Source organism: Arvicanthis niloticus, chromosome 9 (assembly GCF_011762505.2).
Source record: "Arvicanthis niloticus isolate mArvNil1 chromosome 9, mArvNil1.pat.X, whole genome shotgun sequence".
Taxonomy (NCBI): Eukaryota; Metazoa; Chordata; class Mammalia; order Rodentia; family Muridae; genus Arvicanthis; species Arvicanthis niloticus.
In genome coordinates, this window is record NC_047666.1 from 68649059 (window position 1) to 68707607 (window position 58549).

Consider the following 58549-nt stretch of genomic DNA (forward strand, 5'->3'; position numbering starts at 1 on the left):
AGCTGAGTAATACTCTATTGTATAAATGTACCACATTTTCTGTATCCATTCCTCTGTTGAAGGACATCTGGGTTCTTTTCAGCTTCGGGCTATTATAAATAAAGTTGCTATGAGTATAGTGGAACATATGTCCTTGTTATATGGTGAAGCATCGTCTGGGTGTATGCCCAGGAGTGGCATAGCTGGGCCCTCAGATATTTCTGTGTCCAATTTTCTGACGATGTGCCAAACTAATTTCTAGAGTGGTTGTATCAGCTTGCAATCCCACCAACAGTGGAGGAGTCTTCTTTTTTCTCCACATCCCTACCAGCATCTGCTATCACCTGAGTTTTGATCTTAGCCATTCTGACTGGTGTCAGGTGGAATCTCAGGGTTGCTTTGATTTGCATTTCCCTGATGACAAAGGATGTTAAACATTTCTTTGGGGGCTTCTCTACAATTTGAGTTTCCTCAATTGAGAATTCTTTGTTTAGCTCTGTAACCCATTTTTAGTAGGGTTATTTGGTTGTCTGGAATCTACTTTCTTCAGTTCTTTGTATATATTGAATATTAGCCCTCTATCAGATGTAGGATTGGTAAAGATCTTTTCCTAATCTGTTGGTTGCTGTTTTGTCCTATTGACAGTGTCCTTTGCCTTACAGAAAGAAGCTTTGCAATTTTATGAGGTCCCATTTGTCAATTCTTGATCTTAGCTCATTAGCCATTGATGTTCTGTTTAGGAACTTTTCCCCTGTGCCCAAGAATTTGAGGTTCTTTCCCACCTTTTCTCCGATTAGTTTCAGTATATCTGGTTTTATGTGAAGGTCCTTTATCCACTTGGACTTGATCTTTGTATAAGGAGATAATAATGGATTGATTTGCATTCTTCCACATGCTGACCTTCCATTGAACCAGCTCCATTTGTTGAAATGCTGTCCTTTTTCACTGGATGGTTTTAGCACCTTTGTCAAAAATCAAGTGACCATAGTTGTGTGGATTCATTTCTGGGTCTTCAATTCTATTGCATTCATCTTCCTGCCTGTCTCTGTACCAATACCACACAGTTTTTATCACTATTGCTCTGTAGTACAGCTTGAAATCAGGGATGGTGATTACCCCAGAAGTTCTTTTATTGTTGAGAATAATTCTAACTATCCTGGGTTTTTTTGTTATTCCAAATGAATTTGAGAATTTCTCTTTCTAACTCTGTGAAGAATTGTGTTGGGATTTTCATGGGGACTGCATTGAATCTGTATATTGTTTTCAGCAAGCTGGTCATTTTTCTATATTAACCTTGCCAATCCATGAGCATGGGAGATCTTTCCATCTTCTGAGATTTTCTTCGATTTCTTTCTTCAGAGACTTGAAGTTCTTGTCATACAGATCTTTCACTTGCTTGGTTAGATTCACACAAGTTATTATATATTATTTGTGACTATTGTGAAGGGTGTCATTTCCCTAATTTCTTTCTCAGCCTGTTTATCCTTTGAGTAGAGGAAGACTACTGATTTATTTGAGTTGATTTTATATTCAGCCACTTTGCTGAAGTTGTTTATCAGGTTTAGGAGTTCTCTGGTGGAAGTTTTGGGGTCACTTAAGTATACTATCATATCATCTGCAAATAGTGTTATTTTGACTTCTTCCTTTACTACTTGTATCCCTTTGATTTCTTTTTGTTGTCTAATTGCTCTAGATGGGACTTCGAGTACTATACTGAATAGGTAGGGAGAGAGTGGGCAGCCTTGTCTAGTCCCTGATCTTAGTGGGATTGCTTCAAGTTTCTCTCCATTTAGTTTAATGTTGGCTACTGGCTTGCTGTATATTGCTTTTACTATGTTTAGGTATGGGCCTTGAATTCCTGATCTTTCCAAGACTTTTACCATGAAGGGATGTTGAATTTTGTCAAATGCTTTCTCAGCATCTAGTGAGATAATCATGTGGTTTTTTCGTTGAGTTTGTTTATATAGTGGATTACATTGATGGACTTTTGAATATTGAACCATCCCTGCATTCCGGGGATAAAGTCTACTTGATCTTGTTGGATGATTGTTTTGATGTGTTCTTGGATTCGGTTTGCAAGAATTTTATTTAGTATGTTTGCATTGATATTCATAAGTGAGATTGGTCTGAAGACCTCTTTCTTTGTTGTGTCTTTGTGTGGCTTAGGTATGAGCATAATTGTGGCTTCATAGAACGATTTGGGTAGTGTTACTTCTGTTTCTATTTCATGGAATAGTTTGCAGAGAATTGGTATTAGGTCTTTTTAGAAGGTCTGACAGAACTCTGCACTAAAACCATCTGATCCTGGACTTTTTTTGTGGGGAGCTTTTTAATAACTGCTATTTCTTTAGGAGTTATAAGACTGTTTCAATGGTTTATCTGCTCCTAATTTAGCCTTGGTACCTGGTATCTGTCTAGAAAATTGTCCATTTCATCCAGATTTTCCAGTTTTCTTGAGTATACACTTTTGTAGTAGGATCTGATGATTTTTTGATTTCTTCAGTTTCTGTTGTTATGTCTCCCTTTTCAATTCTGATTTAATTAATCTGGATACTGTCTCTGCATCCTCTGGTTAGTCTGGCTAAGGTTTTATCTATCTTTTAGATTTTTCTCAGAGAACTAGCTCCTGGTTTTGTTAATACTTTGTATACTTCTTTTTGTTTCTGTTTGGTTGATTTCAGCCCTCAGTTTGATTATTTCTTGGCTTCTACTTCTCTTGGGTGTATTTGCTTCATTTTGTTCTAGAGCTTTCAAGTGCGCTGTCAAGTTGTTAGTGTATGTTCTCTCCAGTTTCTTTTTGTAGGCACTTAAAGCTCTGAGTTTTTCTCTTAGCACTGCTTTGTGTCCCACAAGTCTTGGTAGGATGTGTCTTCATTTACCTTAAATCTAAAGAGTCTTCCATTTCTTTCTTTATTTCTTCCCTGACCAAGTTATCATTGAGTAGAGCATTCTTCAGCTTTTATGTGTATGTGGACTTTCCATTGATTTTATTGTTATTAAAGAACTGCCTTAGTTCTTGGTTATCTCATAGGATGCATGGGATTATTTCAATTTTCTTGTATTTGTTGAGGCATGTTTTGTGAGCATTTATATGTTTGATTTTAGAGAAGGTACCATGAAGTTAATTGATATTGTTGTTCTTTGTATGGGGTTCCAAATCTCTTCAGCTCCTTGAATCCTTCCCCTAAGTCCTCCATTGGGGTCTCAGTGCTCTGTCTGAAGGTTGGCTGGAAGCATCCAAATTTGAATTGGTCTTGCTCTAACAGAGCCTCTCAGGGGACAGCCATACCAGGTTCCTATCAGCAAGTGCTTCTTGGCATCAGCAATGGTGTCTGGGTTTGGTGTCTACATATGAAAGAAATATCTAAATCGAATTAGGTTTATTTTAAAAAATTTTATTTCTAGTCAACTGCATGCCTACCTGCAAAGATGTTGTCAGGCCCAGATCATCTTATCTTTTCTTTTCTTCTTCTTCTTTTTTTTTTTTTTTTCATCATTTTTAAAATTTTTTTTATTTTTTTTAGATATTTTATTTACACTTCAGATGCCATCCCCTTTCCCCATTCCCCCCTTAGAAAACCCCTATCCTATGCCCCCTTTTCCTTTTTGCATTTATACATTTTTTTAAAATAATGTTAATCATAAGCGTTATAAGTTTGGAATTGTTCAATCAGAGGTGTAACCCACTGACCGACCTAGATATAACAACTTTCTTTGACTGGTGGAGATACATGAATATCTGCCTCCCTGTCTCCCCCCTCTTTCTCTCTTTCATCACCTAGCTTCTCCTATCCTTCTTCTCCTCCTCTTCTTACTCCTTTTCTTCCTCTCAGTACTCCTCCTACCTTAGCTCCTCCTACACATCACCCTTCCTGTTAAAATGAAACTTTTCTCTCAAAATACAATTAGAGCATAATTATGCCAATTTGTACCAGTGAGGTACAAGATAGTCCTAATACCCAGTCCATCATTTTGTTGACTAACCAGCACCTCTGTCATCTATCCTAACTAAAACATTTAGTTCTGAACCTGGCTTTAGGATGAATGTCAGCTGACGACCATCCACTCAAATCTTTTCTCTTACGGTAAATAGCTATAAGTTTTCAACCCCGTCAGAAATCCAGAATGACTGAGTTAACTATAATTGTGGGAAGCACAAAGCATAGCTTCTAAAACTTAGCCAATTTATAGAGACCTCTGAACACCTGAAAAGCCCCTATACTACCGAACGTTGGAGCATCAAATCTTCAGCCTTCTGGCCCAGAATCATCTGACAGACCTTGGTGATGCAGGATTATTAAGGACTGATTACTCTGTCTAGGCAGATATAATCAGTCGACTATTCTGCATGTATGTCCTTTTCTGGACAGTAATTTGCCAGATCATCTTTTCATGTTCAAATCTGTAAGAAAATAAGATACAAATTCTACCAAAAATTAAACTTTCAAAAATAAAGAAATGAATTCTAAAAATTCCAAATGAACATTTAAGGCCAATGTTATTTCTATATCATAAACAGAAAAGGGGCAGGTCAGAAGGCACATAACTTTAAATCCAGCAGTCAAGAGGGAGAGGTGGGCAGAGCTCTCCAAGTAAGGGGCCATTCTGTCTTACATAATGCATAATAAGCCAGACAAGATGATAGTATGTTTTAAAAAAATATAAATAAACAGACAGACAAATGGACAGGTAGGTAGGTAGATAGATTATTGATAGATAGATAGATATAGATAGATATAGATAATAGATATAGACATAGACATAGATATAGATAGAAAGAAAAGGTTTTTTAAGGCAAACCAAATGGATCGTATCCATAATCATAACACTTAAGAGGCTTGAACAGAAGGTTTGACAAAAGCTTAAGCCCAGCCCAGGCTACATAGTGAATTTCAGGACAGTAAAAGAAACAATATGAGACCCTATCTAAAAATATAAAACAAATTAAATGTGTAGACAGGAAGGAGAGAAAGTTACAAGCCAATGTGTTACAAATGTCAACACAAGCATCCTTTAGAAATATTACACAAAGAGATAGACATGGAGAGGATGCCATGACTAGGCATGCATGAACTTACAGCATCTTTGGTAGCTTGCTTATTGTCTTTGGTTTTTTTTTTTTTTTTTTTTTTTTTTTTTTTTTACCCCTCAAAATTTTCTTTTTTTTTTATTGGATATTTTATTTACATTCCAGATGCCATCCTCTGCTTATTGTCTTATACAGCACTGTGGCCATAAACAGTCACTGAGGAGCTTATGAGTTCCAGTACTCCAAAGAGAGCCTCTGTCTCTCTATGGCTTCAGGAATTGATGAAGGCACTGTCTTCAGTGAGGCGACAACTCCTGATTTACTGTTGATCCATTGGATAGCCCAAACCCATGCCCTGGTGACTGCTCCAGGTTAAATCCAGTGATTTAAAAACAAAAAACAAAAATAAAAAAAACAAAACAAAACAAAAAAACACACATACAAAGAAAACAAAAAGTTACAGTGTGATTAGGACTTTACAGGTTGATGGAGTAGGCAGGCATCAGAGGACAGAGGGATAGGTGTGACCAGAATGAATTAAATACAAATGTGAATTTGTTTTTCATAAAATAAATAATAATTACATTTTTATACACATACGTATTTCAAGCAGGAAAGTTATATAAAATGGAAAAAGTTAAAATAAACTAGTATGATTTCTCCACATGAGAAGCTCTTTTAACAGTCAAAAAATAAAGATTGCATTTGTTTATGGAATAAAAACACAATATTGAAAAGCCAATTTAATGTTATGGCAATTGATCTAAACAACAATATTCAGTTCCCACTTGAATAAATGACCTGTCCATTCATGAGACCAGACATAAACCTACTCTATGTAGTGGACTCAAGTCCATTAGAAAGTAATTGTCTGCCTCCATGTTAGTCAGATTGCTATTATACCTGTAGGCACAGCTTGATTGAAAGACTAAAATCATAGTCATGACTTTTCACAGCTCCATGAGAATATGGATACTATCATGCTATACATTCAGTAAAATCCCATGAGGCATTTTTAAAGAGATTTTGAGAGAGTGAATAGAAGTGGAATAGTCAACAAAGACACAAACAACTATTGTGGAGGATTCATGAATTTCACTTTACAGGTACTAGAAGTATAAAATGAAACCTATGTCACTCCACACTTAAACATATGCCACTCTGTTGCGGCCTGCTCTGTCCACAGATTGGGGTCTAGCAAGAGAGAGGGGGCGGGAAGAAGGGAGAGAAACGCAAAGAATGGAAAACAAACCAGAGGATCTGTAGTCAAGTCTCCTTTACTGTCTTCAACACACACAATTCCTACTCTACTACACCACCACTACACCACACACTATACCACCCTACTCCACTACTACACCACACCTTTACAAGGAAATCCTGGGTATTTATAAGCACAAATAGGAGAACACAGGTGAAAACATTTTACCACGTACACCATACAGCTGAGGTTACTAAACAGCAAAACAAGCTATGTGGGATAAACAATATATTTATCAGAGTGTGCTTCAGCTGTTATAGGCTTTTGAAAACCAAGTCTTTCATCAGGGTATATGGTTCCAGATGGCTGCAAAGTTGATCTAGCCACTTTCTGCTTAAAGTCAGCTCCTAACAGGTCCCCCTTTTTAATTTTTTTTTTTTTTCAAAAGGGAAGGCTGGGAAAACTTACGGAAACCGTGCCTGTCCTAGGTTGGAGCAAAGGACCCCAGCCTCCCTTTCCCATCCTTGGATACTCAACAGCCATTGATTGAGCTCCTGTCTTAGGATGGTGAGGCCTCCCTTCTTTTAGGGGCAAGGGTCTCGGTATGCTCTCTTACCCGTCACTGACTATCCAGCTTAGCGCATAAGTTAGGGGTTAATCCTCATCAGTCTTGATGACAGAGGTTTCAGAGTCCCCTACTTCCAGCCTGTAATAGTGGACCTGTATGGGTTTCATTTGAATAGTATCTCGTACAAAAGCCATCAGTTTGTTGAACCGTATTAACCCAAGAGACAAGAGACTTAGCAATGCCTGAACAGTCAGTAAAAAAGCAACACTCTTTTTTAAGGGTAACACACAGAAATACAGAACTGATCATAGCTTTGATCTTAACAAAACAAGTAAGGATATCTCTGTTCCTGCTCAATCAATCTTAAACCCAAAAAACAACTATAATAACTGTGGTAGTGGGTTTACACAATGTACCCCACTAAATCATAAGTCAGGGAATCAAGAGTCCAATAGAGCCACCCTGGAGATATGGGTGATGATGTCTCCTTCAGCACTGATAACTTCTCAGGTCAGGTTTGCTCGTTGATCTATTACAGTTTGAAGGCAATTGTGAAGCATCTTCAGGTTTCCTTCATATTTCCTGCAAAGAAAAAATACGCTTCTCATAGGGTTTCTCCTCCCTGGATTTGTTATTGTTGTCTATTTGTTTAATCTCTGGCAGCCAACGTGCAGCATCTGCAGTTTGGGAATATATGCAAACAGAACCTCTTCCCCAGATAAGCACTGGATCTGGCCCGTTCCAGGTTCCAGTTAATGGGTCTTTCCAGAGGACTGTTGCAAAATTCTTTTTGGTATCAGAATGCCAGAATCTATCTGCAGCAGATTTTCCTTCAGAATCCAAAGTTAAAAATTTAAAATAAAAAGTGCATGATGAAGGATATTTCGGGGGATCCCTTGGTAGGATACCATTCCCCATTTTTTAATTTTTTCAAATTGATTTTTCACTATCAACGGAGCAGCTTGTAATTTTTCAGTGAGGCTGTACCCAATATGCATCAGAGGAACCAAAACCTTGATCCCCTATTTTAGGATTCTTATATTTGTGATTAGTAGGCTATAATGGAAGTAACAATAGTTGAGCTATCCTCTTTCCTGTAGGAATGGTGACTATATTCTGAATTGCCTGTGCCATTACCTTAATCTCACCTTCATAATCATTATCTATAACTCCAGGAAAAATTTGTAGTCCCTGCATAATAGCACTGCTTCTTCCCACTATCAGGCCAAACACATTTGGATAGAGCAGTCCAAACACTCCAGTGGGTAAGGCCTGAGGTCCCATTTCTGGGGTTAATACTGTGAGGGTGGCAGAACTGAGGTCCAGTCCTGCGCTTCCTGGTGTTGCTCGACTAAGTTCAGAAAGGGATTGGTGCTTGCTGGTAGGACACTGACTGCTCCATAAGCCTGTTTTGGCTTGCGTCGATTCGGGGCCTGGAGCTGGCCCCTGTTCCCGTTTCCCTGATTATGGGAAAGGGTGTTACCTTGTGCATCTTGTTCAGATCTACAATCACTAGCCCAATGCCTTCCACGTTTGCAACGTGGACAGAGCCCAGGCTGTTTTCTGGGCTGTCTGTGGATTAACTTATTTTCTACCCTGCAATCTCTTGCAAAGTGTCCAGGCTTACCACATTTAAAATATACCTTTCTGTCTCTATTTACCAAAAAATCTCTTACAGATTTTCCTTGCATAGCAGCTGCCATAGCTAAGCCCTGTTGGTAAGAGGGACCTATGTCAGAACAGAGTCTGATATACCCTGTAAGGTCCGTCTTTTTCCTGTAGGGTCTAATGGCCGCTTGGCAGGCAGAATTGGCATTTTCATATGCAAGTTGTTTCACATAGTCTACACCTGCCTCTGCATTACCAAAAATCCTCCCTGCTGTTGTCATTAATCGATGAACAAAGTCAGAAAATTGTTCATCAGGCCCTTGCCTGACTGCTGTTAAAGATGCACCAGGGTCTCCCTTTACCGGGAGTTTACACCAAGCCTTCATGGCTGCATTTTGAATTTGAGCATATAAACCTGGGTCATATTGCATCTGGTTATCACTAGAAGCAAATTGCCCTTCTCCTACTAAGGCATCAAAGGACCAACCATTGCCTGCCTGAATGTTTTTCCTAGCTGTCTCTTTACAATTCTCATGATACTCTGATTTCCAAATAAGATAGTCTCCACCACTAAGAACTGCCCTCACTAACATATTCCAATCACTAGGAGTCAGCCACTCCTCTGCAACAGATTCTAAAATTGCAAGAGTAAAGGGAGCAGTGGCACCATATTGAGATACTGCATTTTTTAATTCTTTAATAATTTGAAAATTAAACCCTGTGTGATGTCTCCAAGCATCTCCTTGAGCGTCTCTGGTCTCTGATACAGGGAAAGCCTTAGCGTCTCCCTCCTCTGGCTGATCTGTAGCTGAACTAAAGCTAGAGGATAGGGACTGCCTTTGGACACCAGGTTGAGGAACGTGAAAATCCGGGGGATTTTCGCAGTTAGTCTCTTGAGACCTCTTCCCTGTCCTTAATTTCTGTAACTGGTTACTTAAGCCCTGATACTCTTTTTCTAATTCTATCAGTTGTTTAAGGGTAGTAATTTTGTCCTGTAACTCCTTTTTAGGATTTATAACTACTGTCTCCTCTGGGGGAGCTCTTGGAGGTAGAGGCACATAGAAAGAGGGCATTTCAACGTCATAAAATTTAACTTCCTCTTCCTCTCGGTCAGCACAATCTGGCTCTGACAAATTGTCATCAACCTTTGGCTGTTTTTTGGATTCTAACTTACACTTCTTTTTATTTTGAACAAAAAAGACAGCATTCAAGAACAAAAGCAGAAAATTAACACATGTGAGCAGCAAACAAAACCAAAACAGAGAGTTGAATTCAAGCTGACTACTTTCTTGTCCCATTTTTCTCGAAGCAAACCAAAACAGAGAGTTGGATTCAGGTTGACTAATTTCTTGTCCCATTTTCCTTACCTTTCTCAAGGCGGCAGATTCGTGATCACTTTCTTCCGGTAACGTCCCTCATTCCCGCTGCCTCTCCCCACGCTTGGGCACCAAACTGCAGCTGCCCGTACTGCGGGTCAGGGTCTAGCGAGAGAGAGTGGGGATAAAGGGGAAGAGACGAGAAGAATGGAGACAAGACAGGGTATCTGATCAAGTCTCTTTTTTATCAAGTCTCCCCTATTGAAGGGAATTCTGAGGTATATTTATATACACAAGCAGGAGAACACAGGTGAAAACATTTTACCAGGTACACCATACAGCTGAGGTTACTAAACAGCAAAACAAGCTATGTGGGATAAACAATATATTTATCAGAGTGTGCTTCAGCTGTTATAGGCTTTTGAAAACCAAGTCTTTCATCAGGGTATATGGTTCCAGATGGCTGCAAAGTTGATCTAGCCGCTTTCTGCTTAAAGTCAGCTCCCAACACCACTCCACAGAGACAAAGAGAAATACCCCATTATCTCCACCAGAGCAATTGTAAAGTTAAAATCTTCAGTCCTAAATATTAATCTGAGGAAGCTGAAAGTAGGACTAAGCAGTTAAAGACAAGGAAAGGGTAATTTCCACAAATTTGATGGTAAACAAAACTTGTCTCTGTTCATTCATCTGTTGATGGACATGAAGTCTGTTTCTAATTGCTATCTATGACAAAGAGAACATCAAAGAACAATGTTGAGAAAATGTCTCTGTGACACAATTAAGCAACTTTTAGGGTTTATGGCCAAGAATCATATAGCCGAATCTTCAGGTCAATCAATATTTAGCTTCTTAAGGAAATGCCACGCTAATTTTCATAGTAGTAGCATGACTTTGCACTCCCACCAGCAATGAATGAGTATTTTTGTTTCCATATATCCTGGTCAGCATGAGTCATCATTTGTTTATTGATCTTGACCTCTGTCACTGGAATAAGATGAAATCACAAAATATATTTGATTTGTGATTCTTGGAGTAGTAAGGATATTGAACATTTCTTTAATTGCTTCTCAGTCATTTGATTCTTCTTTTGAGAAATCTCTGTTTGATTCTATACACTTATTTCGTTATTGGGTTGGATTTTTTGTGATGTCGAGTTTTTGAGCTCTTTATTTATTTTAGATATTAGTCCTCTATCAGTTGCAAACAGAAAAAATTCTTTTCACAGTTGGTGAATCATATAAAAACACAATACACTAGAAGCTATAAGGTTTTATATACTAGGACCACCAGCCCAGAGGCAGTAACACCCATGATGGACTGAGCTCTCTAGGCTTGTCTACAGCCAGAAATTTTGTAGGCATTTTCTCAGTGGAGGAGATCCTCTACTTTCAGATTACTCTATCTTGTATCAAGCAAATATTGTGCCCCTCTTGAGCTCAGTGGTCCTATACGAGATGTACATATTTGTTAAAACTCATATTTTTATGACATATGATGTGTACGTTTTGTTACATACACACTCCCTGGAAAGACATTAATTTTTAAATATCAGAAAAAAATAAAAGTCAATAACACTTTTAGTACTAAAAGACATCACTGGTGAATGCACTACATAATCCTGGACATGAGGAAATGTCAACTGTGACAGAAACCACAAAACTGAAAATATTAATACAGATTATAGATTATATCATATTATTTTAAAATGTCACATTTTTAAGTTTTAACATTTAATATAATACTATAAAAGAAATTGCTTGTCCTTATAAAAATATTTATACACAGTTTAATATCATCATCATCACTAGATTCAAGACAGAAAGTCTCACACTACAGCCTACAAACATACTCTGCTATGTAGCCTAGATGGCCTTCAAACTCATGAACCTATGAAATTATGAATCTGAACCACAGTATCCAGCAATAAATATGAACATATCTATGGGGATTTCATTTATCACTAAATGCATTAGATAAGTCAGAGAGAGGGTGGAGGGAGAGGGAGGAGAGGGAATGAGAACACATGAACTATGAAAGGTTGTATGAGTTCATTGAATTAGCCTGACAACTATTCATCAAGTCTAAAATTATATTTTACAGAAAATAAAGTTTCATAAAGTAAATTCTTCTACTGCAAAAAATAAAAAGTAACCAACTAAATAACAAACAGCAACCCATAACTGCATCCTAATTCTTAATTGTGATGTCACAACAATGGGTTGTAGAAATGGATTGTCCTAGAGATGATAGTGTATGTGATTATCTGGGTTCTTTATTTGTTTCTGTGTGTCATTCAGAAAACAGAGTGATTCTTCAAGGCTTAGAGTAAAGGTTGTCCAATCTCCAGACACAAGCTTCTCTGTTAAATGGGAAGGAAGATAGATTCTTCTCTATTAAGTTAGATTCCAGAACATTTCTACAGTTTCTACTTCATTGATCTGCATAGCAAACTGGGTTCTGTGAATGAAAGATTCAGGTGTTAAGTAGGCATGCATCATCACAGGAAACAAAGATGATAACATTCCATTTTATGGTTCTTTGAAACAGCTGACAGGAAGACAAAATTTTCACAGTCTCTTTTCACATATACAGCCACGGGTTCTAGCACAGTCATCACCTTGTATATAAATGGAACTTATAAATGGACAGCTTCCTATGTGATGTACTGAATTCAATACTGATAAGTCACTGTAAAGCAAACAAAAATAATGGACAGTTATTTACATTTGAATCTTATACTGATGCAGACCATTATTTTTAAATTAAAGTTTATTGACTAGAATATGAAATTAGTAAGTATATCACTAAAGGTTTTTCATTTTATCTAAACACATAAAAATAGTCTTGCATCTTTGACATGGCTCAGCGGGTACAGTCTGTTCCCAACAAACTTAATAACCTGAGTTCAGATCACAGATACTACACAGTAGAGCAAGAGAAGTGACTTCTCCAGCTTCCCTCTAACTACACATGTGCTGTAATATGTGCACACAATGTACACACATTCACACAAAATAAATAAATGTAATAAAAATAAAAATTTGATCACAACTCAACTTCTTATCTATTGAACATTGTTGATTTTCCGTGTGTGTGTGTGTGTGTGTGTGTGTGTGTATAATCTTTTTTACAGTCTAGACTTTATCTCCCTCCCAGTCCATCCTCTCACTGTTCCACATCCGATATCTCCCTCACCCTCAATCTCCACAAGACCTCCCCATTCCTTGGGGCCCCAAATCTCTCAAGGGTTAGGTGCATCTTCTCTCACTGAAGCCAGACCCGTCAGTCCTCTGCTGTATATGTGTTGGGGACCTCATATCAGCTTGTGTATGCTGCCTGGTTGATGGTTCAGTGTCTGAGAAATCGTGGGGGCCCAGGTTAGATGAGACTGCTGGTCTTCCTATAAGATCATTCTCCTCCTCAGCTTCTTCCAGCCTTTCTCTAATTCAACCACAGGGGTCAGCAGCTTCTGTTCATTGGTTGGGTGTAAATGTCTGCATCTGACTCTTTCAGCTGTTTGTTGAAACTTTCAGAGGGCAGTCATGATAGGCTCCTGTTTGTAAGCATACAATAATAGTGTCAGGCCTTGGGGCCTCCACCTGAAATGAATCTCAATTTCAGCCTGTCACTGGACCTCCTTTTCCTCAGGCTCTTCTCCATTTTTGTTCCTGCAGTTCTTTCAGACTGGAACAATTCTGGGTCAGAGATTTTGACGGTGGGATAACAACCTCATCATTCCACTTGATGCCCTGTCTTTTTACTGGATGTGGACTCTACAAGTTCCCTCTCCCCACTGTAGGGCATTTCATCTAAGGTCCCTCCTGTTGAATCCTGAAAGTCTCACACCTCCAGTTTCTGGTACATTCTAGAGGGCCCACCCCCACCCCACCCCACCTCCGGAAGTTGGTTGTTTTGACTTTTTCTGCTGGCCCTCAGGGCTTCAGTCCTGTTCCCTCCCACCCCAGTACCTGATCAGGTTCTCCTCTTCCCCTCCATGTAACCTTCTCCACCCAGATCCCTCCCTCCCCCCCTCTCCTGTGATTGCTTTCTTCTCCCTCCCAGGTGAGATTGAGGTGTCCTCATTTGGACCCTTTAGATTGTTAATCTTCTTGAGTTCTGTGTATTGTATCCTGGGTGCCAGAGGCCAGCCCCAGCATGGGTGAATGGAGGAGAAATCATTCTTCTCCTCCTCGGTTTTTCTTGAGATAGCTGAGGGGGATGGGAAGAGCGTTGGGGGAAGAGGGGAAGAGGAGGAGAGGGGGAGAGGGAGAGGGGGGAGAGGGGGGAGAGGGGGAGAGGGGGAGAGGGGGAGAGGGGGAGAGGGGGAGAGGGGGAGAGGGGGAGAGGGGGAGGGGGGAGAGGGGGAGAGGAGGGGGAGAGGGGGAGGGGGGAGAGGGGGAGAGGAGGGGGAGAGGGGGAGAGGGGGAGAGGGGGAGAGGAGGGGGAGAGGGGGAGAGGGGGAGAGGAGGGGGAGAGGGGGAGAGGAGGGGGAGAGGGGGAGAGGGGGAGAGGGGGAGAGGAGGGGGAGAGGGGGAGAGGAGGGGGAGAGGGGGAGAGGAGGGGGAGAGGGGGAGAGGGGGAGAGGAGGGGGAGAGGGGGAGAGGAGGGGGAGAGGGGGAGAGGGGGAGAGGGGGAGAGGGGCAGGGGGTAAGAATCCTAGTTACAGTAGTAACTAGGGTTACTACTGTAGCTGGCCTGCCCTCTGGTATCCTCTGGCCAGAAACTGCTGTTTCTGGTACTAGCACCTCAACCCAAAGACAGCAGAGGATTAGGCAGGCAAATAGCCTTTGTACTCTCTCAGCAGTAGCTGCTGGGCTCTTAACTTCCATCTGCTAGTCTGAGGTCTCAGGAAGAAAAAACACTTGGAGAAGTTATTATATAGTTTATTACTAAGTGTAAAAAGTATCCTATGAAAGCTATCTAAGAGGAAAAGTGAAAGGGTCCTAAGTGGGGAAAAGGGAAAAATTCTAACAAAGGAAAAATTCTAAGGGAAGACTTCTAGGCAGGGGAAGAGGAAAGGAAAGGACAAGGACGAATGGCTCCTAAGGAACCACTACATCTATGACTACTACAGCTACTACAGCTACTACTTCTATGCCTACTGCTACTACCCTCTTTGTCTTTGTCTTCAGTGCTTACACATCTTTCAGAGTACATGGTCATATGTTACAAAGTTCATCACAAGTTCACACCAAAAATCAAATCATAAATTGAGATGGAAGTTTACAGCAGAGAATGTTTACATGCATATCCATTAGCAGTAATTATCTGGCTAAACATCCATCACCTGTCTAGCTCCACAGGTTCACTGAAGATTTAAAACTATTACTAAGAAATTAATGAAGTTTTGTATGGATAAACCCAGGCAATATTTTATCTTCCGTCCTGGCACCTATAATAAATTTTGACTTCCCTTTTAGTGACCTTTGGTTAATTGTTTAATGACCTCTTGGAATGTGCTCTCAGCAGGAAAACGTCTGGTTATTATCTAAGAACAATTAACTGACTGACGACACTTGGGAAACTGGCAGAATTCTCATTACAGTTTTGGCTACCAGAGAGGGACCTAATAGCAGTCCTGTTATAAAAGAGCTTAATAATCATTGATATAATTCTTATAGAATCATCATTAAGACTTAAGAAGTCATCTATTTGGGGGCTGGAGAGATGGCTCGGTGGTTAAGAGCACTGACTGCTCTTCCAGAGGTCCTGAGTTCAATTCCCAGCAACCACATGGTGGCTCACGACCACCTGTAATGGGATCTGATGCCCTCTTCTGGTGTGTCTGAAGAGAGCAACGGTGCACTTATATCATTAAATAAATAAATAAATAAATAAATCATTTTTAAAAAAAGAAGTCATCTATTTGTCTATATAACATTGCTTCAAGACAGTGAATCTTCATGGATTCACAGAGATCTGCTCCAAAGGGGTGTGCTATTGCTTAGTGATTGTTACATATGTTTAACAATAATAATAATAGAAAAAACATATTAATAGCAGAACATTTTTCTAAAATAAGTCCCTCACAGCCTTGCTGAATGAGGGTTCGTTTGTCCCAGATTATATAATAATCCAAGGCAAGCATTTCAGGATGATCACCTGCTAATTATTAGCTTGTCCCATTATGGCTTCTGACACTTGGGAATTCTGTACTTTTTTGGCTAATATCCGCTTATTAGTGAGTATGTACCATGCCTATCCTTTTGGGTCTATGTTACCTCACTCAGAATGGTATTTTCTAGTTCCATCTATTTGCCTGCAAAACTCATGATGGCCATTCTTAATATCTGAGTAATATTCCATTGTATAGATTAACCACATTTTCTGTACCCATTCTTCCATTGTGGGACATCTGGGTTGTTTCTAGCTTCTGGCTATCACAAATAAGGCTGCTATAAACATAAAGGAGCATGGACCCCTGTGGCATGGTGGAGCATATTTTGGGTATATTCCCAAGAGTGTTATATCTGGGTCTTCAGGTAGATCTATTTCCAATTTTCTGAGGAGCCTCCAGAATGATTTGTAGAGTGGTTTTCCAGTTTGCAATCCCACCAGCTATGGAAGAGTGTTCTTCCTTCTCCATATCCTCAAAAACATGTAATATCACCTGAGTTTTTTATCTTAGTCATTCTGATTGGTGTTAGGGGGAAATCTCAGGGTCATTTTGATTCGCATTTCCCTGATGACTAAGAACTTTGAACATTTCTTTAAGTGCTTCTCAGCCATTGGAGATTCTCTGTTGTGAATTTTCTATTTAGTTTTATACCCTATTGTTTGATTGGGTTATTTGGTTTCTTGGCAGGTAGCTTCTTGAGTTCTTTATAGATTTTGGGTATTAGCCCTCAATCCGATGTGGGGTTAGTGAAGACTTTTTCCAATCTATAGGTTGCCAATTTGTCCTATTGGCTATGTCTTTTGCCTTACAGAAGCATGGAATTTCCCCCTGTGCCAATGAGTTCAAGACTCTTTTCCACTTTTTCTCCTATTAGATTCAGTGTACCTGGTTTTATGTTGAGGTGCTTCATCCACTTGGACTTGAGCTTTGTACAAGGTACAAAGATGGATATATTTTCATTTTTCTACATACAGATCGCCAGTTAGACCAGCACCATTTTTTGAAGATGCTTTCTTTTTTTTCCATTGTATATGTTTGGCTTCTTTATCAAAAATCAGTTGTCTATAAAGTGTATGGCTTTATTTCTGGGTCTCCAATTTTATTCCATTGATCAATGTGTCTGTCTCTGTACCAATACTATGTAGTTTTTTTTTATCACTATTGCTATGTAGTATAGCTTGAGGTCAGAGATGGTGTTGCAGGGAGCCCAGTAGACTCTGGAGTCATTGCACCCCCAAACCCCTCCTCTCATATTCCACTCCCCTCCGGGCCAGGGCACATTGTTTATTTTTAATCCTCAAGTAATACAGTTTCAGTATTACTAAGATATGATTTTAAACTATGTTTTTCTATGATATTTTTACAACAATGACAAATGAAAAAAAAGAAACAAATGTGTGGCACACTGGAAACATTGTCTATGACTGTGTTTTTTTTTCCTTTTTGTCATTTTTCTTATTATCAAATCATAATTTTTACTTTTTAACACAGGGGTGATAAACACAAAAATGCAGGATGTAGGGAAGGGGATGACACAGGAGCATAGGTGTTCAGGGGGAGTACAGATATCTTTCAGAACAAGGTATCAGCTGGGTAAAGGTTCAGGGGACAGGTCATTGTGACTCTGTCTATAGTTCACTTGTCTTTATCTAAGTTGGCACTATCCACCAAGGCTGCCTATTTACAAGGTCTTACTCAGGCTTGTAAATTTCCACAAAAGCTGCCTGTTTACAATAGCTTATAGCTACCTGTTTCAGTGTTTTTCCACAGAGACCCAAGACTTTTTGTTAGCAGGCATGTATGTTGGGCCTAGTGCTATTTTAGGCTTATGGCTGATTTTAGGCCTTCAGTGTATAAGCAGGGCTGCCCCTAACATCTCCTCCTTTCTCCAAATATAGAAGGGCTGTGGTGATTCTAATCTTGCCAAAGCAGGGATAGAGGCCTGACCTCCAGTAATTAAAGGGGACCTTGTAATGGCTCCGGTCCTCCTGTCATTGTTCAGTGAGGCATGAGGGCCATACCCATCCCAATGTCTGTTTCCTGGAGAGGGGATACTTTTGACATCAACCCCTATGCAGTCAGGCTTGTCCCTCAGGGAACTCAAAAACATATTTTTAACTTTTCTTTATATTCCCTTGTAGTGAGCTAGAGTGGGTTATTTGATTTCTTGGCAGGTAGAGAGTAAAGTTTTGATTATAAGTATTCAACAGTATAAAAAGTAATAAACAGATATGTAGATTTCTAATATACTAATACAAAGTGTGTACATACAGTATATCCTATGGTCAGAGAGTAGAGGGGGAGAAGGCTGTGGTTGAGGTCTACTAGTAAATAGATAAATACAGAAGTAGAGATGATCCATCAAAGTATATCCTACCACTAATACTGTAGAAAAAGATACAAAAAATTTCATGTCAAAGCAGTGGAGGCGAATGGTAGTGCTGGATTGTGTGCTACACAGGGCTGCAGAGAGACGACCCACTCACTGGACAGTCTGTACACAGTAGCTTGGACGAGGTAGGTGTTTCCCAAAAGGAAGAAAAACAATATAGGATGCTACAAACTGTGGCTTCTCCTTGTTGTGACACTTTATAAGAATTTAAAAATCGCTGGGCAGTGGTGGTACATGCCTTTAATCCCAGCACTTGGGAGGCAGAGGCAGGTGGGTTTCTGAGTTCAAGGCCAGCCTGGTCTACAGAGTGAGTTCTAGGACAGCCAGGGCTGCACAGAGAAACCCTGTCTCCAAAAACCAAAAAAAAAAAAAAAAAAAAAATTTAAAATCAAGTTTCTTGTGATTGTTTTCTTCCTAGGAAGGAAAGTGGACAAGGCAGATGGGAAGAGAGGAACACGATCTGGTACTAGGTGGGGGAAAAGGACTGAAGCCCTGGGGGCTAGCAGAAAGAATGAAAACAGCCAACCTCAGGAGGTAGGAGGTTGGTGAGACCCTCCGGAATGGACCACAGGAATGGGAGGTAAGAAACTCTTAGGACTCAAAAGGAGTACCACAGATTAAATGCCCTACAGTGGGGGAGGGGGAACTTGTAGAGCCCACCTCAAGTGAGGGATGGGGTTGCCATCCAACAGTCAAAACTCTGAACCATAATAATTCCTGTTTGAAAGAACTGCATGGAAATGGAGAGGAGCCTGAGGAAAAGAAGGCCCAAATACAGGCCCAAAGTGGGATCCAGCTCAAGGGGAGGGCCCAAGGCCTCACATTATTTCTGAGGCTATGGAGTGCTCACAAAAAGAGACCTATCATGACTGCCCTCCAAAAGACCGAAGAAGCAGCTGAAAGAGTCCTGAACATGAATCCTGAAATCAACACAACTACAAAACATAAATGAGCTATGCCTGGTCCTTTCTGCTGGGGCAGACCCCTATCTGGTCTTTGCCTATGAAGACACCATATCATCACCCATCCTAGAGGATCCACTGCACTCAGAGCAGCAGAGGATCTGCTGCACTCAGAACAGTTGAGGAAGCTGGACTCCTGGAAGGTCTAACACGACCAGGATCATATATCTGCACCTAATCCCACAACACACAGAGGAAGCTGGACTCTCAGCAGTTCTAAAATGCCCAAGAACATAGGATTTCAGGACCCCAGAGTCAGCCTGACAAAAGGAGGTCAAAGAGCTACAAATGTAAAAGGAAGAAGTCAAAATATCACTTTTTGCAGATGATATGATAGTATACTTAAGTGACCCCAAAACTTCCAACAGAGAACTCCTAAACCTGATAAACAACTTCAGCAAAATAGCTGGATATAAAATTAATTCAAACAAATCAGTAGCCTTCTTCCACTCAAAGGATAAACAGGCTGAGAAGGAAATTAAGGAAAGGATACATTTCACAATAGTCACAAATAATATAAAGTACCTTGGTGTGAATGTAACCAAGCAAGTCAAAGATCTGTATGACAAGAACGTCAAGTCTCTGAAGAAAAAAAAATCAGAGAAGATCTCAGAAGATGGGAAGATGTCCCATGCTCATGAATTGGCAGGATTAATATAGTAAAAAATGGCCATCTTGCTGAAAAAGTCGACAGCTTTAATGCAATTCCCATCAAAATTCCAACTCAGTTCTTCATAGAGATAGAAAAAGCAATTTGCAAATACATATGGAATAACAAAAACCCAGAAAAGCAAAAACTATTTTCAACAATAAAAGAATTTCTGGGGGTGTCTCCATCCCTGACATCAAGCTGGACTACAGAACAACAGTGGAAAAAAAACTGCATGCCATTGGTACAGAGACAGGCAGGAAGATAAATGAAATAGAAGTGAAGACCCAGAAATGAACCCAAACACCTATAGTCACTTGTTTTTTGACAAAGGAGCTAAAACCATTCAGTGGAAAGAGGACAGGATTTTCAACAAATGGTGCTGGTTCAACTGGAAGCCAGCATGTAGAAGAATGCAAACTGATCCATTCTTATCTCCTTGTACAAAGCTCAAGTCCAAGTGGATCAAGGACCTCCACATAAAACCAGATAGATTGAAACTAATAGAAGAGCAAGTGAGGAAAAGCCTGGAATGCTTGGGAATAGGAGAAAAGTTCCTAAACTGAGAATACCAATGTCTTATGCTCTAAGATCAAGAATTGACAAATGGGGCCTCATAAAATTGCAAAGCTTCTTTAAGTCAAAGGACACTATCAATAGGAGAAAATGGCAACCAGCAGATTGGGAAAAGATCTTTACCAATCCTACATCTGAGAGAAGGTTAATATGCAATATATACAAAGATGTTGAGAGCAACCTTGCTTATACACTAAAGGCCTAAGTCAGCCATAGGCCTAAGTCAGCCATACATGCCTACTGACAAAAAGTCTTGGTCTCTGTGGGAAAGCACTAACCCTACAACAGATAGCTATATATCTTGTAGACAGGTAGTCTTGCTGGGAAAGTACTAGCCTAAGACTAGAACAAATGAATAATAGATCTTATGGATGGGTAGTTTTGGTGGAAAAGTACTAACTGAGATAAGAATAAATGAATAATAGATCTTGTGGTCAGGTGCATAGTGACCTGTTCCATCCTGCTTCTTCTGTGAACTTCTCACCCAGCCAATATCCTGTTCTGAAAGACATCTATACTCCCCCTGAGAACACCTGCACTCCCAAGAAACAAAAAAGACCCTACATCATCCCCCCCCATATCCTGCTTCTCTGTGTATAAAAACCCTGTGTGGAAAAATTAAAATTTGACAGTTTGATCAGACTTCCAGACCTCCTGTCTATTTCTCTCATACCTTCACCCCCTGGTTCTCTCTTTCAGGTCTTCTGATTCCAGTTCAACCCCCTGTGGGACCAAGACACAATGAAACTAACAGAAGTTATGAACCAATTGAACTTAAAACTGACATCTATAGAACATTCCATCCTAAAACAAAAGAATATATCTTTTTCTCAGCACCTCATGGTAACTTCTCCAAAATAGACCATATAATTGGTCACAAAACAGTCCCCAACATATACAAAAAGATTGAAATAATCCCTTGTACCCTATCAGACCACTATGGACTAAGACTTGTCTTTGACTTGGACAAAAGCAACAGAAAACCCACATACACGTGGAAACTGAACAATGCTATACTCAATGATAACTTGGTCAAGGAAGAAATAAAGAAAGAAATTAAAGAATTTTTAGATTTAAATGAAGATGAGGACACATCATATCAAAATTTGTGGGACTCCATGAAAGCAGTACTAAGAGGAAAAATCATAGCTCTAAGTGCCCAAAAAAAGAAAATGGAAAGAACGTACATTAATAAATTGACAGCACATCTGAAAGCGTTAGAACAAAAAGAAGCTAATATACCCAAGAGGAGTAGACGGCAAGAAATAATCAAACTCAGGGCTGAAATCAACCAAGCTGAAACAGAAAGAACTATACAAAATATCAACAAAACCAGTAGATGGTTCTTTGAGAAAATCAACAAGATAGACAAACCCTTAACCAGACTAACCAAAGGGCACAGAGACAGTACTCAAATTAATAAAATCAGAACTGAAAAGGGAGACATAACAACAGAAACAGAGGAAATTTAAAAAAATCGTCAGATCCTACTACAAAGGCCTATACTCAACAAAATTGGAAAATCTGGATGAAATGGACAATTTTCTAGATAGATACCAGGTACCAAACTTAAATGAGGAGCAGATAAACCATCTAAACAGTTGCATAACCCCTAAAGAAATAGAAGCAGTCATTAAAAACCTCCCCACCAAAAAAAGTCCGGGGCCAGATGGTTTTAGTGCAGAATTCTATCAGACCTTCCAGGAAGACCTAATACCAATTCTCTTCAAACTATTCCATAGAATAGAAACAGAAGGAACAATACCCAATTTGTTCTATGAAGCTACAATTAAGCTCATACCTAAGCCTCACAAAGACCCAACAAAGAAGAATTACAGATCAATCTCTCTTATAAATATCTATGCAAAAATACTCAATAAAATTCTCGCAAACCGAATCCAACAACACATCAAAGCAATCATCCATCATGATCAAGTAGGCTTTATCCCAGGAATGCAGGGATGGTTCAATATTCGGAAATCCATCAATGTAATCCACTACATAAATAAACTCAAAGAAAAAACCACATGATCATCTCACTAGATGCTGAGAAAGCATTTGACAAAATACAACATCCCTTCATGTTAAAAGTCTTGGAAAGATTAGGAATTCATGGTCCATACGTAAACATAGTAAAAGCAATATACAGCAAGCCAGTAGCCAACATCAAACTAAATGGAGAGAAACTTGAAGCAATCCCACTAAGATCAGGGACCAGACAAGGCTGCCCACTCTCACCCTACCTATTCAATATAGTACTGGAAGTCCTAGCTAGAGTGATTAGACAACAAAAGGAAGTCAAAAGGATACAAATAAGAAAGGAAGAAGTCAAAATTTCACTATTTGCAGATGATATGATAGTATACTTAAGTGACCCTAAAACTTCCACCAGAGAACTCCTAAACCTGATAAACAACTTCAGTAAAGTGGCTGGATATAAAATCAATTCAAACAAATCAGTAGCCTTCCTATACTCAAAAGATAAACAGGCTGAGAAAGAAATTATGGAAATGACACCCTTCACAATAGTTACAAATAATATAAAATATCTTGGAGTGAATCTAACTAAGCAAGTCAAAGATCTGTATGACAAGAACTTCAAGTCTCTGAAGAAAGAAATCGAAGAAGATTTCAGAAGATAGAAAAATCTCCCATGCTCCTGAATTGGCAGGATTAATATAGTAAAAATGGCCATCTTGCCAAAAGCAATCTATAGATTCAATGCAATCCCCATCAAAATTCCAAATCAATTCTTCATAGAGATAGAAAGCAATTTGCAAATTTATTTGGAACAACAAAAAACCCAGGATAGCAAGGACTATTCTCAACAACAAAAGAACTTCTGGGGGAATCAACATCCCTGACCTCAACCTATACTACAGGGCAATAGAAATAAAAACTGCATGGTATTGGTACAGAGATAGGCATGAAGATCAATGGAATAGAACTGAAGACCCAGAAATGAGCCCACATACCTATGGTCACTTGATCTTTGACAAAGGAGCTAAAACCATTCAGTGGAAAACGGACAGCATTTTCAGCAAATGGTGTTGGTTCAACTGGATGTCAACATGTAAAAGAATGCAAATCGATCCATTCATATCTCCTTGTACAAAGCTCAAATCCAAGTGGATAAAAGACCTTCACTTAAAACCAGATACACTGAAACTAATAGAAGAGAAGGTGAGAAAGACCCTTGAATATCTAGGCACAGGGGAAAAGTTCCTGAACAGAACACCAATGGCTTATGCTCTAAGATCAAGAATTGACAAATGGGACCTCATCAAATTGCAAAGCTTCTGTAAGGCAAAGGACATAGTCAATAAGACAAATCGGCAACCAACAGATTGGGAAAAGATCCTAACCAATCCTACATCCAATAGAGGGCTAATATCCAAGATATACAAAGAACTCAAGAAATTATACTCCAGACAACCATATAACCCTATTTAAAAATGGGGTACAGAGCTAAACAAAGAATTCTCAACAGAGGAAACTCGAATGGCTGAGAAACACCTTAAGAAATGCTCCACATCCTTAGTCATCAGGGAAATGCAAATCAAAACAACCTACCACCTCACACCAATCAGAATGGCTAAGATCGAAAACTCAGGTGATACTAGAAGCTGGCAAGGATGCGGAGAAAGAGGAACATTCCTCCATTGTTGGTGGGATTGCAAGCTGGTACAACCACTCTGGAAATCAGTCTGGCGATTTCTCAGAAAACTGGACATAGCATTACCTGAGGATCCAGCTATAGCACTCCTGGGCATATACCCAGAAGATGCTCCAACATATAATAAAGACATATGCTCCACTATGTTCATAGCAGCCTTATTTATAATAGCCAGAAGCTGGAAAGAACCAAGATGTCCCTCAACAGAGGAATGGATACAAAATATGTGGTACATCTACACAATGGAGTATTACTCAGCTATTAAAAATAATGAATTCGAGAAATTTTTAGGTAAATGGATGGATCTAGAAATTATCATCTTGAGTGAGTTAACCCAATCCCAAAAGAACACACAGGGTATTTACTCACTGTTAAGCCTATGTTAGCCCAAAAGCTAGGATTAGCGAAGACTCAACTGGCAGACCACATGAAGCTCATGAAGAAGGAAGACCAAGAGGGGATGCCTCAGTTCTACTTAGAACAAGTAACAAAAATGCTCGAGGGAGCAAATACAGAAACAAAACATGGAACAGAAACTGAAGGAGGGGTCATCAGGAGACCATTCTACCTGGGTATTCACCCCATGTACAGCCACCTAAGCTAAACACTGTTGTGGATGGCTGGAAGTGCATAATCTGAGGAACATGATATAGCTGTCTTTTTAGAGGTCTGCCAAAGACTAACACACTCAGAGGATGATGCTCACAGTTAACCACTGATATGATCAGGGGTTTCCCAATGGAGAACTTAGAGAGAGGACTGAAGGAGCAGAAAGGGTTTGTGACCCCAGGAGGAAAGCAACAATACCAAACAACCAGAGCCCCCCAGGGTCTAAACCACCAGCCTGGGAACACATAGGGAGGGACCCAAGACTCCAGCGGTATATAGGGGAGGATGGCCTTGTCGGGCATAGGTAGGAGAGGAATTTCTTGGTCCCATAAAAAAATAAACACAGAGGGGGGGGGGGAATGTGAGGGTGGGGAGTGGATAGTGGGGGGGTGGGTGAGGTCACTGCCTCATAGAAGCCTGAGGAGGGGGACGGGATAGGAGGTTCCTGGGTGGTGAGAGGCAGTGGGGTAAGGGGATAAAATCTGAAATGTAAATATTACAACCAATTTTAAAAAGGGGAAAAAAAAGAAAAGTTGTTAGAACCAACATCTTTAAAAAACATGTCAGCCCCCTAGGGGGAAAAAATTTGTTTTTCTTGATACTAAATTTTGAGAATTGTATATTGCAGGATACACAGCCTTGGTGTATCTACTCATCAAGCATACTGAGCAGACCTGCCCAAACCTCTGATGTCCTGGAATTCCATCTGGATTCAGTGAAGACACAGCATCAGAGGCTTATCAACTTACTCTTCCCCCCAACCCCTCTTCTAATATCTCAACGCCCTTAATCAGCTTGAAGAAGTTAAAGAGTCAGCGCCCCTATTCCCTCCGCTTGGGGACTAATGTGGTTAATAATGGTCTGTCTTTCTAGGGAAAAGTAGTGGTTTTGTTGGAACAGGGGGGATTAGCTAGGACTTATTGCATAGCCATAACCTATTGGTAGAAATCTGTATAATTATTATCAAGATGAAGTTATAATTTCTTAAATGATTCAAAATGTACTTTGATTTCAAATTTAAGGTTTTCATTGGCACGAGCTTCTTATTAATATAAAAGTGAGATGAATATTGATACTCTCATGGGCATTGTGCCTGTATAACACATTTAGGAATACAAGACCTAAACCCAGTCCTTCTTTAACGTTTTTAACTGATTTGGGATGGTTAACCTATGAGTTAAGGGACTATAGCAAATTCGTGGCTTTGAGTTTATTGTTAGGAGGTTTCCCATATTTTATTTAGAAATAGCTGAGAGGAGTGAACAGACAACAGTCCAGGTTACCTTACATGGACAGCTGGTTTTCAAAACATCAGAAGTCCATAGAATTGACGCTACAAATATTTATATATTAATGTCCATTCTGATTAGAGACCTGTCTGCTCCTGACAGCTTCCTGTCGTGGATTCTAAGAAGAAATTGAGCATCCTTGGAGTTACTCCAGTTGTGTGGTAACAGCCACTAGGCAAGAATTGCCTCTCTCCATCTACAGACAAATTACTGTCCAGAAAAAGACACACATGCAGAATAGTCGACTGATTATATCTGCCTAGACAGAGTAATCAGCCCTTAATAATCCTGCATCACTAAGGTCTGTCAGATGACTCTGGGACAGAAGGCTGAAGGTTTGATGCTCCAACGTTCGGTAGTATAGGGGCTTTTCAGGTGTTCAGCAGTCTCTATTAATTGACTAACTTTTAGTAGCTATGTTTAGTGCTTCCCAAAATTTCAGTTAACTCAGTCATTCTGGATTTCTGACGGGGTTGAAGACCTATAGTCTCATAGCCAATCCTGGCTATTTACTTTGAAAGAAAAGATCTGAGTAGATGGTTTTCAGCTGACATTCATTCTAAAGCCAAAAAAAAAAAAAAAAAAGCCAGGATTAGAAGAGATGACAGAGGTTCAATTTAGTCAACAAAATGTTTGACTGGGTATTAGGACTATCTTGTACCTCACTGGTACAATTAGGAATAAGTATGCTCTAATTGTATTTTGAGAGAAAAGTTTTACTTTAACAGGAAGAGTGATATGTAGGAGGAGCTAAGTGGGAAGGAGTATAGAGAGGAAGAGATGGAGTAAGGAGAAAAGATGAAGGAAAGGAGAAGCTAGGTGATGAGAGAGAGAAAGAGAGAGGGGGCATGGAGGCAGATGTTCACAGGTCTCCACCAGTCAAAGATGGTTTTTATATCTAGGCTGGGTATTGGGTTATGCTTCTGATTGAGCATTAACAAACTTATAAATCCTTTGATTAACATTTTTAAAAAATGTATAAAAACAAAAAGGAAAGGGGGAGGGCATGGGACAGGGGTTTTCTAGGGAGGGGAAATGGGGAGAGGAAATGGCATCTTAAATGTAAATAAAATATTAAATAAAATAAAAAAATTTAAAAAAAGACATAGGCTAACGAACTGGATATGTAAATAGGACCCAGAATTTTGCTGCATACAGGAAACCCACTTCAGTGACAAAGACAGACTCTACCTTAGAGTAAAAGGCTGGAAGACAATTTTTCAAGCAAACGGTCCTAAGAAACAAGCTAGAGTAGCCATTCTAAAATCTCCAGCCGGAGAACACAAAGGGAGGGACTCATGGCTCCACCTGTATAGGTAGTTGAAGGTGGCCTTGCCAGGCATCAATGGAAGTAGATGGCCTTGGTACCTAAAAATTTGGATTCCCTAGTGTTGAGGAATTTCAAGATCAGGAAAGAAGGAATGGGAGGATGGTGGGAGCACACCCTCATAGTAATTGGAGGAGGGGGGCTGGGGTAAGGAGTTAGGCATCAGTGGAAGTGGAGGGCCTTGGTGCCTGAAAGTTTGGATTCCCTAGTGTTGGGGAATTTAAGAGCAGGGAGGTGAAAATGGAGGGATGGTGGTAGTACACCCTCATAAAAACTCCCAGAATTATATGGATTAGACATGACAGAGGCAGGCCGCCAGAAGACTAGATTCCAGAATTCAAACAAAAAATTTTCTTGATACTAAAATTTGCTTTGAGAATTGTATATTGCAGAATAATCAGCCTTGGTGTATCTAGTCATTAAGCAAGCTGAGCAGACCTGCTCCAACCTCTGATGAGCTGGAATTCCAGCTGGATGCAGTGAAGACACAGTGTCAGAAGCTTATCAATTTACTCTCCCCCACCCCATTCTATATCTCAACTCCCATAATCAGCTTGAAGAAGTTAATGAAGAGTTGGTGCCCCTATTCCCTGGGCTTGGGGACTAATGTGGTTAATATTGGGCTGTCTTTCTAGGGGAAAGTAGTGGTTTTGTTGGAACAAAAAGGATTAGCTAGGATTTATTGCATAGCTATAACCTATTGGTACAAATATGTATAATTGTTGTTAAGATAAAGTTATAAATTTTTAAATGGTACAAAATTTACTTTGACTTCAAATTTAAGGTTTTCATTGGTATGAGCTTCTTATTGATATAAAAGTGAGATTAATATTGTTACTCTCATAGGCATTGTGCCTGTATAACACATTTAAGAATACAAGGCTTAGACCCAGTCCTTCTTTAATTTTTTTAACTGATTTGAGATGGTTAGCCTGTGAGTTAAGGGCCTATAGCAAATTCATGACTTTGAGTTTATTGACAGGGTGTTTTCTATATTTTTTTAGGAATAGCTGAAAGGAGTTAACAGACAACAGTCCAGATTACCTTACATGGATACTTGGTTTTCAAAATGTCAAAAGTTCACAGAATTGATGCTACAAACATTTCTGTATTAATGTTTATTTTGATTAGAGACCTGTCTGCTCCTGACAGCTTCCTGTCTTGGATTCTAAGAAGAAATTGAGCATCTCTGGAGTTACTCCAGTTGTGGTGAGACAACCACTAGGCAAGAATTGCCTCTTTCCATCTACAGACAAAATATTGTCCAGAAAAAGACATATTTGCAGAATAGATGACTGATTATATCTGCCAAGACAGAGTAATCAGCCCTTAATAATTCTGCATCACTAGGTCTGCCAGTTGATCCTGGGCCAGAAGGCTGAAGATTGGATGCTCCAACATTTTGTAGTGTAGGGACTGTCCAGGTGTTCAGCGGTCTCTATAAGTTGGCTAAGTTTTAGAAGCTATGCTTTGTTTTTCCCATAATTTCAGTTAGCTCAGTCATTCTGAATTTCTGATGGGGTGGAAAACTTAGAGTCTCATAGCCAATCCTGGCTATTTACTTTGAGAAAAAAGATTTGAGAGGATGGTTATCAGCTGACATTCATTCTAAAGCCAAGAAAAAAGCCAGGTTCAGAACTAAGTGTTTTAGTTAGGAAAGATGACAGAGGTTCTGCTTAGTCAACAAAATGATGAACTGGGTATTAGGTCTATCTTGCACCTTACTGACACAAATTGGTATAGTTATGCTCTAATTGTATTTTGAGAGAAAAGTTTTATTTTTACAGGAAGGGTGATATGTACGAGGACCTAAGGTGGAAGGAATACAGAGAGAAAAAGGAGGAGGAGAGGAGAAGCTAGGTCATGATGGAGAGAAAGAGAGGGGGGGGGGCAGATGTTCACATGTCTCAGCCAATCAAAGATAGTTGATATATCTAGGTTGGGTATTGGGTTACACTTCTGATTGATATTGAGCATTACCAAACTTATAAAGCCTTTGATTAACATTTTAAAAATGTATAAAAGCAAAAAGGAGAAGGGGGCATGGGATAGGGGTTTTCTAGGGAGGGGAAGTGGAGAAAGGAGATGGCATCTGAAATGTAAATAAAATATCCAATAAAAAATAAATTTATAAAAAGAAAAAAGGATCTTTAAAAATTCTTTGCTTTCATTAGTGTTGTTTTCCCAAGAGGGGACTATTGATATGTAAATGCTATACCTCCTAAGGAGGAAATAAAAAGTTAAACCTTTAAAATGAGAGATAACAGGGGCTAAAGCAGTTGTCTGTTCTCTGGCATGTTAACAAAAGAAAAAGAAAAGCTTATTACAGAGCCCTCCTTAGAGCAAGAGAGAATCAGGTGATGCCCTGTTCTCTCCGGTTCCTAATGGAGAAATTCTCAGTTCTGCTTTCTGTGTCTATTGTCTGTTCTGTTAGCACCATTCTGTTCACGTGTGTCAATTTTCTGTCTTTGATTCGTTGTTTGAATGATTGTTGTTCTATGTTTCATGTTCAAAAGAAAAGAATGGTTAAAACTTTTTGCTATCCATCCCTTGATTTAGTTTAAAACTTTCTTAAAAGGCAGTTTCAATTTACACAACAGAGGCTGATAGATAAATTACCCTACTCTGTGTCTGGGAGGAAGGCATACAAAGAACTCAAGAAATTAGACTCCAGACAACCAAATAACCCTATTTAAAAATGGATTACAGAGCTAAACAAAGAATTCTCAACTGAGGAAACTCAAATGGTCAAAAAGCAATTAAAGAAATGTTCAACATCCTTAGTCATCAGGGAAAAGAACATCAAAACAACCCTGAGATTCCACCTCACAGCAGTCAAAATGACTAAGAATAAAAATTCAGGTGATAACAGATGCTGGTGAGGATGTGCAGAAAGAGGAACAGTCCTCCATTGTTGCTGGGATTGCAAGCTGGTACAACCACTATGAAAATCAGTCTGGTGGTTCCTCAGCAAATTGGACATAGTATTACCTGAAAACCCAGCTATACCACTCCTGGGCATATACCCAGAAGATGCTCCAATGTATAGTAAGGACACATGCTCCCCTATGTTCATAGCGGATTTGTTTACAATAGCCAGAAGCTGGAAAGAGCCCAGATGTCCTTCAAAAAAGGAATGGATACAGAAAATGTGGTACATTTATACACTGGAGTACTACTCGGCTATTAAAAACAATGAATTCATGAAATTTTAGGCAAAGGGATGAAACTAGGTAACCCAATCACAAAAGAACACACATGATATAGACACACTGATAAGTATTGCCCAAAAGATCACAAACCCAAGATACAACTCACAGAACACATGAAGCTCATGAAAAAGGAAGACCAATGTTTGGGTCCTTTGGCCCTTCTTAGAAGGGGTAACAAAATACTCAATGGAGCAAATATGGAGACAAAGTGTGGGACAGAAACTGAAGGAGGAGCCGTCTGGAGAACATTCTACCTGGGTATCCATCCCATGTGCAGTCACCAAAGGCAGATGCTGTTGTAGATGCCAGGAAGTTCATGCTGACAGGAGCCTGATATACCTTTCTCCTGAAAGGCTCTGCCAGATCCTGACATATACAAAGGTGAATGCTCACAGCTATTGAACTGATCAGGGGGTTCCCAATGGAGGAGTTTGAGAGAAGACTGAAGGGTATGAATGGGTTTTCAGCCTCATGAGGAGAGAAACAATACCAATCAACCAGAGATCCCAGGGTCTAAACAGCCAGCCTGGGAACACACATGAAGGGACCCATGACTCTAGCTGTATATGTAGGGGAGGGTGGCCTTTTATGGCATTGGTGGGAGAGGAGGTCTTTGGGGATGTGAAGGCTGAATGCTGCAGTGTGAGGGAATTTGAGGATAAGGAGATGGCAGTAGTTAGGTGGGTGAGGACACACCCTCATAAAATCAGGAAGAGAGGGAATGGGATGGGGGTTTCTGGTGGAGGAGAAATAAGGAAGGGGACAACATCTAAAATGTAAATAAGCAGAACACCCATGGAGAAAAGAAAAGAAAAAAAAGAGAAAATATGTGCATGTCACTGTTGACAGCTTCTTAGGCTTTGTAGTTGCAGCTGCTTTAACAGGAGAAGCAACTAAAAATGTAATTAGTTATTGCCTACATTGTTTTCCTATGCTGGCTGCTCCAAATCAGATTAAAACAGATAATGGAATTCTCTATTGCAGTCAAGCATTTGAGACTTTTAGTCCACAATTTAATATTACCCATATTACTGGGATTTCTTATAATCCTCAAGGACAAGTATTGTGGTATTATGGAACAGGCCCATGGAACTATAAAACAATATCTTCACAAAATAAAAAATGGTGAGGTATATTCCAATACATCATACATTTTTTTAAATCATGTTTTTTTTAATTTTAAAATTTAAAAAATTTGGATGCCAAGGAACTCTGTGTTGAGTGTCTATGGCACCCTACAACTAGGCACACTTATGCCTAGGTGAAATGGAAAGATCCACTTACTAGCATATGGCATGATCCTGATCAGGTATTTAATATGGGAAAGAGGGTATGTTTGTGTTTTTTCTGCAGGATGCAGAAGAAGCATGGTGGCTGCCAGAGTGATTAGTGAGACATGCTGATTCTGAGACAAAGAATGATGCTGCTGCCCTTTGAACTTGCTGAGTGCCCTGACAATGTTTACTGGAAAGCTATACTGGACATATGCTCCTGACCCATCTTTGCTTGCCTATATCCCAGATGGAACAAGCTGCCTTAACTCAAGTTGTTAGACCTTGTGGGACAAAGAATCAAAAAGAGAAGTTTTAATGACTCTTGTATTTTTCTTAAAGGTGACCAGTTATTCTGACTCATTCATGGACTGGTCTATAAATCAATCCAATATTGGAAATTACAGTCTTTATTTGGAAGGCTGGATCTGGAAATTTTCAGAGACATATTTGGAAGTTAGCTGCAGTTCTCTATGATGTTATGTTAGCAAGAGATAAAGTTGGAACAGGTTCTGAATTTCAAACAAGTGTTAGTGCATGTAAGGCTCTTTTAATTGTCATGTTAAAATTACTTTTGTTTCTTCTACAGTATTTAATATAAGTTGCATTGATTGTATACCTTCTAATTGTGTTAGTGTGTTGTAATCTGGCATGTCTATTACAGGGGTCTGTCAACCAGCATTTGTTTTATTGCCCTGAGTATTACAAATCCTTCATATTCTGAAAAACAGCTTGCAAGTACTGGAAGAAGTAAGTCAGGCTTTGAGCAGAAGCAAGATGATAGGCTTGATTATTGCTGGTATAACAGCTTTAATTACATTAATTGCTAGCACCACTGCTTCTGCAATTGCTTTGACAAGAGAAGTTGAAATGACCACTTTATTAATCATTTAGCAAAAATAAAATGTCACTAATGTGTTGAGTAGTCAAGAGTATTTAGATAGGGATTTGGAACAACAGATTGATGCTCTTTATCCTATTTAAATTACTGGAAGGGGGTTCAGAGTTTAAAAGGAAGGATCCATCTCGAGTGTAGTAACAAATACTAATGGATTTGTGTTACTTATAAAATATACAATGATAGTCATTATAATTAGGAAAAAGTTTAAAGGCACTTGCAATGTATCTGGCATAATTCTAACATCTCTCTGGATGTTTAACTTTGCATAGTGAGATTATGAATTTAAAGATTGCTTTTCTGCTGAGCTTTGATGTGGCAGATACTGCTGATAAAATTATCCATGGCCTGAGGTCAGTATTTCCATTTTGGTCAAGCATCAAGAATGGCATATAAAACTTGATCATGCTAGCCCTTCTGTCCTGGGAATACTTTTATTCCTGTCCATCATGTTAAAGCTTGTCTTTAACAACATCAACATGTTGTCTGCCAAAGTACATGGCTTGAAACTGAAAATGGACCCCCAGACAGAATTATTAGTTTAACAGTCTGACAAGTCAAGGATGGATAAGATTCTGCACAGAGCTTTACCAACCTAAGACATAAGTGCATTGCTCTTGATAATGCATATTCCACTATGGGTTAGGAAAGCATTCTTGCCGGGGCGGTGGTGGTGCATGCCTTTAATCCCAGCACTTGGGAGGCAGAGGCAGGCGGATTTCTGAGTTCGAGGCCAGCCTGGTCTACAGAGTGAGTTCCAGGACAGCCAGGGCTACTCAGAGAAACCCTGTCTCAAAAAAAACCAAAAAAAAAAAAACAAAAAAACAAAAAAAAACAACAACAACAAAAAAAAGGAAAGCATTTTTGTCAGAGTGACTTATGCCAGGCTCAGTCTTGTTTATGCAATTTAAAAAGGGGGAAATTTGGAGAGCTTTGAGGGCTGCTTGACAGGAATCTGACATTGGCCAAAGAAAAGGAATTTGGCTGCTTGGCAGGAATCTGACATTGGCCAAAAACAATGAAATGGGCTTCAGGCAGGAATCTGACATGAGGCTAGAACAAAGAAGTAATTTCAGGCAGGAATATAAATCTTAGGCTAGAACAAAAAAAATAGGCTTTGGGCATGAAAATGACTTTGAGCTAAGAGAGGGAAGTAGGCTCAGATATTTTGGTCATCCTGATAAGCCCTTAGAAACAGTGATCACAGGACTTTGTTTATTGCCTTTCTTGTTCTTTGACTATTTGTGTTTATTGTGTTGCTTGTTCCTGGACTATTTGCATCTATTGCATTGCTAGTTCCTCAACCTAGAACTGACCTTAATACTTGCATATAATTAAAGTGGTATAAAAGCAGATTGGGGAAAAAAGTAAATAAATAAAAAAATAAGTTTTAAAACCTCTAAAGACAAATTTATAATCAGATAACAATGTTATTTAAGAACAAGTATAGAATTTTTAGAGAGATAATTCAGTATTTAGTATTCTTATGTATCAATAAGCAGAATGAATAATAAATATGTAATATGAAAGTATAAGGGGAATCTAAGTGTTAAAAATAAAATGTGGGATGAATCCTGGAGGATGAAGAATTAAGAGGATAAATGATAAACTAACTAAAACTAAGGATATATTAAAAGACTTCATCAAAACCCATTAGATTGTAAGCTCATACTGGACCAGGACAAAACCTCCTTATTTTTCATGGTTGGGGGTTGTTTCTTTTCAGTATTATTCTCTTATTTTTTTCTTGTTTGTTTATTTGATTTGATTTTCACTTGTTTGTTTTTAATTGTGGGAAAGACAGAGAGTTCAAACAACATGAAATTAGGTGGGTAGAGAGGTGGGGACAGTCTGTGAGGGTTTAGGGGGTAGAAAATTTGATCAAAATATATTCTATAAAAAGTCTGCATGGTATGTACTCACTAATAAGTGGCTATTAGCTAAACAATATAATTAAAATCAAAATATAACTTTGAAAAGAAGTTAGAACCACAGAAAACATGACTTATTAAATGAAAATCAAAGTGCGAGGCAGTGGATACATTCAGAGGAATTTTTGGTCAGGGAGAACACAGAGGGTTCCTGAAGATCATAGGCTATTGACTTTGTCTTACCATCTTATTACAAAATCACACATATATGGTAGCAACCTAATACTAAAGCCAACACATACTTGGGTGTCAAGACATGAAGAAATCAATCAAAATCATTTTCCCTTGGGCTGGTTTTCTAAAACCCAGAAGATGTTCTCCAGGCTGCAGAGCAGAAAGATACAAATGGTCCTACCCAGGGCAGGACCCTTCATGCCACCATACTGTCCTGCTAGGCAAGGTGGGGCCAGTGTTACCATTGTTATAGAATAACTAGCTGCATTTTTATTAGAGTTGAGGCCTTTACCACATGAGGAATATTATGTTTGGTGTTGTAATACAAATTTGTATAAAACAACTGTGGAGGTCACAAGCTCTAGGGTGGAACCTGCTACCATCACTTTGCTAAGTAGCCAGGAGATCAAACTGCACTCTTAATATTTCCCTTTATGCCCTAGACCTGGGCTGCTCTTGGCCTTGGTCAGAAAAGCATCTTTTCACGGTGAGCAGGAAACAGTACAGAGCTCTAGAACTAGTTAAAGTGCTGATGAGAAGAGAACATGGGCTCAGCCCTAAAGGGGACAACTTTACAAACTTCCTCTCCTAAACACAATCACTAAGACTCTGGTAATATTGGAGAAAAAGAAGTAGAAAATTGCAAGGGCCATAGAAATTCTTGCTACCTTCTGGACATGACAAGGCTATCCCACCACTCATAAATTGCCAGCAGCTGTGGTTACCCATGTGAGACCTGCACAGGACCAAGCCATCCCAAATCCTGTACAATTGAGGAAGACCCTCTGCCCTTAATGAATCACTACTGTTAGGTGACAGCTGCTGAAAAAAGGAGATTTATTCTTTATGAGAATGGCCACTGGTGGGCTTCCTTGCTCCACTGGAAGGCCTAGAGCCATGCACCTACGGACAGTTAATTAAGAAGACATGTTATGGTACATGAAAGGGAAGCTTGGTAAGGCACAAAGAAAATGGATTTGATCAAATTTCATTCTGCATATGTATGAGATTTCTTTCTTTTTCTCTATTATATTTTGCATCTTGTTGATAGTGATGGTTTTTCAAGACAGGGTTTCTCTCTACAGTCCTGGTTTTCTTGGAATTTGCTCAGCAGACTAGATTGGCCTTGAAATCAAAGATCCACCTACCTCTACCTCTCTAGCTGTCTCCCAAGTGCAGGTATTAAAAGCAAGTCAAATGCCTTTTAAAGAGATTACTAGACAAAGAAATATTATTAAGAAAATCAATGAACACTTTTCTACCACATCAGAAATGAACATAAGTTTTAGATTTTATACACTATACCTTGAAAGAAAGAGTAAAAATATATAAATGAATATACATAAATATATTTTATTATTAAAATTATATTTTATTATATTAAATATATTTAATTATTTATAAGTGTATAAATATTTATAAGTACATATAAATATATATTATATAACATATATTACATATTATACATATGCTTGTTTGTGTACATATCATCTTAAATTTATAAATGACAGAGTTATATAACTACAAAAACTTACACTCATTGTATCTGTCAGGATGATCTCCTCACTTCATGTCACCTTCAGCTTTTAACTTTCTTGTGCCATGACCTTTGTTCAGTATTACATTACTACCTGTCAGCTGCTAGAACATTCCACTTCCTCATCTAACACTAGCTCAAACACTGACTTACACAAGTTGTTCTTACCAGTGGCCTCCATTGAAAATGAGTAATAGATGCAGTGTGAAATGAGAGAAAAGCCTCTCAATTGCTGCACCAGTGTTAGAGTGTGAGGGGTTCTGGAAACTCACAGTTCAGAAGATCCATTGCCAATCCAGTGCCATACCCCTTTGCTTTTATTGTGTGTCAATCCAATCCAATAGCTTTTTGAATAAAGTTGGGACTTAAGAAACTTCTGTAAAGAAAACAATATATCTTATGGAAATTTTTCATCAGTTTAGTAAGAAAACAACCAGGAAACGTATCAGCTATTCCTATCAGTTTTCTGCTGCCCTGTCCTCCAGCCCTTCAATAATTCCATATTTGTTTTCTATAGTGATTTCCCACAAGTACCTCATTTTGGTCCAAACTAATATCAGTTTCATAAGTTATTTAAAAGCTTTAGTTGTCTGGTAGTACTTAGTTCATTAAATAGTTTGTGACTGTGTTTCTTAGACAAAGTCTCACTGTATAGCTAAAGCTGGCCTTGAAATCACAATCTTACTGCTTCAGTACCCCCAAGTACATACAACACACTGGCTCATTAAATAATTTCTGACACCTTATAAAATTATTCAAATGATTTTTTTCTCAACGTCTGCAGAAGCATGTGGAAAATATTCACTATAATTGACACCCTGTGTTCAAAGCAAATCCATTGAGATGAAAATTTCCATGTGAAAGCTGTATACTGAGTTCCATTCTGCAGAGAGGAGGTCTCTCTGTAGTTCAGATTCAGAAGTGACAGAAATTTAGGAGGACATGGGGAGACATTTGGAAGTATTTAGTATGTCTTACATGTGATATCCAAGTAGCATAATGTTTCATTAAATTTCAGAATACATATTATAGTAAAAGTTTAGACATAACTATGTATAAGGTATCTAATAGAACTTTATATCATTATTTAACATTAAAAATTGTAATAATGTTGTAGCATTAGTAATGTAATTGTTTAAACATCTTTTAAAGTGATACATAAATCTTTACCATATTTTAAATGACAGGGTTTCAAAATGATCCTGCAAGAGCATTTCTCCAGAAAAATAAAATCTACTCATTTGAAGAGATTTTATTAGTAATAAACAAAAACAGATAATGTCAGTATCATGGCCACTTTGGCTTTTTAAAATACTAGTTTCAAAAATAGACATTTTATAACACAGAGAATATTATGAAGTAAATATTATGGACAGATTCAGTAAAAATCATCAGGAGTTAACTGGTACAACTATTTACTTGCATGGTTCTTACATAATTCTAATTTGGAGATAGACTCCATGGTTAATTACTCTGCCTGTTGTCATCCAATTACTTATCTCAAGCAGTCTCATTCCTGGATACCAAAAAGTAAGCCCTAGGCATCTGTCTTTGGGGCTTTAGTTGGCACTCTAAGGAAACACATAACTGTCAGTCACAAGTTGTGCTGAGACAAACGCTTAAACTTCATCAGGGAAAGAAATGCTTTTCTGAGGCACTCTGTTGAAGATTTCTGAGGAACGGAGGAGATTATAAACACCCTACTGTCTCTTTAGTAACATATCTCTTCATAACTGAGAATAAGTCTTGACATTAAATTGGGAGTAGGAGGAATCAACTAGGAAACTTCCTGGACAGTTTTTGCTCACATTACAGAAACTCCACATACATCTCATGAAGGCCTCCCTTTTTAAACCCCTGCTTGGACTCAAATCTCATTATCTAAGGGTTAGAGACTCTAACAATAAAGAAGCATGTTAAGGGTCTATATTACCAGTTCATCCTCATTATCTATCTTCAGAAGAGATAAGCTGCAACCCTGACAGATTCGTTCACATCCATTCCACTTTTTTTTCTCAGTGATGAAATAATAACATTTTATGCCACAACAGAACCAGTGTCTTTCTGCTAGTTTGCCTGCAACAGAGAAGGTGAATGGTCAAACTTCCAATTTTCTGGTATTCTGATATCAGAGTGGTGTGTTTATTTATTAAACAACTATAAGTAAGTAAAATCTCACAGCTTTCAGAAATTGAGGTTGTAGAATGCCAAGAAACCCCTACACATTCATGCACTTTACCACAGTTTAAAAAAAGTAGAGAAAATGTACTTTGATTATCACAGTAGAAAAAGTAGAGAAAATGTAGCATATACACTCAAGGGAGTACTGTTTATCCTTTAAAGTAAAGTAAAGCCTGTGAGGCATGATATTTTATTGCTACAATGCCAGCACCCCACAGAGTGAGGCAGGAGGATCACCACCACTGTAAGGTCATCTTAAGCAGAGTAGTGAATTTTTTTGACAGCTTGGGCTATATAGTGAGTATCAAGTCGGCCTGAGCTACAGAATGAAACCATGTCTCACACTCAACTCCCCCCCCACAAAAGAGATCTTGATGAAATGTAACTAACTGAGCAGTAGTGTCTCCCAGGAAACTCCTGCCTGCTGCTCACTTAGTGTCAGGACACAGTGTCTATTATGAGGAAACTCACTGCTGAAGAGACAGCAGGGTCTTTGTAATCTCCCTCCTTTCTCACAAATACATAATAAAGTCCCTCAGAGAAGCATGGATGAATTGGAGACTGTCATGAAAAGTGAAATATGTCATCACCAAGTCCATCCTTTATGATTACCCTCAGATGAGGTTTCCAACCCAGCCCAACTCTAAGAAGCAGAGGCTTGTGAAACACCAGGGGCTGGAAGGAAAGACATGGAGGGTGGAATTCTGGATCTGAAGTAATACACAGTGCCCACTGGGGTCCATATGCTACTTGGAGCTATGCTGTTGTCTCTATTAAATATTCTTGCCTTAAGAGACACATGGGATCTTTTTAAAGGTGATAGTCTTCTGACTGAGGTAAGGCCTTCAAGGATATGTATCCCCACATGCCCAAAGGTGGCAAATTAAGTACAATATAATGTGTATAGTTTATATAGTATCAACATCTCAGTATGATTATTTTGTTTGGTGGTATTCTGGAAATGCCCATGGTCTATCAGTGAACTTTATCACCAACCTTTGCTTTTCTATAAAGAGGTATCACAGTGTAGCTCAGGCTGGCCTAGAATTTGTTTGGTTGCACTACCAGACCTGAGCCCTGGACTGTGGGGAGCTGACAGAAGGCGACTATCATCCTTGCAGCCATCTTGAGCCATATACCCTGACAAGAGACATGTTTTCAACAGCCTACAACAGCTGAGCACTGATAACATCTTGTTTTATATGCCCAGGATTTTCCCTTGGGTGTGTGTGACTTTAGGCATGACTTGAGAAGTCAGACTTATAAAAGGCGAGAGGCAGACAGAAGAAGGGACTGGAAATCTAGAACTTGGAGGCACAAGGGACTAGAAACTAGGGACTAGGAACTCGAGACTTGGGACTTGGACTAGGAAAACAAGAAACTCTCTCTCTTGCTGAGCCCTGACCCGTGGACCAGAGCAGCAGTACAAGCTGGGACAATCTAGCCCTTCAGCCAAGTAGTAGGAGACAAAATTAACTCAAAGAGATCAGTAGCCCTCTTCTACACAAGTAGTAAATGGGCTGAGAAAAAAGGTAGGGAGACAGTTCCCTTCATAATAACCACAAATAATATAAAATATTTTTGTTGTAACCCTAACCAAGCAAGTGAAAGATATGTACAACAAGAACTTCACGTCTTTAAAGAAAGAAATTGAGGAAGACATCAGAAGATGAAAAGCTCTTTCATACTCTTTCATAGGTACAGAGGATTAACAGTGAATATGACCATCTTACAATAAACAATCTACAGATTCAATGCAATCCTCATAAAATTTCTAACACAACTATTTAGAGGTCTTGAAAGAACAATTCTCAACATCATATGGAAAAACAAAAATCCCAGTATAGCTGAAACGATCCTGAACAAGAAAAGAACTTCTGGAGGTATTACTATCCCTGGCCACACTACAAAGCAATAGTAATAAACACTCCATGGTATTGGTAGAGAAACAGACAAGTGGATCAATGGAATTGAATTGAAGACCCAGAAATAAACCCACACACCTATGAACACTTGTTTTTGACAAAGAAATCAAAACCATACAATGAAAAAGGAAATGCATGTTAACAAGTGGTGCTGCTCTAACTGTATGTCTACGTGTAGAAGAATAGAAGCTGATTCATATTTATTACCCTGCACAAAAGTCACATCCAAAAGGATCAAAGACATCAAGGTAAAACCAGATACACTAAATCTAATAGAACAGAAATCGGGGAACAGCCTTGAACTTGTCAGTACAGGAGATAGCTTGGCAAAGAGAACACCAATGGCTCAGGAAATAAGGTCAAGAATTAATAAATTGGACCTAATGAAACTGAAAAGCTTCTGTAAGTCAAAATACACCATCATTAGGACAAAACAACAGCCTATAGATTTGGAAAAGATCTTCACCAGCCCTACATCTGACAGAAGGCTGATACCCAAAATATATAAAGAACGTAAGAAGGTAAACACCAACAATCCAAATAACCCATTTAAAAAATGGGGTACAGAGCTAAACAGAATTCATAACAGATGATCTCAAATGATTAAGAAACATCTAAAGAAATGTTCAAGATTCTTTAAGTCCTGGGATCCTCCTACAACCCAGGTCTCTGGGGCTTTCTAGAGGTTTCCCCTCCCCCTTAACCCCTACTGCTGTATATTTTGATTCATTCTCCTGATCCTCTGGGTGTCTCTCCTGTCTTTGCCCACACTTGATTCTGTCCTTCCTTTTCCCCTACCCCATCCTCTCTCCCACTCAGTTTTCTTCTTCCCTCTGCCTCCCATGGTTATTTTGTTCTTCTTCAAAGTGGGTTTCAGTTATCCATACTTGGGCCTTCCTTCTTGTTAAGCTTCCTACATTCTGTGAGTTGTATCATAGGAACTTTTAGCTTATACTCACTTATCAGTGAGAACATACCATGCATGTCCTTTTAGGTCTGGGTTACCTCATTCAGGATGCATTTTCTAGTTCCATTCATTTACCTGCAAAATTCATTCGTTTTTAATGGCTGAGTAGTATTTTATTGCATAAATGAATCATAATTTTGGTATCCATTCTTTGGTTGAGGGACATCTGAGATGTTTCCAGCTTCTGGCTATTACAGATAAGGCTGCTATAGACATAGTGTTACATGTGTAGTTATGGTATGATGGAACATCTTTTGTGTATATCCCTAGGTATGGTAAAGCTGCTAAAATGCCCAACAATGGGGAAATGGAACCTCCAGTAGATAAACATTGCCCCCAGTTGAGACAAGGGGCCACCCACCCATCTTCAAAATTTTTAACCCATAATTGTTCCTGCCTTTAAAAAAAAAAAAAAAAAACAGGGAAAAAAAGGAGCAGAGACTGACAGAAAAGCCACCCAGTGATTATCCCAACCTGGGATCCATCCCAGGGACAGGCACAAAACCCTGACACTATTACTGAGGCCATATTATACATGCAGACAGGAGCCTGGCAAGGCTGTCCTATGAGAGGCTTTACTAGCAACTGACTAAAACAAATGCAGACACTTACAGCCAACCATTGGATTGAGATCATGGACCAATAGGGAAGAGTTAAAGGAAAGACAGAAGGAGCTGAAGGGGATTGCAACCCATGAGAACAACAATGTCAACTAAGCTCTGAGGGCAGAGCTTCCAGAGACTAAACCAAAAGCCAAGGAGCATACATGAGCTGGTTCGTGGCCCCTGGCACATTTGTAGCAGAGGACAACCTTGTATGGCCTCAGTGGGAGAGGATACACTTAATCCTGTGGAGACTTGATGCCCCAGTGAAAAGGGATGCTAGTAGGGTGAGGTGGTGGTGGGTGAGCAGGTGGGGCAGTACCCTCTGAAAGATGGGAGGAGGGGGGGTGAAGAACTCAGGGATTGGAAACAGGAAAAAGGGGGCAAATTTTGGAATCTAAATGTGTAAAATAGTTTAATAGAAAAAATAAAACAGCATTTTATATTCTAAAAAAGAAAAAAGAAAAAGAAAGAAAAGAAACAATGTTTAAGATTCTTAGTCATTAGGGAAACCAAAACCTCCTTACACCCATCAGAATGCTTGAGATCAAAAACTCAAATGACAGCAGATGCTGGCAAGGACTTGGAGCAAGCGGAAGGGAGTGTAAACTTATACAACCACTCTGGAAATGAACTCGGCAGTTTCTCAGAAGATTGGGATTACTTCTACCTCAAGACCCAGCTATACCACTCCTGTGCATATACCCAAAAGATGCTCCACCATCTCACAGGGACACTTGCTCAATTATGTTTATGGGAGCTTTCTATATAATAGCCAGAAACTGGAAACAACCTTGAACTCCATCAACTGAAGAATAAAGAAAATGTGATTCAATGACACAATGGAACCCTTCTCAGCCATTCAAAACAAGGGCTTTATGAATTTGAAGGTGAATGGGTGGAACTAGAAAGTTGCATGCTGAATGAGGAAAGTGCATGGCCAAAGGGACATGCATGATATGTACTCATTCATAAGTGGATATTAGCCATAAATCACAAGATAGCAACGCAAGATAACAAAGAGGGCCCAAGGGAGGATGGTTAAATCTTACTCAGAAGGAGAGAGAAACAAAGGGGAGGAGAGCAGAGCAGGGGATGGAGACAATATCAATGGAGAGCAGGGGAGAAAACGGGGAGATCAGCTGGCAGGGACCAGAGACCTGAGATGCTGGGAGGTCCCAGAGGGTCTTGAGTTTCAGACTCTAGCTGAGACTTTTGGAAGTAGAAATGTGTATCATGACGTGGCCAGTTCTTGTAGCCAGGCAGGACTTTTCAGTAGAAAGATAAAGACAACAACCCACCCACCCACCAAAAAATTTTCAACCCAAAATGTATCCTGCCTATAATATGTGCAGGGACAAAGCTTCATGTGCACTGCACTGAAGATATGTCACAAACAGGCCATATATTTGAAAACAAGGCATAGGGAAAACACACACACACTTATTTTTATGATTGCATTTATGTGGATGTGGAGAACATTTTCCATAAATATTTTGTAAATACACTCTTACTTGAAATTGCTATTTTCTGTCAGCAACAAATCTGGAGATTTGGATTTGCTCATGAACCAAAACAACCTGAATTCTCAGGGATGCTGACTTGCTTTTCTATCCCCCTGAAAACAGTAGAAGTTAGAACAGCCATGAGCTCTAGATAATGTAAGAGTCTCCTAATCCAGTTATTTCCAGAGTTCCAGGTCCCTACATAAAATAAGGAAACCCAAAACCATTAACTCACATATCACCAGCATCATAAGCTGCTAATTAGACTTCAAGTCTTGAATTAAAGAAACAATACAGAATATTCTTGGTTCAAGATCCCCTCCATACCTGTGTGCCATAAGCAATCTAAAACCACCTTGGTTTCTCTATAGCATTTGTTCTGTTCTCTTTTAAGAGAATGCAGATGACTTTTGATGGCATCACACTTTAAAGACTTATTTCTTGACACGTCTTCCTTTAAGGAGATGTTCTTTTTTATGCCATGGTTCTCTTGACAGACATTATTTAGAGTTTTCTCTTGTTGATGTTTCTCTTGTTCATACTGAAAAACTAAAATTAATAGCAGATATATAACAGCAAAAGTGTTAATAATGTGCAAATATTGAATTGAGATTAGAGATAAAGCCCATGTTGACAATCAACACATATCATTAATTGCTACTTAGACATTTAGAAAGTAACACCTTAATTAGCTAACTATGGAAACATCTATTTCACTCCATTAGCAACTTCAGTGTAAAGTATAAGATACAGCCGAATTAAATTATGATGAAAGTTCCATTTTTCTAACTGCTTTGTTTTTTTCACACTCACAACTTATGAATATTTAAGTAAAATATTCAGTGAATACTTAACACAGTCTGAAAATATGAAATAATAAACATGAAGAAACAGCACAATTCAACTGGGAGCATAGTAGCCAGATATGTAGTTATGAATTAGCACAGCCTGAGAGTGATTTCCTCTAAAGATATGAAGAAATCCAGGATGACTAAAGCTTTAATATCTCTGTCCAGATCTAGTCTATTTACTTAACCATGACCTCAATATACACTGTGGAAAAATTAAAATAAAGTCATCGTTTCTTTTGCACAGAAGTTTCTCACAGAATGTTTACCTAAGATTTACAATCATCTGAGCTCATAAGGTAGAATATCACCAAGACCAAAGAAAGAACATAATCACAAATGAGATAAAAACAGAGCAGCTCTCAACAGCCCCACAACTAAGAGATTATGTATGTAAGAGAACAGGACACTGTAGTGTGTCAGAAAAAAATAATGAAGTCCAGAGTTATGTGGCTTGTCCCCTGATTATAGGCAAGTTAATGGACAGAGTGTGTATCTGCATAATGTCTAAAGTTATCACTTAGACAGAAAGGCAAAGAAGATGTATACCAGTTACTCACTGTGTGTCACCAACACTGCCACAGTTACCAGCAGAAGGAAACAAAGGATTCCGAGAACTATCACAATGTGCTTCCAGGGGACTGAACACTCTTAAATCAAACAAACCAAGAAAATCATCACTATGAGAAGAGCAAGTCCCAATACTAATTATACGTTTCCATTGATGAGAAACAATGAGATATTGATCTCTAAACTTTTTGCAGAAGTCTGTGATACCAACTAACTGAAAATGTGCTTTCAAAACTGTAGATTTCTGCCTAAAATGCACCCACTGTGCAAAATCCTACATGTATGAAATTTAATAGGATGTTGATGTTTTTTCACCTATGGCCTTGTGTACTAAACCCTCCTGACTCAGCCTAGAAGGAGCTGGAAGACACGCTGTACCCTTACCTAGTTCTACAGGGTCAAAAGTGCATCCTACAGAAAGCACTGGAGGCACAGACACACTCTAAGTACAAGACAACATAACTAAGGATGGAGAGGAAGGAAAGATGGATGGATGTTCTTGAGAACTGTTAGGGAACTGTGGCTGTTCTGGATCACATCTGTATCCAGACCCATCATTAAAGGGGCCTAGAAGTCAACACTGTTTTTCCATAAGTTCTATTTTTCTGTACAAAATACTAATGAACATTGTTACGTGTCTGAGGTGTTCACAATGAGTGTGTCTGAGGTGTTCACAATGAGAAAATCAAGCTGCCAACTGTCACATCAACTACATTAATGTTCTCAACTTGGAGTTCAACTCTGACATTGTGTTCAGAGTGAGCTGAAAAGGAAGATAGAAAAGTGAGAATTCCTCTTTTTCGTTAATAAACAAAATTATTCTTTAGCATTTTCAGAAACTCACACCAGGGATTACTCATTCCCATACCCCTAGTCCTCTCATCCCCTCTCTTCCTCTGAAATTTCCTTCCCAGGAAGCTACTCCCCCTTCTGATGGATGACTGTTGCTGCCTTGTTGCATTAGATGTTGAGAATATATAAGACAGTTATAACTTCTTCAGCTGGAGTGTAAATATTGTTTCTTCTGGACACTTTTCATTTTTTTAAGATTTTATTTCTTTAGAACATTTAGTGTTTCTTCAGACTCTAGTTTGTCTGTATTTTTAAAGGTTTCAGAATTTTTTATGACTAAACAAACAAAAGCAAACCAAAACTCCTCTTAATGGATTCTCAAATGTGACAGAATGCTTCTCTTCTCACTTCTCCGTTCTCAAGAGATATTTTTATTTGTCTTCCTTTGTTCTGCTATGCCCATCTGGCTTTCTTTTGTTACCAGCTAACAACTAGAAATAGGATTACTGTTTTCATGAGGAGCCAGTAGGATATTGTTTTTAAAAGTCAAAAGTTACAATACATAAAAATGAGGTGAATTTAAACACTTAAAAACATTTACCTCTGTGGCCAGGCTCTCTGGGCCTTTGAGTCTCCTCAGGCCTCACCGGCCTCTGCAACCCTGAAGACTTATGAAATCTCACAGTTGTGTAAGTGACCTCCTGATCAGTCATCTTGGGAGTATGTAAAGTACAATTTGTGTTAAAATGTGGCCTCAAGTGATATCTAAAGAAAAAGTTAAAATGTTCATCTTTAGAAAGGTACCTGGATCTGATGATGAATTGGTGTGGGAAGGGGTCGGGTATGATTAATTCCCTTAATGATCCAAACACCCCGACATAGACTGACTCTGATTTCCTCACACACAGGTGAGACCTCTTTGCATATTTCTGTTAAATCTGCTTATACTTCTAATAGCAACCGTTATTAAGAAATATGGAAAGAACTTTAAAAATACTAATAAGTCATTACAATTTTGAAACAACTTCTTTGTTCAAAATGTTCTACATACATGAAAAAGTTAGGCAAAATTGCTGCCACTATAAATCATTAAAACCCTTTAAAACTATCAATTCAAATAACAAAAATTAAAACATTTTTAAATAAATACAATTTTTGCCTTGAAATTATTTATACATTTGTTAAACACATGGATAAAAAATGTTAAATCTTTTCAGTTATACATATCTATCCAAGTTTCCCGGACAGCACCTTCAAAATAATACTTGAATGTTAATATAGAAGATGAATAAAATTTGGGGTCCAAGTACGTAAATATTTCTTGAGTTGAAGCTCATGCTCCTGAGAGTACAACTCCTTGATATAGCCATATCCTACATATTCTTCTTCTGGGCCAGCCTGGTAAATAGATGCAACTAGGAAAGATACTACTGAGTGGGATAACCCAGACCCAGAAAGACAAATTCCACATGGTCTCTGGCATCTGAGGCTCTGGCTCCAAGTCTTCAAATATTCTACCTAATGTGAAATACCTAAAGAAACCAGGTAAGTGAGAAGGGTCATTGCACGGGTGCAGTATGGGAGCAATGGGGAGGGGAATAGCAGGATATAACCTGAAATTTAATCCCAAATTACATTCTAGCACATGATATTGCCAGACAAGGAGCCTGTATGAAAATAAATGTTGTCACTATGCCATTAGCTAATGTCCATAAGGATCCAATCTGGTAATATAAATAATCATATTATTAAATAGCAAATATTTATAACTAGTCTTCCTACTTACATTAATAACTGAGATAATGTCCCACAGATAATATGAGAACAAACGGTACTGATTAATTCTTTAGATTTTTAATGAAATTTCTAAAGTTATCACATTTTCACTTGTTTCTTTCTTTCTTCCTTCCTTTCTTTTTCTCTCTCTCTCTCTCTTTTTAGTTGGTTTTTTGTTTGTTTATTTCTTTGTTTTAAAGACAGGTTTTCTTTGCATAGCCCTCAGCTATACTGGAACTAGCTCTGCAGATCAGGCTGTCCTCAAACTTACGAAAGATATACCAAGTACCAGTTATAACTTCTTCAGCTGGAGTGTAAATATTGTTTTAAGTATAGTGTGTCACCACTGCCAGCCAAGATTCCTTAAGAAAAAGGAATCTTCCCACTACAGAATTCTTTTTTAAAACTGTTATTTATTATTGTTGTTGTTGGAGTATAGCCTGTGCCACAGTACATGTGTGTCCAGAGGACAACTTTACCAAGTGAGTCCTCTCACTCCACCTTCAAGTGGGCACCAGGCATCCATCTCAGAGGTCAATCAGACTTGTGCAGCATGTACTTTACATTCTGACCCATCTTACCTGGCTCCTATTACTTCTTCTAAGTGACTTAGATATAAACTTTTCTCACAGTTAAAGAGTAATGAACTCCATAGATTCTCACCCATAATTTCTGAGCTCACAGCAGAAGTCACAGCACACTCAGAAATAAAATAACGAATGCAGAACTCCAATTTTCACATACTGCCAGTGTTAACTTGATCTAACACAACCAACAGGGTTTTCCCATCAATCCTGCTGTCAAGTCACACCATGTAAAATTCTGACAGAAAAGCAATAAAATCAGCTGTTACCTGTGTCTCTGCTAGGAACTGATTCTGGTGAAGGGAATTGATCCCCTAATTGAGGGACTAGTTGGCCATTCCTGGTCTGTATACCCTCAGGGCTTCAAGGAGAAAGACAACGGAATCAGCTCTGAGTGATACTCCAGCTCATGATTTTCTGCCCCTCCTCTTGATCAAAGTGAAAAGAGGAAACTGTGTGATAAAAGCTGATTCTGACAGCAAAGGAAAGGACCAATCTATTGTGCCATATGCTGCAATAGATGTTCATAATTGATATTTAAAGACTGAGAAGATAACACTCATTCAGATAAAGTAAAACTACTAGGAAAAGGGGAGACTGAAGTTCCCTTGCTTCTAATTTTGTAATAGGCTGTTGGAAATTTTCTTTTTCTATTTGAAATTTTTTTCTTGCTTTTGAATTATGCTTATTTTACCTGGGTGTTTTACGAATACCTTTCAAAGGCATTTACACTGTAAAACTTCTGATAGGTACCTTTCTAGTTTTTCATTTGTAGATAATGTTTACTGTGAATGCTGATGTCATTCCATATAGTGGTCTTATTGCTGATATTTTTATGATGCTGGGATATCAAATCTAAAGACACTGAGCAAGCTCAGTAAATATTCTTCCACTGAGTCACAGACTCCGGATTTCTTTTTGTTTCGGTTTGGTTGAAGGTTTTTGGTTTTCTTTCTGTTTTTTTTTCTGAAACAATTGTTACATCATACTTACTATGTAACCCAGGATGGCCTCAAACTCATAATGAGCTTGAGTTAGTCTCTTAAGTGCTGGAATTACAGCTTTATACTACTGAAGAGGCCAAAGCAACAGGATAGACTCCATCTTGTCCTCCAAACTTCATTTTAAGCTGCAATCCCTAGAGTGGCATGGCTCCTACCTTTGGGCTCTGGGAAAGAGACCACAAAACAATCAAAATAGACATAACAGCTGTGGCCAGCTTGCAACAACAGGAAAACTGGTCACAACAACAGGATGAGTTAAGAAAACATGCATCATTCCCAGATCAAGATTTCCCTTTTAGATGTGTGGTCTCTCCTTGTGGTTTGAACAAATGCTATGCACCAATCAGTTTAAAGGTTAATGTTTCTCCTGGTGGTGGTAGTGCATGCCTTTAATCCCAGCACTTGGGAGGCAGAGGCAGGCAGATTTCTGAGTTCGAGGCCAGACTGGTCTACAGAGTGAGTTCCAGGACAGCCAGGGCTACACAGAGAAACCCTGTCTCGAAAAAATAAAATTAAATTAAATAAATAAATAAATAAAGGTTAATGTTTCTTTACCCATTTACCACATCATGTAACACCAAGGCCTGAAAGCCACTGTTTGCAAATTGTTCCCTATACAAACCCTAATTCCCTAGACCTGAGCGTCACTTTCCTAACCTGTTGCATCAGGGAAGTCTGTGACCCGAGTCCAAACTTGAATAAAGACTCTCATGTGCTTACATCAGAGTTGTAGTTTCTGATGGCCTCTTGGGAGTGGGGGAATCTCAAGAACTAGACGTAACACCACCACAACAATTTACACCATGTTTTCGAATGATCATTTATAATAACTAATAAGCTAAAACCACATTTTATAAATACTGATCAATAGAATTTTTAAAGCCACATATAGTTATTAATCATTTCTATATAGCATGAATTAAGTAATCAGGTGATGCCCTACATTGAATATTTAAATTGTTTACACTATTTTGTTGTTAATTTGAAAACTGCAAGGGATATACTTTAGAACATACTTAGAAATTTTATGCATGAAGTCATATGACCAAAGGAGATACACATTTAAAAACTCTGATAAAGATTATCACATGACCTCTAGTACATTAGTCTAGTATTTGAATGTGAAAATATTCACAATAGTAATTTTGGTTTTAGAGATAAGGTTTCTTCTGAGTTTGACTTATAGGTTAAAGCCCAAACACTTACATTTAGGGCTGGTGAGATGGCTCAGTGGTTAAGAGCACTGACTGCTCTTCCAGAGGTCATGAGTTCAAATCCCAGCAACCACATGGTGGCTCACAACCATCCATAATGCGAGATCTGATGCCCTCATATGGGTGTCTGAAGACAGCTACAGTGTACTTACACAAAATAAATAAATAAATTCTTTAAAAAAAACACTTACATTTAATGCTAAATGATTCCATAAAAAATGAACATTTCAGAAATAATGATCTACTCTATGCTAGAGGAGTCTATATTACAATAAAATTTATCTCTAGGCATTGTGACACATGACTTATGTCCGAGTACTCAGGACATAAGGCAGGAGTATCTCTGTGATTCAAGTCCAAAAGTGTCTACATAGAGAAATTCAGGACAGCCAGGGCTACATAGTCTCAAAACAAAACAAACAAACAAAAAAGACAGAACAATAGAAAGTAAAATAAGAAAAAAAGAAAATTTAAAAATAGGCACAATTAATATACATAAATTATTCAGTGTGATGATAGCAATCAATACAAAAAATGATCAGTTAATAAATATCTAAACTTTACAACGCTTCTTCCATTAATGAGTATTTGAAGATGGCATCCAATAAACATTTGATATTAAAAGATTGTTGAAGGACTCTACTCATTTCTACATCCTCTAACACATTATTTATTGATGAAATTTTCTAAAACATTTCCCTAACTTCCTATGCAAAATGTGGCTTCCTATTACATAATTCTACAAAGTGCATAAGAAACTCAAAGACTTGAATTAATTACAAAGTGATTAATTCTACTGAGCTCTCTTTTAGATAACATATAGAAAAAAGTCATAGCATAGTAAAAGGAAATACCTTTCTTGAATGCTGTATTCCAATTTTCACATGCAGAGCTAATTCAGTTCTAATTCAATCAATTGACTGTGTGTTCTCATTTGTGTCACTGTTGTGCATGCCATTTGTAAATGAATGCCATTTCTCTAGAATAAGGATGATCATATGGTAGAGAAATCTGACAGGATCAAAGTAGCTATTACCTGTACCCCCGCCAGGTGGTGATACAGGTAGAGGGAAGCAATGATAGGAGACAAGTTGTCATCTTCAGTCCTGAATCCCCTCAGATGCCCCAAATGAAATACAGAGGAGTGTCCCTTCTGAATGATACTCCAGATCTTAAAATTCTGCCTCTCCTCTTGACCAAACTGAAAAGAAGAAATTGTAGATTGAGAGCTGATACCAACAAGAAACATGAGCTATGCATTCCTGCATTTGAAATGATCCCCACTTCATGTGCCACAGGTTCTCATTTCCTAATGTTTGATGACTGAAAGGATAAGGGAACATATTTAGAGAAAACATTGCCAATATCTTTAGCTAAAATGTCTTACTAAACTAAACCACCAGTTAGGAGTGATGACTGAAACATCTCTGTATAAATATGAAGGTATACAGAAGAAATGGGATGACTAACTTTCAGTTTCAATTTTTAATAGTTTCCAGGAATTTTGACTTATATTAATATATAAGAGGAGAGATTACTTTTTGTTTTCAAATTGTTTACTGAAAGTAGATATATATTAGGAATGCCTGTAAGAAAATCGCATTTTTATTGTGGTTTTCTTGGTGTGTACTGAGTTACTTTTTAAGCCATACATAATGTTTACAATGAAAGTTCATGTCATTCCACATTGGATGGCTTCAGTATTGTCATTGTGTTAATGCTGATATGTCGAGGCCCGAGCAAAATGTTGAGGCCCGGGCTGCCCGGCGTTTGGGCGACCACTGTATCCCTGCCCAAGTTGCCACTCCAGTCCACGTGTCGGGGTTCTGCAAGAGAGAGAGTGAGGATAGACTCGAAGAATGGAGACCAGATAGAGCATGATTCAATCCCGTTTATTCTTCAGTCTCTCTTCCTAGTCCAAGTCCCAAGTCTTGAGTTCTTAGTTCCTAGTGTCTCCAAGTTCAAAGTTACTTCTTCCAAGTTCTCTTTCAAGTGCCTGCTTCTCTGTCTTCTCTCTGCTGTGTCTGATTCTCTGTTCTCCAAATTGTTCTCTCTAGAGCCAAGTGTCTTCTACCTAATGTCAAGTAATCTGTTCTCTCTCTGTCTGCCTCTAGCCTTTTATATGTCTCACTTCCAAGCCATGACTTCAGGTCCCGCCTTTAATCATGCCCTTAGGTCTTGTCTCTAAATCTGATCTCTACACTTCTAAAGTCACACTCTTAAGTTACACACCTTTAATCTCACACACCTTTAATCTCACACACCCAAGGTATCTAAACCAAGATTATCAGAGTGTGCTCAGCTGTTGTAGGTTATTGTAATCCAAGTCTCATGTCAGGGTATATGGCTCAAGATGGCTGCAAAGCTGATAGCCGCTTTCTGCTAAAAGTCGGCTCCCAACACTGATAAATCAAACCAAGGCCCTGTGCATGCCCTACAAGAGCTATACTATGAGCTACATACTCATTCTTTGAGGGTTTGGTCATTGGTAGATTGGCTGGTTGGTTGACTAGTTGTCTTGTTTTGATATTTAGGTTTTGTTTCAGATGTGGTCATGTTGTATAAATAATAGTGGCCTGAAACTCACTATGTAACCTAGGCTGGATTCAATTATGTTCTTCTGCATAATCATCCTTGGTTCTGTGTTACAGATATACATAACTGGATCACTGTACACTCTGTGTGTGTGTGTGTGTGTGTGTGTGTGTGTGTGTGTGTGTAAGAGAGAGTGATGATGATGATGATGATGATGATGATGATGATGATGATATGTATGATGGCTTGAATATGGCTTGTCTGAACAAAACCTCATGATCAAGCAAGCATGGCAACACAGTCCTGTAATCCCATGAACCATGGGCAAGAGAGTACTCTAAAGTCAAGGACAGCTTGGTTTACTACATATTAAGTTCCAGGACACCTAAAGCTATTAAGGGAAACCTTATCTATAAACCACCCCTCCTGTATGAAAGCAGAAATCATAAGACGAGTTTATCCATCATGTTGGTTCTTCTACTGTTGCCTGTCTGTACAATGCCCCTTCACTTTGTGTCTTTGGCAAATCTGAGGTCTTATCCCACATGATGACACCTAACCTTGCAGTTTCCAACCTCAAAAAGTCTGAACCCAAATAAGCTTTTTTCATTATAAATTACTCAGCCTATTTTGCTGTTATAGCAACTAAAATGAACCAACATACAAAATGAGCTAAAATATTTATTCTAAAATATCATATTGTGAGTGACAATGTTGTGGACTTGAACGGAACAAGTCTTGGGCACACCAGTGAGGGATTATTAGGTTATATGAGGCTCTGGCCATGCCTGTGGGGGGATTGCCTTTGCTAGATCACTTGAAAAGAGAAGACTCATCCATTGTAGGTGGCACCATTTTCCTGTGCTAGGATCCTAAACTGTATAGAGAGAGAGAGAAGCTGAGAACAAACTCATTAATGACTCTTTGCTTCTAGCTACTTATGCAATGTGACCAGCTGCCTCAAGCTCCAGCTCCAATGACTTCCCAATGGTGAAGGACTACACTCTTGAACTGTGAGCTAAAATAAACCCTTTGTTCGAATCATTGCTTTTGTCAATAGTTCTGTTACTTTATAATAGAAAAAGAACTTAAGACACGTGGAGTGCAGGTGTCTTTGAAGAACAAGATAGAGACAGTAAATGAAACAGAACCTAGCAAATCCACAGCAGTGAGAAACCGTTGCTTTAGAAAAAGCCACTGATGACGTAAGATGTGGAGATTCACATCAAACTGCCCACAAGAAGGGTTCACACTGTTAAGACGATGCTGTTGTTTTCTCATTTTCATCCTTATCTCTGGTAGGCAACTTTTGTTCTCGGAATGAACACTGAGCAATTTCAGAGCACATGATCACATGCATGTGTGTTGTCTGTGTCTTCTCACTGGAGGCCTGTGAGCACACTAAGTCCTTTCCTTCATCTCTGTGACAGCAGAGTACAACAGATATGGTGACACCAGAGTGCTTGACAAACGAGGACAATAAAGTAAACAGAAACCAAATACAAACTATGGACTTTTCAGCTTTAGAATGAGACAGAATCATACTAAAAACTGGACCTGTGAATAAAGCAGCAGCTGCAAATGTAATTTTCTGTTCATTGAATGGTTCTGAGTTTCTGAGGACAATAAAACATCTTTAAATGAAGACAATTGAATTAGCAGACTATGTCCTTTCATATGAAGGTGATTAACACTCACAGTGCAGTTCTGGGAGCGAAATACAACAAACTACTGGAAAAGATTGAACTGCATTTCCAACAACTAATAATACAGAAAGATGGGAAGCCTGAAAAATGTTCTTCATTTTCTTAAGTTGTTTTCTTCTAATCTCACTTTTATTTTTTCATAAATTGTTTTTTTTTTCACTTTACATCTCAATTGCAGTCCTCCTCCCTCCTCTCCTCCCAGTCCTATTCCAACAAGTCCCTCCCCCTATTACTCCCTCCCCTTGGGTACCATCCTACCCACCCTGAGAAATCTAGTCCCACCAGGACTAAGCATATCCTCTCTTACTGAGTACAGACAAGGCAGCTCAGTTAGAGGAACAGGGTCCACAGGCAGGCAACAGATTAAGGTACAGCCCCTGCTCTAGTTTGGGGGGCACTTGAAGACCAAGCTGCACATCTGCTACAAATATGTAGAGGACCTAGGTCCAGCCCTTCTGTGCTCTTTGGTTGGTGGTTCGGTCTCTGTGAGCCCCCATGAGTCCAGGTTAGTTTATAAACTATGTGATGTCTTTGACTCCTCCAGCTAGCTCAACTCTATCCCTCATTCTTCCACAAGACTCTCCAAGTTCCAGATAATGTTTGGCTATGGGTATCTGCATCTGTTTCCATCCACTGCTGGATGAAGCCTCTCAGGAGACACTTATGCTAGGCTCCTGTCTGCAAGAATAGCAGAGTACCATTAATAGTGTCAGGGGTTGGCTCTCTCCCATGGACGGGGTCCCAAGTTGGGCGAGTCATCAGCTATTTCCTCAGTCTCTGCTCCATATTTATTCATGTACATCTTGTAGAGAGAATAAAGCATGGGTTCAAGGTTATGTAGGTGAGTTTTTGTCCCCCCTCCTTCCAATAGAAGTCTTACCTGGCTACAGGAGGGGGCCACTTCAGTCTCTATATTCTAAACTAATAGGAATCTCAGCTAAGGTCACCCGCTTAAACTCTCCCTTAGCCTCTCCCATTCCAGGTCTCCAGCTAGTTTCAGAGTTCCCTCCCATTGATTTCCATTCTCACTCCCAGCCCCCTCCCCACACCCAATTGCAGTCCCTGCACCCACTTTCCTACCCAGTTCTCTCTCTCCATCCACCTCCAATGACTACTTTGTTTCCCCTTCACTTCTATGCAAAAACGTCCTCTTAGACACAAACATGAATACATATTCAAGCATATATTTACATTCCAGGCTGCCTTGCTGCAAAAGCCGTTTTTGTTTAGGAAACCACATTGTGTGCCCACTCACTTCCGATGAAGCAGCTACCTGGAAGCTGTGTGCATCAGTGTAGTCACACCTTCAAACCATCTGGTCACACCCTCAGCCTTCAGCAGTGGCTTTATCATTTAGCAGCCACAAGCTGCTCTTCGTGCCCAGGCTGAGGAGGTTATCTGGAGTGGTCAAGAGCCCACAAGAGAAGGCTGGTTTGAATCACATCACTGGGAGGAGCTGCCAGTCTTTAGTAGTTGCCCACATTTTGCTACTTTTCTCCTGATGTGAAACTTTCTCAACACTGAACTTCATAGCTGTTAGGGCAAGAAAACCAAAAAGCTCTATTTTGAGATTTCCTCTGCCCATTACCACTCACTGTTTTCCAGTATTTATAATTACAGCTATTCTAGCAGTTTGTATTATCTGCCTACGCACATAGTTCTTTCAGGGCCAGAAACACTAAGAGTGGGGAAATGAGAAAGATGCTTTAGGAACTAAGTAAGAATGATAAAGGGGCCCCCCAAAAAAGGGGGATTCAGATAGTTGTCTGGATAAAACCCATTTAGAGGCTGAAGGATACAGTTAAGTACTGATCCATAAATAAGCCTTTGCCTCTGCCTCTGCAGTCCCTGTTCTCTTACTGTGCCGCAGTTCAAAGGAGAGACTCTAAGCAGTTCCCCAGCTCCACTGCATCCTCTGTGGAGTCTGCAGGTCCAGCTCACCCTCCTCAAAGCTCTCTTTCTTTTCATTTTTTCCAATGCATAGTCTGATATAGTTCAGATGGCTAGAACTGACTATAACTGAGAAAGTCCTAGACTCCGGGACTCCTCTCTCCAACTTGGGAATTCTTGATTTCAGAGTGTGCCACTGAGTCTGGACCTTGTAGCATTCTTTTAATTTTATTGTGTTTTTTTCTTATTTTGATGAGATATTTTGTTCTAGCTCACTATCCATTAAGCCGAGGAAGAGAGCTAATTTAACAATCAAGCAGATTTATGGTTCAACTTACACCTTAGCCCTATATAATAGTTCTCACATACTTTAAGTTAAAACCAGATACACTGAAACTAATAGAAGAGAAGGTGGGGAAGAGCCTCTAACACATGGGCACAGGGGAAAATTTCCTGAACAGAACACCAATGGCTTATGCTTTAAGATCAACAATAAACAAATGGGACCTCATAAAATTGCAAAGCTTCTGTAAGTCAAAGGACCCTGTCAATAGGACAAAATGACAATCAACAGATTGGGGAAAGATCTTTATCAATCCTACATCCAACAAAGGACTAATATCCAATATATAAACAGGTGTCTAATAGTTGGATATGCAAATAATCTCAGCTTTCATTTATATTCCTGAAAAAAAGTTCACATAGTGAGCTGGAGTGTTGCCTAAACAGGGAAGAGCACTGCCTAATCTTCCAGGGGACTCAGTTTTGAGTCCCAGCATCTATACTCTGAGTAAATTTATCTGCACATCCAATTCTGTGGTTTCTGTCTTTCTCTGTGGCATCCAAAAGTACCAGGCTCATACCTGGCACACAGACATACATACAGGAAAAAAATATCCATGCATATAAAACAAAACAACTGAAAAGAAATGTTCACATACAAACCAGCTTGGCATTGAAATTTTTCCCTGCACACTTCACAGCACACAGAGGTGCAGAACCTGGAGAGTAAAAATGAAAACATGCACAAATTAGTAAGACATTATGGGAGAGCTTGCTGAACACATGATTTTCACCAGTCTTTCTGTTGTTGCTTTATCTGTGCAATAGTAGAATTCTCAAGACCTTATGGGAGATATTAACATTATAGTAGCACCACATCCAAAACACACCCATCTGTGTGTCGAAATTCATAGACCCTTGGTGTGAACAACTGTATGGTAAGATCTGTGGCAAATGAAATGTTTTCATTAAAACACACACAAAATCACACACAAGAAATACTATCCATCTCAGACTAAGTTACAAAGACAATTTATACCTTAGAATTAAGGATCATGAACAAGAAAACTGATCAACATAAGCTAGGGAAACACCATGTATGTACATAAAGCCTGCTTGGGGCTGGATCCCAAGAAAGAGGAAAAAGAAGAGTGGAAGAGGAGAATAAGCACTTAGAACATAAGTGTGGAGCTGGAGAGATGGCTCAGTGGTTAAGAGCACTGACTGCTCTTCCAGAGGTCCTGAGTTCAATTCCCAGCAACCACATAGTGGCTCACAACCATCTGCAATGGGATCTGATGCCCTCTTCTGGTGTGTCCGAAGACAGTAACAGTGTACTCACACATAAAATAAATCTTAAAATAAAACAAACAAAACAAATACACAAACAAACAACCACCCCCAAAACAAAAACAAACAAACAAAAAAAACCAAACCACTCAATCAAACAAACAACCAAAAAAAAAAAAAACCTGACCAAAAAACCTGACCAAACAAATAAACTTCCTGTCCTTTGCCTTAACACTGAGGAAACTGAAGCTAATAACTGAAAGAAGCTAAACACAGAAAGACAGACATGATCTATTCTACTCTTGTAAAAGTTAAAACGCTGATCAAACAGAAACAGAGGTTGGTGAACACTCAGAAGGGCATGGGGCAGGTGAAGAAGGAGGGTTTGGATACAAGAAACCAACATACAGGCACAGAAGAGGATGCTGAAAGGAAAATCTACCATAAACCAGCTCACTCTGCAAGGCAATGCCCCTCCCACCCAAGCCTCCCTTGGCAGGCGCCCTGACTCCAATATCACAGAGAAGGGAGGTCACCAGGTTCCTAGGGAAAG

General features: G+C 39.0%; 1 protein-coding gene across 1 annotated transcript; it reads right to left on the minus strand.

Annotated features, from left to right (window-relative positions):
- Positions 1-12232: 12232 nt before the first annotated feature.
- Positions 12233-46466, minus strand: LOC117714887 (killer cell lectin-like receptor 2). The gene is given in 6 exon segments (XM_076940962.1): positions 12233-12404; positions 36598-36701; positions 38259-38401; positions 43833-44054; positions 44914-45003; positions 46317-46466. Coding segments are annotated over 6 exon segments (843 nt in total). The 5' UTR covers positions 46429-46466.
- Between the last annotated feature and the right edge of the window lie 12083 nt (positions 46467-58549).